The 72,089-nt window shown below is 45.8% G+C and overlaps 1 protein-coding gene and 2 long non-coding RNA genes across 8 annotated transcripts in view; all 3 read left to right on the top strand.

Annotated features, from left to right (window-relative positions):
- The first annotated feature begins 11,673 nt into the window (after window positions 1-11,673).
- LOC127308183 (uncharacterized) lies at window positions 11,674-26,671 on the top strand. The gene is made up of 2 exons (XR_007856322.2): window positions 11,674-11,745; window positions 26,485-26,671. It is a non-coding gene; the product is annotated as an uncharacterized lncRNA (long non-coding RNA).
- Window positions 26,672-52,571: 25,900 nt separating this feature from the next.
- LOC127308184 (uncharacterized) lies at window positions 52,572-55,123 on the top strand. 6 transcript variants are annotated; one of them, XR_007856325.2, is made up of 5 exons: window positions 52,572-52,900; window positions 53,217-53,392; window positions 53,526-54,032; window positions 54,371-54,490; window positions 54,772-55,123. It is a non-coding gene; the product is annotated as an uncharacterized lncRNA (long non-coding RNA). The 6 variants fall into 6 exon arrangements; XR_007856329.2 differs by having other exon boundaries at window positions 53,565-54,032; XR_007856326.2 differs by lacking the exon at window positions 53,217-53,392 and adding an exon at window positions 54,192-54,245.
- Window positions 55,124-71,964: 16,841 nt separating this feature from the next.
- LOC127309693 (protein GLUTAMINE DUMPER 6) overlaps window positions 71,965-72,089 on the top strand; it is an 800-nt gene continuing 675 nt past the window's right edge. The window contains exon 1 of the mRNA XM_051340446.2: window positions 71,965-72,089. This exon is cut by the window's right edge and continues 675 nt beyond it. Within this exon, the coding sequence (XP_051196406.1) occupies window positions 72,054-72,089 (36 nt within the window). The 5' untranslated portion in view covers window positions 71,965-72,053.

Genomic DNA, 72,089 nt, shown 5'->3' on the forward strand with positions numbered 1-72,089 from the left:
AAGTTTGGACAATTTATTGGTAAAGGCTATGAGTGCGGAGGCTTGTTCCGCTTTTCGCTTTCTGATTTCAGTAATAAGTCTGTGAACCATATCTGTGGCAATGTTAGTGATGATACCAGTGTTTGACATTCTCGTTTATGTCACATTAATTTTGGTTTAATGTCTCGGCTATCCAGTTTAAGTTTAATTCCGAATTTCACCATTACCAAAGGTTCTAAGTGCCATAGTTGTGTGCAATCTAAGCAACCTCGGAAGCCTCACAAGGCGGCCGAGGAGAGAAACTTGGCACCTCTAGAACTCATACATTCTGATCTATGCGAGATGAATGGTGTGTTGACAAAAGGTGGAAAGAGATATTTCATGACATTGATTGATAATGCGACTAGATTTTGCTATGTTTATTTGTTGCAAACTAAAGATGAAGCTTTAGACTACTTTAAAATTTATAAGGCCGAAGTTGAAAATCAACTAGAGAGAAAGATCAAGCGTCTCAGGTCGGATCGTGGTGGCGAATATTTTCCTAAAATCTTTGATGAATTCTGTGAGGAACATGGTATTATTCATGAGAGGACGCCTCCCTATTCACCCCAATCAAACGGGGTTGCCGAGAGGAAAAACCGCACGCTGACTGACTTGGTGAATTCCATGTTAGCCACTGCTGGTTTATCAAAGGCATGGTGGGGGAGGCTTTGTTGACTTCATGTCATGTCTGAATAGAGTTCCTAACAAGAATAAAGATAAAACCCCTTACGAGGAGTGGGCTGGGAGAAAACCATCACTTTCGTATTTGCGCACATGGGGATGTTTGGCGAAAGTCAATATTCCAATTACTAAGAAGCGCAAACTTGGACCAAAGACAGTGGATTGTATCTTTCTAGGTTATGCTCCGCGGAGTGTAGGATATAGATTTTTAGTAGTTCAATCCGAGGTACCTGATATGCATGTTGATACTATTATGGAATCTCGTGATGCAACATTTTTTGAGAATATGTTTCCTATGAAAGATATGCATAGCATTGCTAGAATTTCTACTGAGATAATTCCTGAGTCCAGTACATCTAATGAGTATTTTGAACAATCACATGAGAATGTTACTGAGAAGGATGACAATGAAGCTCCTAAACGGAGCAAGAGACGAAGGATTGAAAAATCCTTTGGTGATGATTTCATTGTGTACCTTGTGGATGATACTCCCACGTCCATTGCAGAGGCATATGCATCTCCAGATACAGATGACTGGAAAGAAGCTGTCCATAATGAGATGGACTCGATTCTTTCTAATGGAACTTGGGAGTTGTCAGAACGACCCCATGGATGCAAGCCTGTGGGCTGCAAATGGGTGTTCAAGAAGAAGCTAAGACCTGATGGTACTATTGAAAAGTACAAGGCGCGGCTTGTAGCGAAAGGCTACACACAGAGAGAAGGCGAAGATTACTTCGACACCTATTCACCTGTCGCTAGACTTACCACCATTCGAGTACTACTATCCATGGCTGCCTCCTATGGTCTTATCGTTCATCAAATGGACGTAAAGACAGCTTTCCTTAATGGAGAGTTGGAAGAGGAAATCTATATGGATCAGCCTGATGGGTTTGTAGTAAAAGGTGAAGAAAGAAAGGTGTGCAAGTTGCTGAAATCCTTATATGGCCTGAAACAAGCACCTAAGCAATGGCATGAGAAGTTTGACAGAACTTTAATTTCTGTAGGCTTTGTTGTCAATGAGGCTGACAAGTGTGTTTACTATCGCTATGGTGGGGGCGAAGGTGTTATACTATGTTTGTATGTGGATGATATTCTGATCTTTGGTACAAACATGAGAGTAATACACGAGGTCAAGTCTTTCTTGTCAAAGAGTTTTGATATGAAAGATCTGGGAGAAGCTGATGTGATTCTGAATATCAAGCTGATTAAGAACGAGAGTGGGATTACTCTAACGCAATCCCATTATGTTGAGAAGATCTTGAGCCGGTTCGGCTATATTGATAGCAAGCCTTCTTCAACACCTTATGATCCCAGTGTGACACTACGCAAGAACCGGAGGATTGCCATAGATCAATTGAGATATTCTCAGATCGTTGGCTCACTCATGTACTTAGCGAGCGCAACTAGACCCGACATCTCTTTTGCTGTTAGCAAGTTGAGTAGGTTCATGTCAAACCCGGGTACTGATCATTGGCATGCACTTGATAGGGTCATGCGCTACCTATGTGGTACAATGAGTTATGGGATTCACTATTCAGGACACCCAGCTGTGCTTGAAGGATATAGTGATTCGAATTGGATCTCAGATGTAGCTGATCTGTACGCCACAAGTGGGTATGTATTTACCTTTGGAGGTGGCGCAGTATCATGGAGATCTTGCAAGCAAACCATATTGACGAGGTCAACTATGGAAGCAGAACTTACTGCTTTAGACACAACCACTGTTGAATCAGAATGGTTGCGTGAGCTCTTGATGGACTTGCCTGTGGTTGAAAAACCTGTTCCGGCAATCCTTTTGAATTGTGACAATCAAACTGTAATTGTCAAAGTGAACAATTCTAAGGATAACGCGAAGTCATCAAGACACGTCAAGAGACGTTTGAAGTCTGTCAGGAAATTGCGAAACTCCGGAGTAATAGCTGTTACATATATTCAAACAGACAAAAACCTGGCAGATCCCTTTACAAAGGAACTATCACGTAATGTGATAGAAAGTGCATCGAGGGAGATGGGTTTGAGACCCGTTGATGTTACACCATAGTGGTAACCCAACCTTTGTGATCGGAGATCCCGTGAATTAGGACCTGGGAAGAACAAACTAGTGGTTTAATTGAGGAGAGTATTATGTAACCCTCTCTATGTGAAGATGCACAACTCTCAGTTGCTGTAAGGCAGGTTGGCAACAAGCCTTAATGTGTTTATGTTGGCTATTTTAGCAAAGATGCTGTCCTACAGAGCATTCTTGAAATAACACACCTATATGAGTCCGATTGTTAAACGTCGCAATCTATGAGATTTGGGTGATCTCTAGTAAACTCATGAAGAGACCACGAAGTATGACGCATATGCTTCACCCGCGGGGTAGGCTACTGGCAGCCATGTACTGGTCATGACTTTGAGTGAAACCCTGTTTACGCAAAACTTGCAATTCAAGGCTTAGTCCATTGTTCAAGTGTGATTGGATGTAGCTTAAAGTTCTAGGCGGAAGTTCAACTTAACAGTCTCCGCTGAAACACTGGTATATAAACAAGCATCGAGTATTGGTAAATCTCTAAATGGGGATTTGAGATCTGGTGGGGGATTGTTGAAATATTGGGCCCACTTTTAGTGGCCCAAATTAGATTTCAGTTTTTCCTATAAATCTCAAAGCCCACATAGTGGCAGCCTTGTGAGTTTGAGCCCAAGTTGGTGGCAGCTCACTAGGAGTGGCAAGAGGTGGGAAGATTAGTCCCACATGGAAAGTTGGGAGGAAGTTAGACCACCTTATAAGGTGGGTTGTTCCACCACTAGTAAGTGAGTGAGAATAGGAGTGCTACACGCGCGCTCCTCCTCCTCCTCGCTCGCTCATCTCGTCTCGACACGACACGACACGTCACGACGCGCGCCGCACTCGTGGTGAGTGGATTGAGCCTCGAGCCGAGACTTTCCTTACTTTTTGCAGCTCAGGAAAACGAACAGAGTCCTAGACGGACGCGTCGCAGTTAGTCGGTTCGGGTCGCTCCCGGATCGTGGGCTATTGATGCTGTCCAGGACTGGCGCGTGGTTGACGAGGGAGGAAATCCCGTTGTGTAGCTTTCTGGTCCCCGGCAACGGCGCCAGAAAATAGCTTGATGTCTACTTCCCCCTCCTTTTCCTGTAGACAGTGTTGGGCCTCCAAGAGCAGAGGTTTGTAGAACAGCAGCAAGTTTTCCCTTAAGTGGATACCCAAGGTTTATCGAACTCAGGGAGGAAGAGGTCAAAGATATCCCTCTCATGCAACCCTGCAACCACAAAGCAAGAAGTCTCTTGTGTCCCCAACACACCTAATAGGTGCACTAGTTCGGCGAAGAGATAGTGAAATACAGGTGGTATGAATATATATGAGCAGTAGCAACGGTGCCAGAAAATAGCTTGCTGGCGTGTAGTTGATGGTGGTAGTATTGTAGCAGTAGTAACGCAGTAAAACAATAAACAAGCAGTAGTAACTCAGCAGTATTTAGGAACAAGGCCTAGGGATTATACTTTCACTAGTGGACACTCTCAACATTGATCACATAACAGAATAGATAAATGCATACTCTACACTTTTGTTGGATGATGAACGCATTGCGTAGGATTACACGAACCCTCAATGCCGGAGTTAACAAGCTCCACAATTTGTTCATATTTTAGTAACCTTTAGTGTAAGATAGATCAACAGACTAAACCGAGTACTAGCATAGCATGCACACTGTCACCTTCATGCATATGTAGGAGGAATAGATCACATCAATAATATCATAGCAATAGTTAACTCCATAATCTACAAGAGATCATGATCATAGCATAAACCAAGTACTAACACGGTGCACACACTGTCACCTTTACACACGTGCAGGAGGAATAGAACTACTTTAATAACTTTGCTAGAGTAGCACATAGATAAATTGTGATACAAACTCATATGAATCTCAATCATGTAAAGCAGCTCATGAGATCATTGTATTGAGGTACATGGAAGAGAGATGAACCACATAGCTACCGGTACAGCCCCGAGCCTCGATGGAGAACTACTCCCTCCTCATGGGAGCAGCAGCGGTGATGAAGATGGCGGTGGAGATGGCAGCGGTGTCGATGGAGAAGCCTTCCGGGGGCACTTCCCCGCTCCGGCAGGGTGCCGGAACAGAGATCCTGTCCCGCAGATCTTGGCTTCGCGATGGCGGCGGCTCTGAAAGGTTTTCGTGGGTTTCGTCAATCGGTGTAGGGTTTTCTGATCCAGGGGCTTTTTATAGGCGGAGAGGCGGCGCAGGAAGGTCGAAGGGGGGCCCACACCCTAGGGGGGCGCGCCCCCCCCCTAGGCCGCGCCGGGGTGTGGTGTGGTGGCCCTGCCTCCCTTCTCTGGCGGTTCTCGTGTGTTCTGGATGCTTCCGGGTAAAATAGGAACCTGGGCGTTGATTTCGTCCGATTCCGAGAATATTTCGTTACTAGGATTTCTGAAACCAAAAACAGCAGAAAACAGGAACTGGCACTTCGGCATCTTGTTAATAGGTTAGTTCCAGAAAATGCACGAATATGACATAAAGTGTGCATAAAACATGTAGATAACATCAATAATGTGGCATGGAACATAAGAAATTATCGATACGTCGGAGACGTATCAGCATCCCCAAGCTTAGTTCTGCTCGTCCCGAGCAGGTAAAACGATAACACAGATAATTTCTGGAGTGACATGCCATCATAATCTTGATCATACTATTTGTAAAGCATATGTAGTGAATGCAGCGATCAAAACAATGTATATGACATGAGTAAACAAGTGAATCATATAGCAAAGACTTTTCATGAATAGTACTTTCGAGACAAGCATCAATAAGTCTTGCATAAGAGTTACTCATAAAGCAATAAATTCATAGTAGAGACATTGAAGCAACACAATGGAAGATTAAGTTTCAGCGGTTGCTTTCAACTTGTAACATGTATATCTCATGGATAGTTGTCAATGCAAAGCAATATAACAAATGCAATAAGCAAGTATATAAGAATCAATGCACAGTTCACACAAGTGTTTGCTTCTTGAGGTGGAGAGAGATAGGTGAATTGACTCAACATTGAAAGTAAAAGAATGGTCCTCATAGAGGAAAAGCATCGATTGCTATATTTGTGCTAGAGCTTTGGTTTTGAAAACATAAAGAGAGCATAAAAATAAAGTTTTGAGAGGTGTATGTTGTTGTCAACGAATGGTAGCGGGTACTCTAACCCCCTTGCCAGACAAACCTTCAAAGAGCGGCTCCCATTTTATTTTATTTTGGGTAGCACTCCTTCCAACCTTTCTTTCACAAACCATGGCTAACCGAATCCTCGGGTGCCTGCCAACAATCTCATACCATGAAGGAGTGCCTTTTTATTTTAGTTTTATTATGATGACACTCCTCCCAACCTTTGCTTACACAAGCCATGGCTAACCGAATCCTTCGGGTGCCGTCCAACAATCACATACCATGGAGGAGTGTCTATTTTTGTTAATTAATTTGGGACTGGGAATCCCATTGCCAGCTCTTTTTGCAAAATTATTGGATAAGCGGATGAAGCCACTAGTCCATTGGTGAAAGTTGCCCAACAAGATTGAAAGATAAACACCACATACTTCCTCATGAGCTATAAAACATTGACACAAATCAGAGGTGATAAATTTTGAATTGTTTAAAGGTAGCACTCAAGCAATTTACTTTGGAATGGCAGGAAATACCATGTAGTAGGTAGGTATGGTGGACACAAATGGCATAGTGGTTGGCTCAAGTATTTTGGATGCATGAGAAGTATTCCCTCTCGATACAAGGCTTAGGCTAGCAAGGTTGTTTGAAACAAACACAAGGATGAACTAGTACAGCAAAACTCACATAAAAGACATATTACAAGCATTATAAAACTATACATCGTCTTCCTTGTTGTTCAAACTCAATACTAGAAATTATCTAGACCTTAGAGAGACCAATTATGCAAACCAAATTTTAGCATGCTCTATGTATTCTTCACTAATAGGTGCAAAGCATATGATGCAAGAGCTTAAACATGAGCACAACAATTGCCAAGTATCACATTACCCAAGACATTATAGCAATTACTACATGTAGCATTTTCCAATTCCAACCATATAACAATTTAACGAAGAGGAAACTTCGCCATGAATATTATGAGCTAAGAACACATGTGTTCATATGAACCAGCGGAGCGTGTCTCTCTCCCACACAAGCATGATGTAATCCAATTTATTCAAACACAAACAAAAATAAGAAACATACAGACGCTCCAAGCAAAGCACATAAAATGTGATGGAATAAAAATATAGTTTCAGGGGAGGAACCTGATAATGTTGTCGATGAAGAAGGGGATGCCTTGGGCATCCCCAAGCTTAGACGCTTGAGTCTTCTTGATATATGCAGGGGTGAACCACCGGGGCATCCCCAAGCTTAGAGCTTTCACTCTTCTTGATCATAGTATATCATCCTCCTCTCTTGACCCTTGAAAACTTCCTCCACACCAAACTCGAAACAACTCATTAGAGGGTTAGTGCACAATAAAAATTAACATATTCAGAGGTGACACAATCATTCTTAACACTTCTGGACATTGCATAATGCTACTGGACATTAGTGGATCAAAGAAATTCATCCAACATAGCAAAAGAGGCAATGCGAAATAAAAGGCAGAATCTGTCAAAGCAGAACAGTTCGTATTGACGAATTTTAAAATGGCACCAGACTTGCTCAAATGAAAATGCTCAAATTGAATGAAAGTTGCGTACATATCTGAGGATCATGCACGTAAATTGGCTTAATTTTCTGAGCTACCTACAGGGAGGTGGACTCAGATTCGTGACAGCAAAGAAATCTGGAACTGTGCAGTAATCCAAATCTAGTACTTACTTTACTATCAAAGACTTTACTTGGCACAACAAAACACAAAACTAAGATAAGGAGAGGTTGCTACAGTAGTAAACAACTTCCAAGACACAAATAAAAACAAATTACTGTAGCAAAATAACACATGGGTTATCTCCCAAGAAGTTCTTTTCTTTATAGCCATTAAGATGGGCTCAGCAGTTTTAATGATGCACTCGCAAGAAATTGTATTTGAAGCAAAAGAGAGCATCCAGAGGCAAATACAAAACACATTTAAGTCTAACATGCTTCCTATGCATAGGAATCTTGTAAATAAACAAGTTCAAGAAGCATAATGCAACAAGCATAGAAAGATAAAACAAGTATAGCTTCAAAAATTTCAGCACATAGAGAGGTGTTTTAGTAACATGAAAATTTCTACAACCATATTTTCCTCTCTCATAATAACTTTCAGTAGCAACATGAGCAAACTCAACAATATAACTATCACATAAAGCATTCTTATCATGAGTCTCATGCATAAAATTATTACTCTCCACATAAGCATAATCAATTTTATTAGTAATAGTGGGAGCAAATTCAACAAAGTAGCTATCATTATTATTCTCATCAAGTGTTGGAGGCATAGTATAATCACAACAAAATTTACTCTCCATAGTAGGTGGCAACAAAAGACTACTATCATTATAATCATCATATATAGGAGGCAAAGTATCATCAAAGAAAATTTTCTCCTCAATGCTTGGGGGACTAAAAAGATCATACTCATCAAAACCAGCTTCCCCAAGCTTAGAATTTTCCATATCATTAGCAACAATGGTATTCAATGTGTTCATGCTAATATGTTCCATGGGTTTTTTAATTTTCGCATTAAACCATTCATGTCTTGACTCAGGAAATAGTACAAAGAGCTCACAGATGTTTTCCATTATGCCTAACTAGTGTAAACAAGAAACAAAAAGATGCAATTGCAGGATCTAAAGGAAATAGCTTCGAGCACACACACGACGGCGCCAGAAAAATACTTTACCTGGGACCGTAGTATGAGAGCCTTTTACCTTTCCTCCCCGGCAACGGCGCCAGAAAAGTGCTTGATGCTGTCCAGGACTGGCGCGTGGTTGACGAGGGAGGAAATCCCGTTGTGTAGCTTTCTGGTCCCCGGCAACGGCGCCAGAAAATAGCTTGATGTCTACTTCCCCCTCCTTTTCCTGTAGACAGTGTTGGGCCTCCAAGAGCAGAGGTTTGTAGAACAGCAGCAAGTTTTCCCTTAAGTGGATACCCAAGGTTTATCGAACTCAGGGAGGAAGAGGTCAAAGATATCCCTCTCATGCAACCCTGCAACCACAAAGCAAGAAGTCTCTTGTGTCCCCAACACACCTAATAGGTGCACTAGTTCGGCGAAGAGATAGTGAAATACAGGTGGTATGAATATATATGAGCAGTAGCAACGGTGCCAGAAAATAGCTTGCTGGCGTGTAGTTGATGGTGGTAGTATTGTAGCAGTAGTAACGCAGTAAAACAATAAACAAGCAGTAGTAACTCAGCAGTATTTAGGAACAAGGCCTAGGGATTATACTTTCACTAGTGGACACTCTCAACATTGATCACATAACAGAATAGATAAATGCATACTCTACACTTTTGTTGGATGATAAACGCATTGCGTAGGATTACACGAACCCTCAATGCCGGAGTTAACAAGCTCCACAATTTGTTCATATTTTAGTAACCTTTAGTGTAAGATAGATCAACAGACTAAACCGAGTACTAGCATAGCATGCACACTGTCACCTTCATGCATATGTAGGAGGAATAGATCACATCAATAATATCATAGCAATAGTTAACTCCATAATCTACAAGAGATCATGATCATAGCATAAACCAAGTACTAACACGGTGCACACACTGTCACCTTTACACACGTGCAGGAGGAATAGAACTACTTTAATAACTTTGCTAGAGTAGCACATAGATAAATTGTGATACAAACTCATATGAATCTCAATCATGTAAAGCAGCTCATGAGATCATTGTATTGAGGTACATGGAAGAGAGATGAACCACATAGCTACCGGTACAGCCCCGAGCCTCGATGGAGAACTACTCCCTCCTCATGGGAGCAGCAGCGGTGATGAAGATGGCGGTGGAGATGGCAGCGGTGTCGATGGAGAAGCCTTCCGGGGGCACTTCCCCGCTCCGGCAGGGTGCCGGAACAGAGATCCTGTCCCCCAGATCTTGGCTTCGCGATGGCGGCGGCTCTGAAAGGTTTTCGTGGGTTTCGTCAATCGGTGTAGGGTTTTCTGATCCAGGGGCTTTTTATAGGCGGAGAGGCGGCGCAGGAAGGTCGAAGGGGGGCCCACACCCTAGGGGGGCGCGCCCCCCCCCTAGGCCGCGCCGGGGTGTGGTGTGGTGGCCCTGCCTCCCTTCTCTGGCGGTTCTCGTGTGTTCTGGATGCTTCCGGGTAAAATAGGAACCTGGGCGTTGATTTCGTCCGATTCCGAGAATATTTCGTTACTAGGATTTCTGAAACCAAAAACAGCAGAAAACAGGAACTGGCACTTCGGCATCTTGTTAATAGGTTAGTTCCAGAAAATGCACGAATATGACATAAAGTGTGCATAAAACATGTAGATAACATCAATAATGTGGCATGGAACATAAGAAATTATCGATACGTCGGAGACGTATCAGCTATCTCTAACCGACTCGAAACGTTCGTGCGACGTGGGTGTGGCCCACGTTGCCTAGGGTTTCCCGAGCCTATATAATCTCCTGCCCGGCTACCGCAGAAACACATCCAATACACGAGTTAGGGTTTCCACCTCTCTCTGCTTGCGCCGCCATCGTAGCCTACTCCATCCCGCGAGCCGACGTGCATCGGCGAACGGGAGAGCAGGTCTCCGGAACCACTCGTCCTTGCGATCCTGTACGGGAGAGGGCGAATTAGGTTTTTGGGAAGCGCTCTGCGCGACTGCTCAAGCTCTTCATCACGGGTCGCCTTCCGTCCAAGTCGGGCGGTGCTGCCTACCGTCATCTTCAACGCCATCTACTTCGACCTGTCGTCCCCGTCGTCAACAACGTTGTCATCAACAACGTTACTGCAGCGACATCATCTGCTACACCTCCACCGCCACCTCCACCAGATCGGTACGTGCGACATATCTCGATCTGTTTAGCGATGGATGTTGTACTGTTTGCTATGCTACTGTTCATGTTGATCACTACATCTAGTATGTTCGAGTTTCACATGTTAGTAGTTACTGTCGTCATGCTTAATATTCTGGAATTAATCATGGAAATTGTGCCTAATTATCCAACAGGTCCTAGTCCACGTCAGCAAATTGGCTCTGATAGGTGGGTCCCACCAGTAAAAGACTGTCAATTTGCAAAAAAACAAAAATAGTATCATTTGGTAAATTTAGTAAAAATATGTTAGTTCTATGCTAGCAACTCGTATTTTCGACCATTACAAGTTTGTGAACCAATGAGAGTACATCTCTCCAAATGGAACTACTGAAATTTGTCAGTCAAGCTTTACTAAAGGAACAACATTGGTAGCACGTCTAAACTACTTGGTCCTAAAGTGGACAATGTAGAAGACATGGTTTTTGTATACTAGTATGCTACTTTTTTGTATTTTACTGATCTATGATTTTGAATCTGTAAGTTAGTTACTTCTGGCCCCTGATTTGAGATTGTTTTCCATAGTTGCAGCCATCTAGATCAGGAGTATTCTTACTATAGGATCCAAGGCTCAGTATCCATGATAAGAGCGTATAATATCCTCTGCCCTTATCAAAGTATGCGTTATACTTTTATTTTTTACCTATCTCCAAATATATACCATGAATGATCTTCAGTTGAGATTTCTCCTATACATTGTAAGATTACGTTATCTCCCAGTATGCACAAGAAAAAATGAATCTGCCTATACTTGATATTTCAGAGCACCGAAGTGGAAACTCTACTAGGAAAATCCATTTACTAACTGTTTATTGTAACTTCTTATTATCTTTACTATCTAGTAATCCCAACAATCATTTCACAGCTATGTATGCTTCCTATTTAAGCTCATCGTATTCTTACTTTTCTTGTAACTTCCTATTTTATTTTAAGAAATTGTAGGGCGAGGGTAGGGAATATCATCAGTATAAGAAATCTGGTTATCCCTCAACAGGAAGAGGTACAGCTTCCTACTGTTACACAACTAGTTAATCCCTTGCCTTAGTGATATCTTAATCATTTTAAGAAACTAAAATGCAATAAAAAAAAATCGAAATGGGGGAAATATCGCCCCAGCTTCTGCATCCAAAGGATGCACACGGCTTTTTTATTAGATTATTCACAACACCTTACAAGAGTAATACAAAAGATCAAACTCGAAGCCACCTCGCTAAACCTACAGAGGGATGAAGGGGGTGAAAATTCACCAACTCACATCAACCAAAAATCAAATGCCTTCCCAGGGCGCCCAATAGCAGATGAGAAGCACATCCAGTCAAGCAGACTCCAGCATACGCCAACGCCTACGCCATAGAAGTTGCTAGCGCCGTCTTCCTCGACTCCATCTTCAAGAGAGATCATCACATTGACAATGCCAGGCCTGCCATCGATGTTGCCACGGCGCCAGACGACTCCACCATCCTGCGTGAGTCCATCACACTGCATCCGTCCCGAGACACCACTGCACCATGCTGCGGCGACTCGACGACGCCGACACAGCGAAAGCACACCGCTCCACCTCAGCACCACCGCCATCCGTTGTCTGCTCCAAAAACGATGCCCCCAACAGGGGGAACAGCGTTGCGCGCCGCCATCGTCCGATCCGGGAGACCCGGGTCTAGGATTTCCCCCGGAGCAGCCCAGCCGAAGAAACGGAGGCTGCAGAGATAATGCCTTCAACAAGGTAACGACGAAGTATGCCGCCATCATCTGCCATAACCGAAGTCTGGCCGGCTTTTACCGGCAGCTGCGCCTCGCCATCGGGAGCTAGGCGACGGATCGCGAGATCCGCCACGGCTAGCCACACAACTAGCCGATCTCCTCCGGCGGAAGAGAAGACCACCACCGCCATGCCTAGAGTAGAAACTCCAGGCTCCCTCGTGAAGCGAAAGGGACACAAACGAAGACCGCACGCCGCTGCCCGCAGGAGCCCGCCCATCTCCTCCGCCCGATCCCCAAGGGGACCGGATCAGATTGAAAGGAGGCGCCGCTGCATCTTGCGGCCCCCGGATCCGCCGTGGCCGCCGTCCCTTCGCTGCACCGACGCCGCGGGAGAGGAAAAAGAGCGCCGTCGTCGCCGCAACTCGGCGCCAGGAGGGATTCCGCCGCCGCCACCACACCGCCTAGGCTTTGCCGGGCGGTGCTCCCGGCAGCGGCGGCGCGCGGAGAGGAGAACGCCGGAGGGGGCTGGAGTGGGCGGGTGGAGGTGGGCGCCCCGGCGGCAGCGCGGCGCCGCCGCGCGGGGGCGGGTTGGGAGTCAGGGGAGGGTAGCAATTTCCCTTTAATTGACTCTGTTATTGCTCCCTCACAAAAAATATCTATATTACTGCCGAGTGGATTTTTGATTAGGTTCAGATACGTTCTCCCATATCATCAACTAATACACTCTATATTTTGATAGACTTTTGTTATGCAAATTAGCTTAGGTTCAGCAATGTGGTCATGTCTAGTTTCAGCTATGTGCTCATGTTATATCCTTAGTATGCTCGTATTGATTATTGTATTAGCCAAGTGTGGCAAAATAATGAGTTCTGTTTGCCTTCTTCCATCACAAAGCCAACTTGGTTAAACTGATATTGCTACTATTTTCTCCGACGTATATTCCCCCTATGCATCATTGAGCAGTAGCATTTAACACTAATGTCATTGATATTGTAGTCTGAGCTTAACTTGAAAGAGCCATGTGCTTAGGTTGTGAGTTGAATTGTCTTGTTAGTTGTATTGTTTATGTCAAATCCAAGACAATATCTTGGACCAAATCACTTAATTAATTATTATGTTGAAATAGTCATCGAATTGGGTAACTTTGCTGTGATGAAAACAAGTTACTTTGTATATGCCAAAGTTGATGTTAGAAACTGAGATGCCAAAATAGGTTCTGTTGATTATATATTATGGCTATTATTTCTTCACTGGTAGAAAAATGGCCTTTAGTCGCGGTGCGCAACTGCCATTAGTCGCGGTTGCGCAACCGCGACCAATTGGGCGCGACTAAAGGCCCCCCCCCCCCCCCCCTTTAGTCGCGGTTCCTTACGAACCGCGACTAAAGGCCCGTCCACGTGGGCCGCAGGCGAGCGCCAGGGTGGAGGACCTTTAGTCGCTGTTCTTCTGGCCAACCGCGACTAAAGGCCTCCGCAGGGTTTAGGGTTTAGCCCCCCTCCCCCTAAATCTGGTTTCTTTTTAATTTGTATTGTTTTATTTCTTTTGGGTTTTAATTTTGAAGGAGTTTCACATATTCTACGGTACTACATACATGCATATGAATGTACAATTTCAAACAAATTTGAAATTAGAACCAAAAAGAATTCAAGAGGAATATACAATATATATTCAATATCGGATGACCATATACAATTTTGAACAAGTTTCCATCCATAATTTAGTGCATATGAAGTTCTACGTCCTCTACATAGTGTTCTCCTCTAGGATCGATGACTTCCCTCGCCAACCATCCAGCTAGTTCCTCTTGAAGTGGTCGGAAGCGAGCTTCTGGACTAAGCGTCTTCCGGAGGTTATTCCTCTTGATGTTGTTCTCACACTGCTGGTTCCGCTCATTGGTGTATCTCCGGATCCTCTCACAAACATAGTATCCACATAGATTGGTCCCCGGTGGCTGAATATCCCCAGTCGTCCGCACTGCCATTTTAAATTGTAGCTCTTTTTTGAATTCACCGACCTTTTGATCTACGAACCGTCTCCAAACCCTACGAGGCAAAGAAAATTAAATGAACAAGAGAGTTATTAATTAGTTACTTGATATTAGGAAATGATGAACGAAATAGGCCGATCGATATAGAGCGCAAATGAATGAAAATAATTACTTTTGCATCATTTTTCTCATGTCGGCCCAAAGCGCCGGATCCATATTCAGAGAGTCGTGGACGAGAACTGTGGAGGTGTGAAATTGAATTACCATAAGAATCCAGTGGAACTTGCGGACACGATACATGCACAGTCATGCATAACTCATCGATTAGCCACATACCATGCATGGAGTAAACAAAAGAGAATGTGCTCAAGACAGAAACACTCACCCAAAATGGTAAGGAAATAGAATATCACTTTTGAGTTCCTGTTTTCTAAGAAACCGCCACAGGTCATCCTCCACGTCGGCGGGGTGGTGTTCTAACACATATGAATTAACGATTTGTGGGTCAATGAACCCAACATCATGGATGTTCCTTATTCGCATTTCCCGCTTCTTCATTCTGCATAATAGCGTACACAACAAGATAGTTAGGACAATATATATATATATATATATATATATATATATATATATATATATATATATATATATATATATATATATAGTGCAGGCAATGAACGAGATGGGGTAGAAATTAATAAATCACTTACAGAACGTAGCAACTGATGATAGATTTGTCGAGCTCGCGCAGATTGAACAGCTGGAACAATTCACTCCGATGAATTGTTATATAGTAATGTTTGAAGTGATGCTCATATCTAACTTCCGCATAAATATAGTCTTTGGCGTTTTTAAGTTTTATGTAACTCTTGTACCAATTTAGCAGACCTTTCATTTGTCGAGGTAGATCCTCTTCCTGCGCAGGCTCGACGAGAGGGCCATTCTTCACATATGTAAATACTATGTCCTTCATTGGCGCCTCATCAAGGCCTAACAGTGCACGAAGAGTGATACCTAAGTTGGCCGCTTGTTCTCTGGCACTCGTTACAGTCAATCCATGTGCTGCCGCAGCTGCTATGATATCGGGGGCATCCGGACCGGCGGCTTGCACTATGAGCGGGGCGATCGATTGTTTACTTTGTTCCCCGAGCTGGGCAACTTCTTTCCCCCTTTCTAATTTTTTCTCGGCCTCCTCCAAGGCTTTCTTCTCCGCCAACTCTTTGTTCCTCTTGAACGCAAGTGCTTGCCTACGAAGTTCACGTGCATAGTCGTCATGCAGATTCTTCGCGGCTTGGGACGGTGTGTTCAAAAATGACTTAGCCCACTGCTTTTGCTTGTCAGAAAATACTGGCTTGGGCTCGCCCTCTCTTTTCTTCTTGCAGTCCTCCTTCCATTTCTCATGCTGAGCAGCCACGGCCGCTGCATTTTCCTCGACACTAAGTTCCCAAGGCCTCGGGATGAGAGGCTTCAGTGATGGCTCTGGTATCTTTGTGGTTCTAGGTACATAAGGGTCCGGGTTAATAACCCAGGACTGCTTCTGCTTCTTCGCCGGAGGTGGATTGGGGGGCGGCGTCTGATCACCCGCCGGACGAGGACTGGGGGGCGGCGTCTGCTTACCCGCCGGAGAATTGGGGGGCGGCGTCGGCTGACGTGAAGGAGGTGTAGGTGAAGCACCACCACCACCACCGCCACCGCCACCGCCACCACCACCACCGTAGGGGGGTGGACTTGTTGGCGCCTCGCCTGGAAACTTGATAAACTTCTTTTGCCATAGAATGAAGTGGCGCTTGACATCTCCAAGTCTTCTCGCCCCTTCAGGTGTAGCAATGTCAATGTCCAGGTCCTCAAACCCTTGGACTATGTCCTCCACCGTGACACGAGCATAGCCATCTTGAATGGGGTTGTTGTGGTGGAGTGCTCCAGGTAAACATGGTAAAGCACTGCCGATGGCTACCTTCATGGACATGTTCCCGATAGGATAATACAGATGACATTCTTTCATCTCCTTTATATCGTCCACGGGGTAGTGAGGAGGCTCCGGTGCAGTAATTTCGACCACCAGAGGCTCCGGTGCAGTAATTTCGATCGTCGGTGCACCAGCCGGTGGGGCCTCCGTGGAAGCCACGCTGCTTCTTCTCTGCTGCTGGCTTCCGAGATCCATTGGATGATCTTCATGCTGCGCCCGAGCTGCATCTCTTTCGGCTACTAGTACACTCACGGTTTTCTTCATCACATCCATTTCCGATACCAACTTCGCCACAACATCTGCATCCCGATCCATCTTTCTCTTACGGCTTCTGTAACCGACGGGTCATCGTTCTGGGGGAACCCTAATTTCCACGGAATGGGCCCCATGCCTCGTACACGTCCTCCGTGTTCAGGATTCCCGAGGGCTTTTGTCAGCGCGTCGTTCTCTCTGTTGAACTTGATCTTCCCCTCTTGAGCATCCCTCATTGCCTCAATAAGCTTTTCGGTGGGTTTAATTATTTTGCCCTGGTAAACACACTCCCCTGTCTCCGGGTTCAGTGATCCCCCATGCCCGTACCACCAGCTTTTGGCCCTTGGGTCCCATCCCTCCGTACCTGGACGGATTCCTCGCGCCCTCAGCTCGTTCTCCATCTTCTCCCACCTAGGCTCCCAAAGGCGATACCCTCCTGGCCCCATAATATGATTGTACTCCTTCTTGGCCGCATTATCCTTATTTTTTTTCGATAGTTCAAGGAACTGCTCCGATTTCTTTTGCTTCACAAATTCTGGCCAATCATGTTGCAGTTTCTCATATTGTCCTTTGAAATCCGGAGTCTTGCCCTGCTTGACAAAGTCATGGGCTAGATTTTGCTTGTATTTCCGGAATGCGTTGGACATCTTAGAAAGAGCGAACTGTTTGACTAGCTTGCACCTCGCCTTGTTTTCCTGAATCTTGTTACCCTTCTCATCGTATTTGCGGTATTCCGGAGGTAGAACGAAATGTTCCATAAGCTTGTTGAAGCAATCTTTTTTTGTTCTCTTATCGACAAAAGTGAAACCAAGACGTGCCTTCTTTGGCTCATTCCACTCCTGGACGGTGATCGAGACGTTGTCTCTAACAATGGCTCCGCATTGGCTGATAAACTTGGTGGCGTTCTTGCTGGGCTCCAGCGGCCTGCCGGTTGCTTCCTCGACAACCTCGATGGTGCATGTTTCTCCTGGTTTCATCGTCTTGGTTGCGCCACGCTTTGACGACGTACTCGATTTTTTCGACGATCCGGCCGAGGGCTAAAATAAGAAAGAGAGTCGCGCGCGTTTGTACACACATATTTATTCAAATCAGTTAGTTTGTATCACCAGAGGCTCAATGTATATATATACCTCGGCGCCGGAGGTGGTTGCTACTTCCAATTCAAGATCGTCGTTTATCGACGTTTCTTCGGCATCATCTTGCTGACGGCGCCCTTCATCTTCACCGTCAAGGTTCAGATAAGAAGAGATATCATCTTCTTCTTGTCCGGTCGGCACATATAGAATATCGCCTTTTATGATGCCGAACATATGGTCTTCAGCGTCCGGATCATAGTTGTCCAGAATCGGGTCAGCTCTATCGTCCGCCATATGTCAGTCCTGAAAACATGTAGTCAAAACAAATTAATTAAGTGAAGAAGGGGCGGTGGCGGTGGCGAAAGGGCGGTGGCAAAAGGAGGGGGCGAGGAAGGGGTGGGAGAGGGTGTCGCGGCGGATTCATCGGACAAGTGCCGTGGCGAGGGGGGGAAGGGCGACGTGAACCGGTTGGGCAAACAGAGACGGCGCGGTCTCGTGCGCGCGCGGCGGCGCGCGGCCGACGTCTCGTTGTGCGTGCACGGGCGGCGACGACTTACGGCGGTGGCCGGGCGGAGGTGGCGGTTATAAGTTACAAAGTTTTAAGTTTTTTGTTATAAGTTACAAAGTTTTAAGTTTTTTTTGTTAAGTGTATAGTTAAAATTAAAAATAACAAACAAAACATTAAAAAAAAAGAAAAAAATTGAAGTTTTTTCGGCCGGCGGCCCTCTCGATTCTTCCTCTCCCCCCTATTAAACCCAACTATTCATTAAACAAATTTTACAATTTTAGTTTACAATTTTAATTAACAAATTTGTGAGTTAATTAATAAAAACAAAAAAAAAACAAAAAAAATGGGGGCGCCGGCCACGGCCCCTGCTTCGTCTCTCTCCCTCCATCGATCTCTCCTCCCTGTACCCTAGCGCGGCCGCGCGCATGGCCGGAGGCCGGCGGCGGGCCGGTGAGAGCGGCGCGCGCGCCGGCGACGGCGAGGGCGGCGCGCGCGGCGACGGGTGAGGGCGGCGGCGGGCGAGGGCGGCGCGCTCGGGCGGCGGCGGGCGAGGGCGCGCGGCGCAGTACACGTGTGCGGCGGGGCGAGAGAGGGCGGCGCGGGGAGCGCATTCATGGAGATGACGTACGGGGCGGTGACGACGGTTGCGGCGGCGGGCGAAGGGCGACGGCGGCGAAGGCGAAGGCGACGACGGTGAAGGCGAAGGCGACGGGCAGTTCGATCGGCGCAGAGACGGAGTGGGCGAGGAAGAGGAGAAGAGGCGCCGCCCGCTCGTATTTATAGGCGAGGGGCTTTAGTCGCGGTGCATAGCGGACGGATAAAGCGTGATGAGAATGTTAAGAGGGGTCGTGGTAGACCAAACTTGACATGGGAGGAGTCCGTTAAGAGAGATCTAAAGGTTTGGAATATAGACAAAGATTTAGCCATGGATAGGGGTGCGTGGAAGTGAGCTATCCACGTTCCGGAACCATGACTTGGTTTCGAGATCTTATGGGTTTCAACTCTAGCCTACCCCAACTTGTTTGGGACTGAAAGGCTTGGTTGTTGTTGTTGTTGTTGTTGTTGGGCTTTAGTCGCGGTTGGGGTCAGCCTTTAGTCGCGGTTGGTGACCCCAACCGCGACTAAAGCCTTTTTTTCGCCCCTTTTGCAGTTCCTGGCCAACCGCGACTAAAGGTCATTTTCAAAATTCTTTCATTTTCTAAATGTGAAAAATAAAACTAATTCAATTCAAAATTTTAAAAATACAAATAATATATCAAAAAATTCAGAAAAATAAAACTAATTCAATTCAAAATTTTAAAAATACAAATAATATATCAAAAAATTCAAAAAAATAAAACTAATTCAATTCAAAATGTTGAAAATACAAATAATACATCAATAAAAATCAGAAAAATAAAACTAATTCAATTCAAATTCTTAAAAATACAAATAATATATCAAAAAAATCAGAAAAATAAAACTAATTCAATTCAAATTCTTAAAAATACAAATAATATATCAAATAAATCAGAAAAATAAAACTAATTCAATTCAAATTCTTAAAAATACAAATAATATATCGAAAAAATCAGAAAAATAAAACTAATTCAATTCAAATTCTTAAAAATACAAATAATATATCAACTAAATCAGAAAAATTCTTCCCGCCACTTTCTTCCCGCCACTTTCTTCCCGCCTCTTTCTTCCTGCCACTTTCTTCCCGCCTCTTTCTTCCCGCCTCCTGTCTTCCCGCTCCCATTTTTCCCGCCATTTGTCACTACATATAGGTAGCCCGGCTTGGCCAGCATTATCACATCTCTACAATCTCTCATCACTCTCTCATGGCTTCCACCGCACCCACTCTAACCTACCAGCAGGTGGAGGAGCTTTGCGCCTCGAACTATCCTTGCCCACCGGGCTACCGCGTCCCTGCCGGCTGGAGCCTAAGCGCCGGCGGCGTGCCGGTCCCTCCCGTCCCTCAGGGTACTGCGCGCCGGGCGGCCATCACGAACCACTACTACCTCGACCTCACGCCGGAGCAGCGGATGAATCCCCGCTGGCATCCCGATAACCAGCATACTTGGGACGCCTTCTTCATCAATCGGCGTGAGAGGGCGCTCGCTGTATGAGGAGGACGGTCCGCCTCCCGGAAACTTCCACGAGGCCGGCCGTCGGCTATGGTGGTACGGCCGGACTCTCGCAGAGCGTCATGGACTACATCACGGCCGGCGATATCCCCGCTGCGCTACCCTCAGTTCGAGCCACGAGCGCCGCCCGACGACAGCGACGACAGCAGCGACGACGACGCCGGCAACTTAGAAGGCGACGACTACCAGTACAACGGCGGCGGCTATGAAGACTACGAGTATGCATATTATACGCCTAGGCAGGAGTATGACTAAATCACTCCAAATTTCATGTATGCAGGAGTATGACTTAGTCACTCCAAATTTCCTGTATGCAGGAGTATGACTTAGTCACTCCAAATTTCATGTATGCAGGAGTATGACTTAGTCACTCCAAATTTCCTGTATGCAGGAGTATGACTGAATCACTCCAAATTTCATGTATCATCAGTGCTATCTCGAGTCAATTGAATCATTCGAAAATGGACACCAAACACATCACGGGTAATATAATTCACATGATTCATTCAACAAAGTTTGGTACAATAAATTATTACACATCATTTCTTCCCTTGTGTCCCTGCTTGCTTACGATTGTGCCGTATCCATGGAGCATCCTCATCATTTAACTTAATGCTTGGGTCGGTGTTCACTTTGAAGGGCGGAATTTCAGCAAACATATTATAATCTTCTGACATGTCTGTCTTGTCCTCCACTCCCACGATGTTTCTTTTCCCTGAAAGAACAATGTGGCGCTTTGGATCATCGCATGATGTACTGATCGTTTTCTTATCTTTCCGTTTCCTCGGTTTGCTACTCATGTCCTTCACATAGAAAACCTGAGCGACATCTTTCGCTAGGACGAATGGTTCGTCAAGGTAACCAAGATTGTTGAAATCCACCATTGTCATTCCGTATTGCTGGTCCACCTTTACCCCACCTCCTGTTAGCTTGAACCATTTGCACCGGAACAAAGGGACCTGATACGTCTCCAACGTATCGATAATTTCTTATGTTCCATGCCACATTATTGATGTTATCTACATGTTTTATGCACACTTTATGTCATATTCGTGCATTTTCTGGAACTAACCTATTAACAAGATGCCGAAGTGCCAGTTGCTGTTTTCTGCTATTTTTGGTTTCAGAAATCCTAGTAATGAAATATTCTCGGAATTGGACGAAATCAACGCCCAGGGTCCTATTTTGCCACGAAGCTTCCAGAAGTCCGAAGGAGAGACGAAGAGGGGCCACGAGGGGGCCACACCCTAGGGCGGCGTGGCCCCCCCTTGGCCGCGCGGCCCTGTGGTGTGGGGCCCTCGTGCCGCCTCTTGACCTGCCCTTCCGCCTACAAATAGCCTCCGTGACGAAACCCCCAGTACCGAGAGCCACGATACGGAAAACCTTACTGAGACGCCGCCGCCACCGATCCCATCTCGGGGGATCCAGGAGATCGCCTCCGGCACCCTGCCGGAGAGGGGATTCATCTCCCGGAGGACTCTACGCCGCCATGGTCGCCTCCGGAGTGATGTGTGAGTAGTCTACCCCTGGACTATGGGTCCATAGCAGTAGCTAGATGGTTGTCTTCTCCCCATTGTGCTTCATTGTCGGATCTTGTGAGCTGCCTATCATGATCAAGATCATCTATCTGTAATTCTATATGTTGCGTTTGTTGGGATCCGATGAATAGAGAATACTTGTTATGTTGATTATCAAAGTTATATCTATGTGTTGTTTATGATCTTGCATGCTCTCCGTTACTAGTAGATGCTCTGGCCAAGTAGATGCTTGTAACTCCAAGAGGGAGTATTTATGCTCGATAGTGGGTTCATGCCTGCATTGACACAGGACGATGTGAGAAAGTTCTAAGGTTGTGTTGTCTTTGTTGCCACTAGGGATAAAACATTGATGCTATGTCTAAGGATGTAGTTGTTGATTACATTACGCACCATATTTAATGCAATTGTCTGTTGCTTTGCAACTTAATACCGGGAGGGTTCGGATGATAACCTGAAGGTGGACTTTTTAGGCATAGATGCAGTTGGATGGCGGTCTATGTACTTTGTCGTAATGCCCAATTAAATCTCACTATAATCATCATGATATGTATGTGCATGGTCATGCCCTCTCTATTTGTCAATTGCCCAACTGTAATTTGTTCACCCAACATGCTGTTTATCTTATGGGAGAGACACCTCTAGTGAACTGTGGACCCCGATCCAAATCTCTTTACTGAAATACAATCTACTGCAATACTTGTTCTACTGTTTTCTGCAAACAATCATCTTCCACACAATACGGTTAATCCTTTGTTATAGCAAGCCGGTGAGATTGACAACCTCACTGTTTCGTTGGGGCAAAGTACTTTGGTTGTGTTGTGCAGGTTCCACGTTGGCGCCGGAATCTCTGGTGTTGCGCCGCACTACATCCCGCCGCCATCAACCTTCAACGTGCTTCTTGACTCCTACTGGTTCGATTAAACCTTGGTTTCTTACTGAGGGAAACTTGCCGCTGTGCGCATCACACCTTCCTCTTGGGGTTCCCAACGGACGTGTCAACCACACGCATCAGGACCCTAAAGGAGGGTCCATAGTCAAGTTCCCATATCTCCTCTATGTAACCATAATATGTGACCTTTTGCCCATTCTCGGTTGCTGCATCAAAGCGGACACCACTGATTTGGTTGGTGCTCTTTTTATCTTGGGCGATCATGTAAAATGTATTCCCATTTATCTCGTACCCTTGGAAAGTCGTTATAGTCGAAGATGGTGTCTTGGCCAACATGTACAGCTGATCTACAACATGATCGTCACTCATTAAATGTTTTCTCAACCAACTGCCGAAAGTCTCCATGTGGGCCTTCCTAATCCAGGATTCAGGCTTCCCAGGGTTGTCCGAGCGTACAATATTCTTGTGTTTCTCAAAGTACGGAGCCACCAAGCTGGAATTGGTCAGAACTGTGTGGTGTGCTTTAGTCAGAGAATGGCCATCCATACATATCGTTGATTTCCTTCCGATCGTGCCTTTTCCACTTAGTCTCCCCTCGTGCCGCGATTGAGGAAGACCAATCGGCTTAAGGTCAGGAACAAAGTCAACACAAAACTCAATTACCTCCTCATTTCCATAGCCCTTGGCGATGCTTCCTTCTGGCCTAGCACGGTTACGAACATATTTCTTTAATATTCCCATGAACCTCTCGAAGGGGAACATATTGTGTAGAAATACAGGACCGAGAATGGAAATCTCATCGACTAGGTGAACCAGGAGGTGCGTCATAATATTGAAGAAGGATGGCGGGAACACCAACTCGAAACTGACAAGACATTGGATCACATCGTTCTGTAACCGTGGTAGAACTTCTGGATTGATTACCTTCTGAGAGATTGCATTGAGGAATGCACATAGCTTCACAATGGCTACTCGAACATTTTCCGGCAGGAGCCCCCTCAAAGCAATCGGAAGCAATTGCGTCATAATCATGTGGCAGTCGTGAGACTTCAGGTTTTGGAACTTTTTCTCCGCCATGTTTATTATTCCCTTTATATTGGACGAGAATCCTGACGGGACCTTCATACTGCTCAGGCATTCAAAAAAGATGACCTTCTCTTCTTTGGTCAGAGCGTAGCTGGCATGACCTTGAAACCGTTCCGGATGCCGGTCATCAGGGTCTTTCAAACTTTGCTGGTCCTGCCGTGCTTCCTTTGTATCATTTGACTTCCCATACACGCCCAAGAAGCTTAGGATGTTCACGCAAATATTCTTCGTAACGTGCATCACGTCGATTGCAGAGCGGACTTCTAGGACTTTCCAATATTCTAGCTCTCAGAATATAGATTTCTTCTTCCACATGGCTGCGTGCCCGTCAGCTCCCTTCGGAACTGATTGTCCGCCAGGACCCTTTCCAAAGATGACTTTCAAATCCTTGACCATATCAAATACCTCAGCACCAGTGTGTTCCGCAGGCTTCGGCCGGTGATCTGCCTTGCCGTTGTAATGCTTGCCTTTCTTTCTTACTGGATGACCTTTCGGAAGAAATCGACGATGCCCAAGGTACACGTTCTTCTTACAATTTGGCAAATGTACACTTTCAGTCTCATGTAAGCAGTGCGTGCATGCATTGTATCCCTTATTTGACAGTCCCGAAAGGTTACTAAGAGCAGGCCAATCGTTGATGGTTACGAAAAGCAACGCTCGTAGGTCAAATTCCTCTTCTTTGTGCTCATCCCACACACGGACACCAGGTCTGCCCCACAGCTGTAAAAGTTCATCAACTAATGGCCTTAGGTACACATCGATGTCGTTGTCAGGTTGCTTCGGACCTTGGATGAGCACTGGCATCATAATGAACTTCCGCTTCATGCACAACCAAGGAGGAAGGTTGTAGATGCATAGAGTCACGGGCCAGGTACTATGGCTGGAGCTCTGCTCGCCAAAAGGATTCATGCCATCCGTACTTAGACCAAATCTTATGTTCCTTGCGTCAGCTGCAAAATCTTTGAACTCTCTGTCGATCTTTCTCCATTGCGTTCCATCTGCGGGGTGTCTCAACTCCCCGTCCGACTTACGGTCCTCTTTGTGCCATCGCAACAACTTGGCATGCTCTTTGTTCCTGAACAGACGTTTCAACCGTGGTATTATAGGAGCATACCACATCACCTTGGCGGGAACCCTCTTCCTGGGTTTCTGGCCCTCAACATCGTCACCAGGGTCATCGCCTCTGATCTTATAACGCAATGCAGTGCATACCGGGCATTCATTCAAATTCTCGTATTCACCGCGGTAGAGGATGCGATCGTTGATGCATGCATGTATCTTCGTAACCTCTAAACCTAGAGGGCGGACAACCTTCTTTGCTTCGTACGTCTTTGGCGGGCAACTCGTTATTCTTTGGAAACATATTCTTCAACATTTTCAGCAAGTTTTCAAATGCCGAGTCAGCTACACCTGCCTGTGCCTTCCATTTCAGCAAATCCAGTGTGCAGCCCAGCTTTTTCAGACCATCATCGCATCCGGGGTACAGCGCCTTCCTGTGATCCTCTAACATGCGATCCAAATTCTCCCTCTCTTTTTCAGTTTCGCAACGTCTCCGTGCATCAGCAATGGTCTGACCAAGATCATCAACGGGATCATCACGTGCCTCTTCTTCACCTTCCCCTTCACCTTCAGCATCCTCCATGAAAGTATCACCGAAATGAGCAAGATAGCTTTCATCGATGAAATCATCCCCTTCTTCATCTTCTTCCATTATAACCCCTCTTTCTCCATGCTTGGTCCAACAATTATAGCTTGGCATGAAACCGTGCCGAAGCAGGTGCATGTGAACATCTCTTGAGGAAGAGTAACCCTTCTGATTCTTACAGTTAACACATGGACAGATAACAAAACCCCCCTGCTTGTCCGCATTAGCCACTACGAGGAAATCTTTCAAACCCGTACTGAACTCGCCGGAGAGTCGGTTACCGTACATCCATTGTCGATTCATCTGCATTATTATAATATAAAATATATAATTAACCATCATGCATTTGTTAAACTAACTAGCTACAAACAATATAAATTAAACAATGAACTACACACATGCATATTTTATCAATGACACATCAAAGGTTCAAGTTGCTAACCGCGATCGAGGAGGAAAAAATAAATGAGAAAGCTCAAGTGTGGCTCCAACACTTCATATCATGTTTGTTTCATACTCTTGGGGCATTTCATCAAACACCTTATGTGCATAAGAGGAACCAAAAGCAAACCTAACACCCACTTGTGAAGTTTGTGAAGAGAATGGCTCCAAATGGCTAAGTGTTGGCTGCTGGATGGGTATATATAGGGGAGGGGCTTTAGTCGCGGTTGGCCTGGCCAACCGCGACTAAAGGCCTTCGGGCACCTTTAGTCGCGGTTGGCCAGGCCAACCGCGACTAAAGCCCCCCACGTGCACGAGCTGGCCACCGAGCGCCCTGGGCCCAGGCCTTTGGTCGCGGTTCGCCTCCCGAACCGCGACTAAAGGTCCCATTAGTCGCAGTTCCTATAGCTTCGCGACTTATGGGGCTCACCGGAAGCCTGTTTTTCTACCAGTGCTTGTTATCTTTTTGTAGCAACCTTTGCAACTTAATTGTTTACACTTAGCATGTTATGTCAGTGCAGGATCATCATAAAGAGAAGCTTACAACCCAAGCTTAAGCAAAAGCATCATAGAACATAAGGTCTCCGGTGCTGAATATTTACTTGATGCACCTCTGTGCGTTTTGAAATGGTTGAACTTGTGTTTATGTTGACATTTGATGCATGTACGGGAATTCTGTATGAAAATATATATGATTTCATAACTCTAGTATTCATGTACGCGACATATTTTGATGTGTATGCTTTATATATCTCGAGTAATGGAACAATTATGTAGAAAACCAATTCTATTTCTCCTATTTTTTTTGTTTATTCGTTCCTTGTATTTCCTGACGGTTATGCTCTCACAGGATATATATGTTCTTGGTTTTGCGGAGCCTGACATGAATATTTTTCTGTGTGCTTGAAAAGACCTTCAGGAAAATATGGAAACCCACAGGAAATAGTTTCTTGTCAGCCAACCATCAGGCATCTTAAATTTCCCTGTCGATTTTATCCTGACGGTGAGCTGACAGGAAGAATTATCCTAACGGTTTTTGGTTATTTCCTGTAGGTTTTTTTCCGTGGGGGAAAGCCAAGTTTCTGGTAGTGACTCGGGCGGGGGTGGGGGGGGGGGATGGGAGGCACTTAGAAAATGTTACAACGACAAGTACAACCTACAAACATACAAATAATGCTACCTCGATGCCAAAGCTTTACCTTTTCTTTAAAATACATCTTCTAAGTTTATCCGTCAACGTTCCCTCCAGTCTGGGTGGATTGTACTGTTCCGGAAGACCCTGCCGGCGAAATTCATTGTGCGAATAATGTCTGAAGATTGCTGGATTGGGTGGTTTCAGTCGTGCGCAACCATGTTTTTTTATCTAGCCGTTTGGTTTCAGAGGGAGCGCTTCGAAGCTCTGCTGGCTGTTAATATCATGGAGTTGTTTTCTTTCCATGGTGCTAGCAGAGAAGGTCATCAAGCCGAGATCGGTGGAATAGCAATGGTGGTCGGATCTTGGAGTGAGGTGGAATTTGCTAGGGGCTTCGTGAGTTAAAACAACAACTGGTATGTGGGGGCGGAGAAGTTCAGAGTCTTATCTTTCAGGGTGAAAATCCAAGGTCTGTACTAATTGGTTGTGCCTGGCAATGTTCTTGTTGAAGACATTGTTTTGAGAGTAAAAACTTTTCTTCAGGGTGAAAACCTAAGATCTATGATCGGACAACGATAGCATTTGTGCACTGTTTCCCTTTTGAAGGCGTCACTTATGGAGAAGCTGATCTTCTGGTGTTGTCGTGGTGGTGTCAGTGTTGCTGTTTCAGGTTATGGATCTCTGTAGCGGAACTTTTATTTTTTGTAATTCTTTTTTTTTTTGCTATGTGCATCCTTTATGCCATTAGTGCATGATGTTGTTGCAGAGGCTGAGTGTAATTGGTATCTTTGCGATATTAATATATACTCTTTATCGAAAAAAGTTTATCCGTCAACGCCTAGTGGAGATGGTATATATAAGAGCCAATTCATTTATGTGCTAAAACTGAGTTGTTACACATTTTTGTATTGTCCATGTCTTCATAAATAATAATTCAATAATCCTATTCATCGATTTCTTATGCTACAAAAATTGAGCCACTTCACGTTTTACAAACTATCTACAACATGGTCAAATTATAGAAGTATAACTGGTTTAGAAATGTGTCTAAAGCTAAACAAAAGGAAAGGGTTCTTCGAATCAGAACCAATTGATAATCATTTAGTGAATCAGTTGAATGATTCCACAAAATTGGGATAAACATGTTTTCTTTTGGGCAAATAAAATTGGAAGGAAGAATTTATTTTTGCAAGCATTGACCTATCAGAAAAGGACATAACTGGTTTTCTCTATATAAAAAATTCTAGGAATCTCTCGGTTTTGCTTATATTACAAGTTTGTTAGATTTTCCCTAGAGAGGATTTTTTTTTTTGAAATGGATGCAAAATATTTGCCTATTACCGTTAATTAAGAATAGGTTGTGACAATAAAAAAAATGGGAAAATGGGAACAACAAAAGAAAATACTCACACCAGATTACATGGCTCAAATGTTTGGCACACCTGGTGATCCAAAGCTTTGCATCTCTCTTGATTATGGCTGTAAAAATTGTTGGTGGCGCGTATTTTCTGTGGAAGACCCTTGCATTTCGCTCTTTCCAAATACTCAAATTAACGAGCATGGTGAGGGAGGCCATGGCCATGCGGTTTGGCATGGCGATGCACTGGTGCCCAACATGTAGGTCCACAAATACTTGATGGAGAAATTTGTTGACCATTCGCGAATAGCAAATCTTTCCTGTGTCTCATGGTTCTTACTCCATTTTAGAGATATTTTTTTTCTTCACATAAATATCGTTGTGTTAACATGTGTTGGTTATTTTCACTTATTGCTTGTGCATATTTGTTGTTGTCCAACCGGAGCTGTTGTTTTTCACTGATTGATCAGTTTGAGATTAAAGAACTGTTTCTGAAAATATGTTCAGGATCGGCAATTAACTTTTATGCTTACCTTACGTGTGTGGCAATTCACTACGGGAACCCGCCAAGGGGCCGACGGCCGGTAGCCGTCGGCACAGCGTACGCTGCCGTCAGCACACCGCCGTCGGCACAATATCGCCTCGGCACAGCCCCAGTCGCCGTCGGCATAGACTTTGCCGTCGGCACAGCGTCTAGCCCGACGGTCAGACAACGCCGTCGGCACAGTAGCCGTCGGCACAGTTCGAGTGGGGCCCGCTGAGCGTCTAACGGCCGTTAGGCCAGGAAGGGAGGTGTGCCGACGGCCAAGCCGTCGGCCCAGCTGCTGTGCTCGGACGGCCTGGAGCCGCCACGCGTCCACACCCCCTCTTCCTGTGCCGACGGCTAAGCCGTCGGCCCAGGTCCATCGGCCCAGCCGCGTCGCCAGCCGCTCCGCCAGCCCAGCTGCCGTCCACTCTTCTGTGCCGACGGCATAGCCGTCGGCACAGCTCCTGCCATTTGGCACGGCTAAGGGGCTGTGCCGACGGCTATGCCGTCGGCACAGACTTTACCATTTGGTTTCCCGCAATTTTTCTGGTCCAGCACAGCAATCATAGCAAATAATCATCACAAATGGCAGTAATATACATTGAAATGCATCACAAATGTAGCACAGCACATAATCATCATCGTCATCATATCAAATGTAGAAACAACATCATCGTGATACAAATATGTAGCATGTAGCACACACGATCATCATACATCGTCGACACATGGCACACATGATCGACGCACACCCGCTAGACACCTAGCTAAGGGGGAACTAAGATCAGGGGGTCCAACCAAGTTCCTGACTTGGAAATTCAGGCGTCCGGCCTTTGTCAAGGTAGACCGAAGTAGAACCATGGCCTGAACCATCGCCAGCAGGAGAAAAACCTGAAGCACCGGGAGAATGGCAGCCGGGGTGCATCGGTGTGCCCTCGCGCGACGAACCAGGAGAGGGTCGGTTCCGCGAACTTCCCGTGCCCTACATGTTTGACAAGAGTTAGCATCTTAGACATGCGAAAGGAAAGCGGTGAAAGCAGCTTAGACAATGGTTAGGCACATGACTTACCGGAGTCCGGGCGTAGTATGTGGCCGCGAAAGCTTCCCTCGATGGGCACACTAGAGTCGGCCCCGGCCTAGCTGGCTCCTCGGCCGGAAGTGCGATCCTCTCTCCAGTCAAGAAGAACATCCTGACCGCCTGCAAGATAGTTTAGATGTCAAGCGCTGCAGATATAAAAAAGGGGAGGTGGGACTTGTGATGTCCTCGAACTATAAAAGATTGGAACTTACACGACTCGTCGCCTCCAAGCCGCTCTCTTGAGGTCCCACTCTGCTACAACCGTCAAATACTTCTCATAAGCGGCCGCGTAGGCGGCCTCAAAGTTAGCCTACAATTTCCAAGAAAAGGAATCATGTCAATTTAGCCATTCAGGGATGAATGTTGGAAAGAAGATGGAAATGAGAAAACTTACATCCGTACGACGGTGTCGAGGAGGCGCGACCGGTGGGTCGCCGGTGGTGAGGGTAGACCTGATCTGCGTGAGGGTCCTCTGCGGCTTGATCACCCCACTAAGAAGCTTCGTGCGGCCATGCTCCGCGCCCCTCCCCGCCACCATAATCGCCGTCAAGTCGGTCTCCTGCTCAATAGGATCATCCACCTCCGGATGAAGACCCTGGAACACCGAGCAGTACTTCTCCAACTCCTCTTCGGCATAGCCGAAGTACTCGGGCAGCGAGGGCTGAGGCTGGCTCAGATCGGGCTGCTTCAGCTTCATCTTCTGCCACCCTCCCACCTTGGTGAGAGGCTTCCCGAGTTCCGCCTCCTACACAGCAAGATAAATGTTATGTGTATCAAGTAGTAATATGAGGGGAAATAAATGCAAGTTGTTCCATGTATATATGTACCTTGTGCTTCCTGTAGCGCTCAGTGCTGCGGCTTCCCGCACTGTGTGTTCCTCCAGTGCCCCGGTTTGCCTTGTTGCGCGCGCTCTTGGCGTTGAAGTCGGCGTCTTCGCCAACCCACCTCGCTACCAAGGCCTCAAATGCGTCTTCCTTATTCTCGCACCATAGGGGCATAACCTGAAATACCAAAACTCATTTGAAGAACACATAATGCAATCCCAACTATGCAGCAACATAGAGTCTCATTGAATATTTACTTACCTTCAAGTAATCTTCCTTCGTCAGCTGAGTATCGTCCCTGATATTGTCAGCTTTCTTGACCCTCGTGCCCTGCTCAGCCTTGAAGTGCCCGATGCAGGTATGCTTCTGATTGTACCACTGTTGCCTTGTCAACCTCTGACAAGCCCTAGTCAGTACCGCCTTCCCTTGCTCAACCATATCATCAGGCACCTTATAATGGGTCTGCAATCATGCATAAGAATAATTGTGAGAGAGACATGAGTTAGCATAGTGTGGTCATCAACTATGAAGTAAACTCGAGAAGCATGCTTTACCCAAAACTTGGTGTACACGGCGTCAGAAGCTGTCCCAAAGCCCGGGCAAGGAGCTGCCTCATAGTCCGCCCAAGTCTCGGCTAGCTTCTTCTCGCCGTCGGGGACCGGAGTGTAAAAGCCCGGCCAATACTGCCTAATAAGAGCTCCAATCATGCTCGACGGCTGGCGAACCCCCTTGTCATATGTCCAATTGCTGCACAATAATCAAAACATTAGTATGCCAATCAGTTATGCACAATAATGAAAACATTAGTACATAGCAAAATGAATCTACATGTTCAAAATTAAACTTACTCTTTTTCGTTCGGGATGATGAGGGCTTTCGCCTCCTGGCTAGTAGGCTCCCTCCTCTCATCAGGGACTTGCGCTTCACCACGAACGCGCAACTTCTTCGGCGCCATCTCCCTCTCCGCCTCCTCGTCCTGCCCCTCCACCTCCATCTCCACCTCCATCTCCCCCTCAGTAGACTGTGTGTGAGCGGACTGGGAAGCCACGTCGCCAGAAGCAGAGGGTATGTCACCAAGGAAAGGTCCACCTCCACCTCGTCCTCGTCCTCCACCTCCACGTCGTCCTCGTCCTCCACCTCCGCCTCGTCCTCCAGCTCGTCCACCTCCACCACGTCCTCCACCTCCACCTCCAACTCCACCCGTGTCATCGTCCGCGTAACGCGAGCTAGCACACGTTGGTCTTCCACTTCTAGTGGTCCCGGTGAACTTCTGTTGGCTCATGCTCTTCAGAATGGAGTTCATGGATTGCTTGCTTCCGCTCATATTGATCAATCACCTGCATTGACAAAGAGTAAACAAGTAAGCATTCATGCCTTAATAAAATGTAGACACTAAGCAAAAAAAACAAATGTGGCAACAAAAATAAATACTAAGTATAAGAAGCATATTGAAAAATAGATACTAAGCATAAGAAGCATATTGAAAAATAAATACTAAGTATAAGAAGCATATTGAAAATAGATACTAAGCATAAAGACATAAAGGACCCTCACCTCGAATCATCACTATCATAATGAGGCATTGGGTTCTCATAACGAGGCGTTGGGTTCTCATTTTCACTATCACTATCAGTATCATGTGAGTAATGAGGTTGGGTGGGAATGTCCGGTGGAGGCTCATCATTGAACCCATTGCCCTCATGTAACTTGGTGAGCATTTGTATGTCCTTTAGGTCCACCACTGTTTCACCATGAAGATGTGCCTCGTTCTCGAGGTCCTCAAGACCAATTTCTATTTCGAAATTCCCAAAATTCTCTTGCTCTTGATAAAAAATTCCCTCGTATGTTACAGGGTCAATATTGTTGTAATCCTCGTCGGAGGGCATGGGTAGCTTACCCTCGTAGATTTTTTTCAAAGCATGCACGGGTGCTGTCGAACTGGGCCTTGTCGGCTAGTACTTGCGCGATGGCATCGAGCTGAGAAATTTTTGCACCCTCGTATAGAGGCCTCTTAGCCGCAGCCATCATATCATAGAAGGCCTTTGCGGTTGGCTCGGGTTCCTCCGGTTCTGGCGGTTCCTCCGGTTCTGGCGGTCCCCTCGGTTCTGGCGGTTCCTCCTGTTCTGGCGATTCTGGCATGTAGGCATCGTGGAGATCATCTAGCAAGTATCTAATCCCATCGTCCTCATTGCCATCGATTCGCTGCCTCAGCACCTCATCTCTGTCACGTTCGTACTGAGCAAAGTCGACACACGTGACGTAATCAGGCATATACCCATTCAACCAAAGATGTTTAGTCATATCATCCTTTCCGTGACGATGACGCCTCTTGCAACGAGCGCAAGGGCAACTTGGACGAACGCCTGACTTTGAACCACGCGCTAACTCCTTCACTAATAAATTGGTCTTCCATACCCACTCTTCTGTCATTTCAGTCGAACTAGCACGGCCACTGTACATCCACCCATTATCAGCCATCCTCTGCTTGATTGGGAGACAAACAACAAACAGTACCATGAAATTAAATGCATCATATTTTTATTTATTTTACCGGGCGAAACGCATGCATCAACCTACATCTCTACTAGGTGGGCTCCTAGCAGCCGCCGGATCCGTAGTTGGCTACGTTCTCCATGCTCTACCCCGGTCCAAGTCAGAATTTCGGCAGCACCTCCCCGCTGCTCTCCCGATACAGGTCTCGGCAAAAAACCGAGAGGATGTGCATCCGGAGAACAACGGGGAGCCGCCGCCGAAATCCTGACTCGGACCGGAGTAGAACATGGAAAACGTAGACAACTACGCATCCGCCGACTGTCCCGTAAATGCCGCAAGCGTTACGGTTGAAAATATGCCGACCACTAATGCATATTTATCCGCGTAATGCTCGCGGACGGGAAGTGACAAATAGGTGACGCAATTTCACTTGAAAAATGAATCTAGTGATGTAAAAAAAATGCGGAGAAGAAGTGGGAAATTTAGCCCACCCTCGGTTGTACAGGAAGTAGTCCAACAACCGAGTGTCGATGTCGGCGAATGTCGAGAAGCGCGTCAAGATCCGGGATCGTCACGCCGGGGTGCTCATGACGAGGCGGTCACGACATGGCCTATTTATATTTCAATCAAAACAAATTCACAATATTAGAAAAAATTCACATTTGAATTTCTATTTTTATTTCCATTTTAGTTCTTCTTCTATTTCCATTTCTTTATTAGAACAAATTCACAAATTCTATTCTATTTCTTTTTCCATTTCCATTTTATTTCTATTCTATCCTATTTCTATTTTGATTTCTATTCTATTTCTATTTAGATTCTATTTCTATTCTATTCAACATTTTCATTTTGATTTCTATTCTATTTCTATTCTATTCTATTCTATTTCTATTCTATTCTATTCTATTTCTCATCTATTCAACATTTCCATTTTGAAATTGGTAAAAAAACGAAGAAAAAATCATACCTTGGCCGGCCAGGGGCCTTGTCGGGGGAGGAGGAGGACGGCGCACAGCAGGGCGGCGACGAGGAGGGGGAGCGGCGGCGACGGTGAGGAGGAGGGGGCGGCAGCGACGGTGAGGAGGAGGCCGGCGCACAGGTGGCTGGTGGTGGCGCGAGGCGGGGGCGGGGCGGCGCAGTGGTGGCGGCGGCGGCGCGGGGAGGGGCTGGCGGTGGCTGGCGGCGGCGCGCGAGGCGGGGGCGCGGGGACGGCGCGCGGCGGCGCAGGTGGCTGGCGGCGGGCGCGGGGAGTTGGCTGGCGCGGGGCGTATGAGCCGGACTTGGTCCGGCTCGGTCTATTAGATGAGCCCTAGCTGTGCCGACGGCTAGGCTGTCGGCACAGTTTTCTTTTTTTTATTTTTTTATTTATTTCTATTCAGGACTAAAATCAAGTAAAAAAGCCACGCGGTGGTTGCTAGGACACATAAAATGACGCCACGCGGCAAAACGGGGCCGCCGGGACATGCGGTATGGCCGTACCGGCGCGCGGTTGCACCCGTCCGGCAACGCGCGAAACGGAAAACATTTAGCATATAAAATGACGCGTCATAGACCTAAAAACATTTTTCCGTCCATTTATTGAGCGAAGGAAAGTGTCGCCCCAGTTCAAATCCGGTCAGTTTCCAGCGGATTCGGCGGGACACCGCAGGAAGCGGGAGGGATTCCCAGATGGCAACCGCGCGCATATGGCATGTGATAGGTGGTGCGTAGGAGGTATCCTACCGCTGCGCGGAGGTCCCGCGCAATACTGAAATGCGCACCATGTAGCTGCTTCACAAAAAAAAGCCCTTCTGGCACCCCGAAAATGGAAAAACCATCGCCCGTGGTTCGGATTGGAAATCCGCGACCGGGGCCTTGCTTCCCATCCTAGGGCCCACGCACGTGCCAAATATGGCCTCGTTCCGACAAACTATGTGGTGAAACGAGCCGTTTCCTACTCATTTCCCCTAAAAGCCATAGAACTCTGGACGTGATAGCCCTGTTCGTGAAGGTTTTTCAAGATAATTTCCGTATCCCAGTTCCGTCTTTTGCAGTGGTTGCTAGGACACATAAAATGACGCCACGTGGCTCCGCGCGATTTTATGACTTCGTTTACTTCGCCAACTGTGCAAAACGGGGCCGTCGGGACATACGGTATGGCCGTACCGTGCGCGTGATGACCCACAAGTATAGGGGGTGTATCGTAGTATCTTCGATAAGTAAGAATGTCGATCCCAACGAGGAGCAGAAGGTGTTGACAAGCAGTTTCGATGAAGGATTCACTGTAAATGCTCACAGACAAGTATTCAGGGGGTTTTGATGTAACAGTTGAATAAAGTACGAGTAAGTAAAGTGCGAGAGTAACAATTGCAGCGAGTGGCCCAATCCTTTTTAGCACAAAGGACAAGCCGGTTTGTTTACTTATAATGACCAAACGTTCTCGAGGACACACGGGATTTTAGTCTAGTGCTTTCGCTACATACGGCTAAATAATCTTCATTGTTATGATAAGTGTTGTGTGGGTGAACCTATGCTAATGTACCGCCCTTCCTAGGACTAATACATACTTGTGATTATACCCCTTGCAAGCATCCGCAACTACAAGAAAGTTATTAAGAATAAATCTAACCACAGCCTTAAACTCTGAGATCCTGCGATCCCTCCTGCATCGATATACCAACGGGGGTTTAGGTTTCTGTCACTCCGGCAACCCCGCAATTGGCAAACGAGTACAAGATGCATTCCCCTAGGCCCATAAATGGTGAAGTGTCATGTAGTCGACGTTCACATGACACCACTAGAAGAATAACACCACAACTTAAATATCATACCATTGAATATTACTCATCCATAGTTCACTACTAACATTTAGACTTCACCCATGTCCTCAAGAACTAAACGAACTACTCACGAGACATCATATGGAACATGGTCAGAGGTGATATGATGATGATTAACAATCTGAACATAAACTTGGTTCAATGGTTTCACTCAATAGCATCAACAACAAGTAGGAATAGATACCGGGAGAGTTTCCCCTATCAAACAATCAAGATCAAACCCAAATTGCTACGGCGGTGACGAGGTGCTGCGGTGGAGACGGCGGTGATGATGGTGGAGATGATGATGATGGTGATGGAGATGATGTCCAGCTTGATGACGGTGACGATGGCGTCGATTTCCCCCTCCCGGAGGGAATTTCCCCGGCGGATTCCTGCCCGCCGGAGAGCTCTTTTCTCTCTGGTGTTCTCCGCCCCGCAGAGGCGGCTGTAACTCTTCGTGAGGAACCCTCTGTGGCTTAGGTCTTCGGGACGAAGGGTTTCGCGAAGAAAAGGAGGCGAAAGGGGCTGTGGGGCCCCCACACCACATGGTGGCGCGGCCAGGCCATGGGCCGCGCCGCCCTATGGTCTGGGCCCACCTTGGGTCCAGCTGGCTCCTACTTCTGGCTTCCTTCGTCATCTTGAAAAATAGGATTTTTGGTATAATTTCCTTCCACAGTTGATCTTCCGAAATATTGCGTTCTGACGGTGCTTTTTCCAGCAGAATCCTGGCTCCGGTGCTTGATCCTCCAATAATGATGAAACATGCAAAATAGATGAAATAACATAAGTATTGTATCCAAATATGAAATATATCAATGAATAACAGCAAATTATGATATAAAATAGTGATGCAAATTGGACGTATCAACTCCCCCCAAGCTTAGACTTCGCTTGTCCCCAAGCGAGACTGAACTCAGTAAACAGGACCACATGTTTATGGAGTGAATAGTCGATAAATAAAATACGGACAAGAAGCATCATATTCATTCACACAAGACATTATAGTAAACAACTTCTTCATATAACTCAACTTGAAACAAGTATAAGGTAATCACAAATAAAGGTGCATAAGGAATCATAGTTGGTGATGGCAAACTTCGTTCTTGGTCAGAGAACAATTAACAGATTATATTTATCTCATTGAGCAGCGCTCTCATGTTAAAGGTTATATGGCACAACTTGCATACTCAATCATAATGGTCTCCTCATAATCATTGATAACTTGCAAAGTTATATTCATTAAGATAAAACTTGTACTGAACAAGGAAGAATAAAAAAAACATGATGAAGCAAATCACAATATAATGGTTTGATCACAACAACTCAAATGCTTGCTTGAGATGGAGGGAAATAGGTTTACTGACTCAACGTAAAGTAAAAGACAGGCCCTTCGCAGAGGGAAGCAGTGATTAAATCATGTGCTAGAGCATTTTCAGTTTTGAAATCATATAGAGATAATAAAAGTAACATTTTGAGAAGTGTTTGTTGTTGTCAACGACTGGTAGCGGGTACTCTAACCCCCTTGCCAAACAACCTTCAAAGAGCGGCTCCCATTTTTATTTTTATTCTTTGTGGCACTCCTTCCAACCTTTCTTTCACAAACCATGGCTAACCGAATCCTCGGGTGCCTGCCAACAATCTCATACCATGAAGGAGTGCCTTTTTATTTTAGTTTTATTATGATGATGACACTCCCCCCAACCTTTGATTACACAAGCCATGGCTAACCGAATCCTTCGGGTGCCATCCATCAATCACATACCATGGAGGAGTGTCTATTTAGTTTAATTAATTCGGTACTGGGAATCCCATTGCCAGCTCTTTTTGCAAAATTATTGGATAAGCAGATGAAGCCACTAGTCCATTGGTGAAAGTTGCCCAACAAGATTGAAAGATAAAACACCACATACTTCCTCATGAGCTATAAAACATTGACACAAATAAGGATTGCTAAGTTTTGAATTGTTTAAAGGTAGCACATGAAGTATTTACTTGGAATGGCAGAAAATACCATGTAGTAGGTAGGTATGGTGGACACAAATGACATAGGTTTGGGTTAAGGTTTGGATGCACGAGAAGTATTCCCTCTCAGTACAGGTTTTTGGCTAGCAAGGCTAATTAGCAAGCATAAGAGTTGAAGGAAACAAACAAATATACATGTGATAGAGACAATCATGCATCTTCCTTGTAAGCACAAACAATTTTAACTTCAGAATAATAAGCTATGAGCTAACAAGAAAGAAAGACAATGAAACAACTACATGTATTTCTCTTTTCTACTTAAACCTCAAAGTGTTGTTGCTATTGACCAATGCTAAGTTTGCCAAAACCAAATAGATTCATTCAATGCCCCCAGAGTGATACCAATACTAATGACAAGATAAATCATATAATAGAGATTGCAAACTAAAATAAGATGTGCAATATGTAAATGATAAGACTTCTCATTAGTATTCCATAACGATAACTCACACCAAGGGATACATAGATAACCAACTAAAGGAGAGATACTTCCACACTGCAACCCATCTTATATGATAACTTCCCTATTCATGATATGACACTACTTGACAATCAAAAGTAAAAGATAGTGATGATGTGATACCGCGGCACTCCCCCAAGCTTGGAACAAACCAAGGGGATGCCAATACTGATGATGAATTACTCCTGCGGCGATGGTGGTGATGAATTCCCGTTATCAAACTTCCAAGGAAGAGGCTCTCCATCAAGAAACGACATCTTGGTCTCGGGAATCCTGAAACTAGCAGCACGGCTTATGTATTTAAACCTGTTTTCATACTCACAGTTCTGATTCTGAACGTCATAGAGTTGTGCTTGGAGCTTTTTGGTGGTGTCGTGAAGTGAGAGGATGTCGCCCCAAAGCTTTGCAGTTTCCTTCTCATGTTCAGCAATGAGTTCAGACACAATCCTGTGGAAGATATCCACCTCACGCTCAGCCATCTTGTTGTATTTGAAAACCTCTTGTTCTAGCTTCTCCATCCTGTCTTCCAAGCTTCCTTCTCCTTTAGGACCCTGGACATCCTTGATCTGCAGCTCTCCTTCAACGAGCAGCAACTCCTTGGGGTGCATCCTCAGCTCCTCCATGTACAAGTTGCCAACATCCTTGCAGGAGCTTTCCTTCGGAGTTTCCGACGAAGACATGATGGCTCTAGATCCGAAGCAAATCCTGGCAGAAACAGCTCGAAACAAAACACATCGAGAAAACGATATACGGACCTCCAGGGGTCCGGGGGATTATATAGCAAAAATTTTCGCGACATAAGGAAAGTACCAGATCGAACCAGAGTCGGAAAGGGGCGACGAGGCGGCCAGACCATAGGTCGGCGCGGGCCCAGGTCAGGCCGCGCCGGCCTATGGTGGCACGCCCTCGTGCGTCCTTTCCACTCCGTTTCGAACTCGTAATTTTTTATATTTTCCAAAAACAGCAAAAATATTGTTCGGAAAGTAAATTGCGAACTTTTCATTACCAGTACTGTTACCTATTCAAAGTCGAGTTCTGGCGGACTGTCAATTTGTCCTTTGATGAAAGCCTCCGGTGTTTCCACTTGAATAATATCAACATCAACATTATAAGAATCACCCGAGATATAATGCTTGAGTCTTTGTCCATTCACCACTTGCGTAGCATTGCCTTGGAGAGAGCTAATTTTGATTGCTCCTGAACGATACACCTCCTCAACAACATATGGTCCTTCCCATTTCGAGAGTAATTTCCCTGCAAAGAGTCTGAGACGAGACCGATACAATAGGACTTTATCCCCAACATTAAATTCTCTTTTGATAATCCTTCTATCATGCCATTTTTTAACTTTCTCTTTAAAGAGTTTAGCATTTTCATAAGCTTCACTTCTCCATTCATCTAGAGAACTTAATTGCAACAACCTCTTATCACCAGCTAGTTTAGGATCTTTATTTAATTCTCTAACTGCCCAATAAGCTTTGTGTTCTAGTTCTAAAGGTAAATGACAAGCTTTCCCATAAACCATTTTATAAGGTGACATTCCCATGGGATTTTTATAAGCAGTTCTATAAGCCCATAGTGCATCCTTCAATTTACTAGCCCAATTCTTTCTAGTTTTATTAACGGTCTTTCCCAAAATAGATTTAATCTCTCTATTTGATAATTCTACTTGACCACTAGTTTGAGGATGATAAGCGGAAGCAATTCTATGATTAATACCATACCTAGCAAGAGTTTTTCTAAAACCTCCATGAATAAAATGAGAACCTCCATCAGTCATAATATATCTAGGGACTCCAAATCTAGGAAAAATAATGTCTAAAAGCATTCTTAAAGAGGTCTCACCATCATCACTTTTTGTAGGTATGGCTTCCACCCATTTAGTAACATAATCAACAGCAACAAGTATATGAGTATTACCTTCTGAAGATGGAAAAGGTCCCATGAAGTCAAATCCCCAACAATCAAATGGTTCAATAACAAGAGTATAATTCATAGGCATTTCATTACGTCTGGAGATATTACCAACCCTTTGGCATTCATCACAAGATAAAATAAACTTTCTCGCGTCCTTGAAGAGAGTTGGCCAATAAAAACCTGATTGTAGAACCTTTTGCGCGGTTCTTTCTCCGGCGTGATGTCCTCCATAAGCACTACCATGACATTTACTCAATATTTCTTGTTGTTCATATTCGGGAACACACCTTCGCAGAATACCATCCACTCCTTCTTTATATAAGTGTGGGTCATCCCAGAAATAATGCCTCAAGTCATAAAAGAATTTCCTCCTTTGCTGAGCTGAAAAGGTTGGAGGCAAGTACTTTAACATCCCTCAGATAGGGCATCTTCTCAATTGCTTCAACTTTAGCTCTATCAACTTCAATACCTCTCTCAGAAATTTTATGTCCCAATACAATTCCTTCATTAACCATAAAGTGGCATTTCTCCCAATTAAGAACAAGGTTAGTTTCTTCACATCTCTGCAAAACTTTATCAAGGTTTCGCAAACAACTATCAAAAGAATTCCCATAGACGGAAAAATCATCCATGAATACTTCCACAATACTCTCACAAAAGCCATGAAAAATAGCAGACATGCATCTTTGAAAAGTAGCAGGAGCATTACATAAACCAAAAGGCGTACGCCTATAAGCATAAGTTCCATAGGGACAAGTAAAAGTGGTTTTCTCTTGATCTTTAGCTTTAACAGCAATTTGTGAAAACCCAGAATAACCATCAAGAAAGCAAAAATGAGTATTTTTAGACAATCTTTCTAACATTTGATCAATAAATGGTAAAGGGTAATGATCTTTCTTAGTAACTTTATTAACTTTTCGAAAATCAATGCACATTCTATACCCTACAACTGCTCTTTGAGGGACGAGCTCATCATTATCATTAGGCACAACAGTCATTCCTCCTTTCTTGGGAACGCAATGCATAGGACTAACCCATCTACTATCAGCAATAGGATATATAATACCAGCTTCAAGAAGTTTTAATACCTCATTCCTTACCACCTCCTTCATCTTCGGAATTAGACGACGCTGATGCTCAACAACAGGCTTTGCATCATCTTCCATATTAATAGCATGTTGGCAAATAGAAGGAGAAATCCCCTTCAAATCATCAAGAGTGTAGCCAATAGCTCCTCGGTGTTTCTTCAATATTTCCAATAACCTTTCTTCTTCAAACTCTGAAAGCTTAGAACTAATAATAACAGGATATATTTTCTTATCATCAATATGAGCATATTTAAGATTATCAGGTAAAGGCTTTAAATCAAAAACAGGATCTTCCTTTGGTGGCGGTGTTGTACCCAAATCTTCCACCGGTAAATCATGCTTGAGAATAGGTTGACGAAGAAAAATTTCCTCAAGCTCATCTCTTTCTTTCCTAAAAACTTCACTCTCGCTATCCTCCAAATGTTGCTGCAAAGGATTGTTAGGAACAAGAACAATAGATGCACATTGCTCCATTTTAAAATCATCACTAGGCAAATCAGCTTTATAAGGAGTTTTGGTAAATTTAGAGAAGTTAAACTCATAAGATTCACCAGCAAATTTAGTCAAAATTTTCTCTTTCTTGCAATCTATAATAGCTCCACAAGTATTTAGAAAAGGTCTACCAAAAATGATAGGACAATAATCACTAGCAGCAGAACCAAGTACCAAAAAGTCAGCAGGATATTTAATCTTACCGCATAGAACTTCCACATCTCGAATAATACCAATTGGAGAAATAGTTTCTCTATTAGCCAGCTGAATAACCACATCAATATCTTCAAGTTCACAAGAATCAATTTCGTGCATAATCTCCGTGTAAAGCTCATAAGGAATAGCACTAACACTTGCACCAATATCACATAATCCATAATAGCAATGATCACCAATTCTAACAGATAGCATAGGAACACTAACTTGTTTGGGTTTATTAGGATGTGAAACAATATTAGAAGCATCTTCACAGAAAATAATATGACCATCCTCCACATTTTCAATCACAAGATCTTTAACTATTGCAACAGCAGGTTCAACTTTTATTGGTTCTTTAGGTTCTACAGGTTTCTTTTCACTTTTATGAACCGCACTATTTATAACGGAATACTCCTTCATTTTAGCAGGGAAAGGAGTTTTTTCAATATAAGCTTCAGGAATAACACGATCAGCAGTTTCAACTACAACGCATTTATTAATAGATGAATCAATTTTATCTTTATACGATTCATGATACTTATCAAAATTCTTCTTTGGCAATTCATAATGAGAGGCAAAAGCTTTATAAAGATTTGCAGCAACTTGAGAATCAAGACCATATGTAGCACTCATATTACGGAATTTATCAGTATCCATAAAAGCTTCAATGCATTTATAATCATAAATTATACCTGATTCTCTATCCTTGTCATTCTCCCAACCTTCAGTATTTTCTTGGATCCGATCAAGAAGGTCCCTTTTAAACTCTTCTTTGTTGCGTGTAAATGATCCAGAACAAGAAGTATCCAGCAAGGTCTTGTCTTGAAAAGAAAGTCTTGCATAGAAATTATCAATAATAACATTACCAGGAAGCTCATGAATGGGGCATTTGAGCATTAAAGACTTCAATCTCCCCCAAGCTTGGGCAATACTCTCTCCATCATGAGGCCAAAAATTATATATGCGATTCCGATCCTTGTGAATTTCACTTGGAGGATAGAACTTAGAATAAAACCGGGGCACAATCAAGAGAATCCCCATTATCCAGTAATTTATACCAATGCGCCGCCTTACCAGACACGATAAAGAGAATAGTTTCTTCCTCACTTCATCCATAGAAATACCTGCACACTTGAATAAACCGCATAATTCATGCAAGAACAATAAATGATCTCCGGGGTGGACAGTTCCATCCCCTTCATAGTAGTTATCCATAACACGTTCAATAATTTTCATAGGTATTTTATATGGTATCACTTCCTCACCTGGCGCCTCATCCACTACCGTTGCAGTAGTAGTAGATTTCCCAAATTGAAATTGAAGAGAAGATCTCTCCATAATGACTTATGGCAGCAGGCAGAAATAAAATCAGCACAAACAGTAAAGGTTTTCCTTACCAATTCCACTTACCAATAGCGCTTCACTCCCCGGCAACGGCGCCAGAAAATAGTCTTGATGACCCACAAGTATAGGGGGTGTATCGTAGTATCTTCGATAAGTAAGAATGTCGATCCCAACGAGGAGCAGAAGGTGTTGACAAGCAGTTTCGATGAAGGATTCACTGTAAATGCTCACAGACAAGTATTCAGGGGGTTTTGATGTAACAGTTGAATAAAGTACGAGTAAGTAAAGTGCGAGAGTAACAATTGCAGCGAGTGGCTGATACGTCTCCAACGTATCGATAATTTCTTATGTTCCATGCCACATTATTGATGTTATCTACATGTTTTATGCACACTTTATGTCATATTCGTGCATTTTCTGGAACTAACCTATTAACAAGATGCCGAAGTGCCGATTGCTTTGTTTCTGCTGTTTTTGGTTTCAGAAATCCTAGTAAGGAAATATTCTCGGAATTGGACGAAATCAACGCCCAGGGGCCTATTTTGCCACGAAGCTTCCAGAAGTCCGAAGACGAAACGAAGTGGGGCCACGGGGTGCCCAAACCCTAGGGCGGCGCGCCCCCCCCCCCTTGGCCGCGCCGGCCTGTGGTGTGGGGCCCCCGTGCCCCTCCTGACTTGCCCTTCCGCCTACTTAAAGCCTCCGTGACGAAACCCCCAGTACCGAGAGCCACGATACGGAAAACCTTCCAGAGACGCCGCCAACGCCGATCCCATCTCGGGGGATCCAGGAGATCGCCTCCGGCACCCTGCCGGAGAGGGGAATCATCTCCCGGAGGACTCTACGCCGCCATGGTCGCCTCCGATGTGATGTGTGAGTAGTCTACCCCTGGACTATGGGTCCATAGCAGTAGCTAGATGGTTGTCTTCTCCCCATTGTGCTATCATTGTCGGATCTTGTGAGCTGCCTAACATGATCAAGATCATCTATCTGTAATTCTATATGTTGCGTTTGTTGGGATCCGATGAATAGAGAATACTTGTTATGTTGATTATCAAAGTTATATCTATGTGTTGTTTATGATCTTGCATGCTCTCCGTTACTAGTAGATGCTCTGGCCAAGTAGATGCTTGTAACTCCAAGAGGGAGTATTTATGCTCGATAGTGGGTTCATGCCTGCATAGACACCGGGACAGTGTGACAGAAAGTTCTAAGGTTGTGTTGTGTTGTTGCCACTAGGGATAAAACATTGATGCTATGTCTAAGGATGTAGTTGTTGATTACATTACGCACCATACTTAATGCAATTGTCTGTTGCTTTGCAACTTAATACTGGAGGGGGTTCGGATGATAACCTGAAGGTGGACTTTTTAGGCATAGATGCAGTTGGATGGCGGTCTATGTACTTTGTCGTAATGCCCAATTAAATCTCACTATACTCATCATGATATGTATGTGCATGGCCATGCCCTCTTTATTTGTCAATTGCCCAACTGTAATTTGTTCACCCAACATGCTGTTTGTCTTATGGGAGAGACACCTCTAGTGAACTGTGGACCCCGGTCCAATTCTCTTTACTGAAATACAATCTACTGCAATACTTGTTCTACTGTTTTCTGCAAACAATCATCTTCCACACAATACGGTTAATCCTTTGTTACAGCAAGCCGGTGAGATTGACAACCTCACTGTTTCGTTGGGGCAAAGTACTTTGGTTGTGTTGTGCAGGTTCCACGTTGGCGCCGGAATCCCTGGTGTTGCGCCGCACTACATCCCGCCGCCATCAACCTTCAACGTGCTTCTTGGCTCCTCCTGGTTCGATAAACCTTGGTTTCTTTCTGAGGGAAAACTTGCTGCTGTGCGCATCATACCTTCCTCTTGGGGTTCCCAACGAACGTGTGAGTTACACGCCATCAAGCTCTTTTTCTGGCGCCGTTGCCGGGGACTTGAAGAAAAGTTACACCAAAGAGATCTCTATCTCCCACATCAACTTTGCGCCAGCAGCTCTTTTTCTGGCGCCGTTGCCGAGGGAGAATGTTTGAGAGATGCTTGGTATAGAATTAGCGATGCCCATAATAGATGCACTAAGAAACACTCCACCATTATTTTACTCAGGAATTTTTATGTTGGTATCTCTAGCTGGAATAGATATGTTCTTGATAGTCTCGCAAAAGGTGACTTCCTAAGTACTCCTGCATTAGAAGCTAGTTGCATTATTGAGAGTTTATTTGGAATACCCCCTGTTGATAAAGTTAAAACTGAAATCTCTCTTGAAGATGTTATGAAAAAATTGGAAACCATAGAGAAAATTTTTCCAAGTATTGAAGCTGAATTGGAAATGTTACTTGATAAAACTGATGAACTTGAAAAATCCTTAGGAGGAATTGATGAAAGAATTAGTGTCCTAGGAACTTGTGTTGTCCATGATGATCAAATCAATAGGATTGATGAACTTGAAAAGGCTATGGGAACCTTGGGTTCAACATTTTCTTCTCTTAAATATAAGGAGAAAGCTTATGTGGGTAAGGAGCAAAAGTTTATGTATGTCTCTAAAGTGCCTAAACCAAAGAAGTATTATTATAGGCCTAAAATTGACAAAGCCCTTGGTACCACTGCGGATGGGGGAGCTCATAATAACGATACACCACTCTCCGATAATACTTGATACACACTTTCTGCGCCTAGCTGAAAGGCGTTAAAGAAAAGCGCTTATGGGAGACAACCCATGTTTTTACCTACAGTACTTTGTTTTTATTTTGTGTCTTCGAAGTTGTTTACTACTGTAGCAACCTCTCCTTATCTTAGTTTAGTGTTTTATTGTGCCAAGTTAAGCCGTTGATAGAAAAGTTCATACTAGATTTGGATTACTGCGCAGAAACAGATTTCTTTGCTGTCACGAATCTGGATGTTTTCCCCTGTAGGTAACTCAGAAAATTATGCCAATTTACGTGAGTGATCCTCAGATATGTACGCAACTTTCATTCAATTTGAGCATTTTCATTTGAGCAAGTCTGGTGCCATTTTAAAATTCGTCAATACGAACTGTTCTGTTTTGATAGATTCTGCCTTTTATTTCGCATTGCCTCTTTTGCTATGTTGGATGAATTTCTTTGATCCACTAATGTCCAGTAGCATTATGCAATGTCCAGAAGTGTTAAGAATGATTGTGTCACCTCTGAATATGTTAATTTTTATTGTGCACTAACCCTCTAATGAGTTGTTCTAAGTTTGGTGTGGAGGAAGTTTTCAAGGATCAAGAGAGGAGTATGATGCAACATGATCAAGGAGAGTGAAAGCTCTAAGCTTGGGGATGCCCCGGTGGTTCACCCCTGCATATTCTAAGAAGACTCAAGCGTCTAAGCTTGGGGATGCCCAAGGCATCCCCTTCTTCATCGACAACATTATCAGGTTCCTCCCCTGAAACTATATTTTTATTCCATCACATCTTATGTGCTTTTCTTGGAGCGTCGGTTTGTTTTTGTTTTTTGTTTTGTTTGAATAAAATGGATCCTAGCATTCACTTTATGGGAGAGAGACACGCTCCGCTGTAGCATATGGACAAGTATGTCCTTGGTTTCTACTCATAGTATTCATGGCGAAGTTTCTTCTTCGTTAAATTGTTATATGGTTGGAATTGGAAAATGATACATGTAGTAATTGCTATTAATGTCTTGGGTAATGTGATACTTGGCAATTGTTGTGCTCATGATTAAGCTCTTGCATCATACACTTTGCACCCATTAATGAAGAAATACATAGAGCATGCTAAAATTTGGTTTGCATATTTGGTTTCTCTAAGGTCTAGATAATTTCTAGTATTGAGTTTGAACAACAAGGAAGACGGTGTAGAGTCTTATAATGTTTTCAATATGTCTTTTATGTGAGTTTTGCTGCACCGGTTCATCCTTGTGTTTGTTTCAAATAAGCCTTGCTAGCCTAAACCTTGTATCGAGAGGGAATACTTCTCATGCATCCAAAATACTTGAGCCAACCACTATGCCATTTGTGTCCACTATACCTACCTACTACATGGTATTTTCTGCCATTCCAAAGTAAATTGCTTGAGTGCTACCTTTAAAATTCCATCATTCACCTTTGCAATATATAGCTCATGGGACAAATAGCTTAAAAACTATTGTGGTATTGAATATGTAATTATGCACTTTATCTCTTAATAAGTTGCTTGTTGTGCGATAACCATGTTCACTGGGGACGCCATCAACTATTCGTTGTTGAATTTCATGTGAGTTGCTATGCATGTCCGTCTTGTCTGAAGTAAGAGCGATCTACCACCTTATGGTTAAGCATGCATATTGTTAGAGAAGAACATTGGGCCGCTAACTAAAGCCATGATCCATGGTGGAAGTTTCAGTTTTGGACATATATCCTCAATCTCAAATGAGAAAATTATTAATTGTTGTTACATGCTTATGCATAAAAGAGGAGTCCATTATCTGTTGTCTATGTTGTCCCGGTATGGATGTCTAAGTTGAAGAATAATCAATAGAGAGAAATCCAATGCGAGCTTTCTCCTTAGACCTTTGTACAGGCGGCATAGAGGTACCCCTTTGTGACACTTGGTCAAAACATGTGCATTGTGATGATCCGGTAGTCCAAGCTAATTAGGACAAGGTGCGGGCACTATTAGTACACTATGCATGAGGCTTGCAACTTGTAAGATATAATTTACATGATACATATGCTTTATTACTACCGTTGACAAAATTGTTTCATGTTTTCAAAATCAAAGCTCTAGCACAAATATAGCAATCGATGCTTTTCCTCTATGGAGGACCATTCTTTTACTTTCAATGTTGAGTCAGTTCACCCATTTCTCTCCACCTCAAGAAGCAAACACTTGTGTGAACTGTGCATTGATTCCTACATATTTGCATATTGCACTTATTATATTACTCTATGTTGACAATATCCATGAGATATACATGTTACAAGTTGAAAGCAACCGCTGAAACTTAATCTTCTTTTGTGTTGCTTCAATGCCTTTACTTTGAATTATTGCTTTATGAGTTAACTCTTATGCAAGACTTATTGATGCTTGTCTTGAAGTGCTATTCATGAAAAGTCTTTGCTATATGATTCACTTGTTTACTCATGTCATATACATTGTTTTGATCGCTGCATTCACTACATATGCTTTACAAATAGTATGATCAAGATTATGATGGCATGTCACTCCAGAAATTATCTGTGTTATCGTTTTACCTGCTCGGGACGAGCAGAACTAAGCTTGGGGATGCTGATACGTCTCCAACGTATCAATAATTTCTTATGTTCCATGCCACATTATTGATGTTATCTACATGTTTTATGCACACTTTATGTCATATTCGTGCATTTTCTGGAACTAACCTATTAACAAGATGCCGAAGTGCCAGTTGCTGTTTTCTGCTGTTTTTGGTTTCAGAAATCCTAGTAAGGAAATATTCTCGGAATTGGACGAAATCAACGCCCAGGGGCCTATTTTGCCACGAAGCTTCCAGAAGTCCGAAGACGAAACGAAGTGGGGCCACGGGGTGCCCAAACCCTAGGGCGGCGCGGCCCCCCCCGTGGCCGCGCCGGCCAGTGGGGTGGGGGCCCCGTGCCCCCACCTGACTTTCCCGTCCCCCGACTTAAAGCCTCCGGGTCGAAACCCCCACCGAGAGCCACGATACGGAAAACCTTCCAGGAGACGCCGCCAACGCCGATCCCATCTCGGGGGATCCAGGGAGATCGCCTCCGGCACCCTGCCGGAGAGGGGAATCATCTCCCGGGAGGACTCTACGCCGCCATGGTCGCCTCCGGTGTGATGTGTGAGTAGTCTACCCCTGGACTATGGGTCCATAGCAGTAGCTAGATGGTTGTCTTCTCCCCATTGTGCTATCATTGTCGGATCTTGTGAGCTGCCTAACATGATCAAGATCATCTATCTGTAATTCTATATGTTGCGTTTGTTGGGATCCGATGAATAGAGAATACTTGTTATGTTGATTATCAAAGTTATATCTATGTGTTGTTTATGATCTTGCATGCTCTCCGTTACTAGTAGATGCTCTTGCCAAGTAGATGCTTGTAACTCCAAGAGGGAGTATTTATGCTCGATAGTGGGTTCATGCATGCATTGACACAGGACAGTGACAGAAAGTTCTAAGGTTGTGTTGTGCTGTTGCCACTAGGGATAAAACATTGATGCTATGTCTAAGGATGTATTTGTTGATTACATTACGCACCATACTTAATGCAATTGTCTGTTGCTTTGCAACTTAATACTGGAGGGGGTTCGGATGATAACCTGAAGGTGGACTTTTTAGGCATAGATGCAGTTGGATGGCGGTCTATGTACTTTGTCGTAATGCCCAATTAAATCTCACTATACTCATCATGATATGTATGTGCATGGTCATGCCCTCTTTATTTGTCAATTGCCCAACTGTAATTTGTTCACCCAACATGCTGTTTGTCTTATGGGAGAGACACCTCTAGTGAACTGTGGACCCCGGTCCAATTCTCTTTATCAAATACAATCTCGCAATACTTGTTCTACTGTTTTCTGCAAACAATCATCTTCCACACAATACGGTTAATCCTTTGTTACAGCAAGCCGGTGAGATTGACAACCTCACTGTTTCGTTGGGGCAAAGTACTTTGGTTGTGTTGTGCAGGTTCCACGTTGGCGCCGGAATCCCTGGTGTTGCGCCGCACTACATCCCGCCGCCATCAACCTTCAACGTGCTTCTTGGCTCCTCCTGGTTCGATAAACCTTGGTTTCTTTCTGAGGGAAAACTTGCTGCTGTGCGCATCATACCTTCCTCTTGGGGTTCCCAACGAACGTGTGAGTTACACACCATCAAGCTCTTTTTCTGGCGCCGTTGCCGGGGACTTGAAGAAAAGTTACACCACAGAGATCTCTATCTCCCACGTCAACTTTGCGCCAGCAGTGGCCCAATCCTTTTTAGCACAAAGGACAAGCTGGTTTGTTTACTTATAATGACCAAACTTTCTCGAGGACACACGGGATTTTAGTCTAGTGCTTTCGCTACATACGGCTAAATAATCTTCATTGTTATGATAAGTGTTGTGTGGGTGAACCTATGCTAATGTACCGCCCTTCCTAGGACTAATACATACTTGTGATTATACCCCTTGCAAGCATCCGCAACTACAAGAAAGTAATTAAGAATAAATCTAACCACAGCCTTAAACTCTGAGATCCTGCGATCCCTCCTGCATCGATATACCAACGGGGGTTTAGGTTTCTGTCACTCCGGCAACCCCGCAATTGGCAAACGAGTACAAGATGCATTCCCCTAGGCCCATAAATGGTGAAGTGTCATGTAGTCGACGTTCACATGACACCACTAGAAGAATAACACCACAACTTAAATATCATACCATTGAATATTACTCATCCATAGTTCACTACTAACATTTAGACTTCACCCATGTCCTCAAGAACTAAACGAACTACTCACGAGACATCATATGGAACATGATCAGAGGTGATATGATGATGATTAACAATCTGAACATAAACTTGGTTCAATGGTTTTACTCAATAGCATCAACAACAAGTAGGAATAGATACCGGGAGAGTTTCCCCTATCAAACAATCAAGATCAAACCCAAATTGCTACGGCGGTGACGAGGTGCTGCGGTGGAGACGGCGGTGATGATGGTGGAGATGATGATGATGGTGATGGAGATGATGTCCAGCTTGATGACGGTGATGATGGCGTCGATTTCCCCCTCCCGGAGGGAATTTCCCCGGCGGATTCCTGCCCGCCGGAGAGCTCTTTTCTCTCTGGTGTTCTCCGCCCCGCAGAGGCGGCTGTAACTCTTCGTGAGGAACCCTCTGTGGCTTAGGTCTTCGGGACGAAGGGTTTCGCGAAGAAAAGGAGGCGAAAGGGGCTGTGGGGCCCCCACACCACATGGTGGCGCGGCCAGGCCATGGGCCGCGCCGCCCTATGGTCTGGGCCCACCTTGGGTCCAGCTGGCTCCTCCTTCTGGCTTCCTTCGTCATCTTGAAAAATAGGATTTTTGGTATAATTTCCTTCCACAGTTGATCTTCCGAAATATTGCGTTCTGACGGTGCTTTTTCCAGCAGAATCCTGGCTCCGGTGCTTGATCCTCCAATAATGATGAAACATGCAAAATAGATGAAATAACATAAGTATTGTATCCAAATATGAAATATATCAATGAATAACAGCAAATTATGATATAAAATAGTGATGCAAATTGGACGTATCAGCGCGCGGTTGCACCCGTCCGCCAACGCGCGAAACGGAAAACATTTAGCACATAAAATGACGCGTCATAGACCTAAAAACATTTTTCTCTCCATTTATTGAGCGAAGGAAAGTGTCGCCACAGTTCAAATCCGGTCAGTTTCCAGCGGATTCGGCGGGACACCGCAGGAAGCGGGAGGGATTCCCAGATGGCTACCGCGCGCATATGGCATGTGATAGGTGGTGCGTAGGAGGTATCATACTGCTGCGCGGAGGTCCCGCGCAATACTGAAATGCGCACCATGTAGCTGCTTCACAAAACACTACTGCAGAAATGCTTATAGCTACCATGCGTTTAGTGACGGGCAAAATTATGCTTGTCACTAGTACGAATACTAGTGACAGGCGCATAAAACAGACTGTCACTGGTAATTTTTGTATAGTTCAACTAAAAAGACAAATATGTTAATGACAGGCCCGTACAAAATACCTGTCACTAGATAGACTTGTTTTTTTTGCGCAGCCGGCTATCCTGGGCGGCCACCCGTGCGCCTGACCCTGGTCTACACGATGTATTCCTAATCCCGTAAAACAGAGACGTACTCGTTTCTCAAAAAAAAAAAAAAAGTAGTACTAGCATTACCCACCATGTCATCCCGTGGAAGACGGTTGGGTTTCTTTTTTTCTCCCCCCAAATCAATCGTCTCCTCCCATGAACTCCTCTTTTCTCCCCCCGACCTGTACCAGGCAGAGGAGAGGCGAGCTAGGGTTTCGCCCGCCGCTGAACTCCGGCGATCGGCTGGCGGAATCCAGCGCCGCCTCACTTGGGCAAAGTTTCCACGCTCCTATCCCCTCCCTGGAGCTCCACAGCCCATCCCGGCCTCCTCACCCACGACGCGTCGACCCAGCACCGATTGATCGCGTCGCTGCACCGATTGACCGCGCCGCCGCGCCGCTGCTTCGATAGAAAGTGCTGCCGCCAGGTAATCATCTTTCCCCTCCTTTCGCCCTTGTCCTTCCTCTTCTCTTCTCCCAGCACTCCTTTTCCTGGTCCCCTGTTCATCTATTTCGTTTTATTTATTTATTCTGTGAATTGCATCTTGCGATTGGTATGTCTATGTGTCTAGCTTGTTGAAGTGATTATTTTCTGTAGGAATTTTGGTTGGTTACTGCTATATAGAACAGGGTATGCAGATTGCTTGCAAACTGTTTGTAAAAATGATTGCATGAGTAACATTGTGTGGTGTCAAATTTGAGCAAGTTATGATGTTATATTTTGTATCTATTTTATGATTTCAGGTTGCTAGCATGAGCTCCATCTAGAATGCAGGAATTGCTATATAATCTTAGTAGTTGAGAAAGAAAGCAGTAATTGCTAATATAAATGTGATGAAAAAGTGCTTACTTGGTCAAGTGTTATTGTATTGCTGCTGAACTGTATTAGTTCCTCTTAATTTCATCCTCTACTGAGTTTGGTAAGTACCTTGTAGCGCTCATTGATTGATTAATTAGCTATTCCTCTGTATTTTTGGTGCCATGTTTTTATATACTAGATGCATATTTCTTTCCCTTGCTTCATTGCCTAACATTGCCACTCATCAACTGTAGTAGGCCCTCACAAATGTTCCAATGATGTCCATCCTGCAGCAACGCGTTCCGCTCGTGACCGCCACCGTCGCCGCCATCAGGCCGCCAACCGTCTGTACGGTCCCTGATCTCCATCTTACTTATGCTCTTTCTAATGTTGTAGCGCCAGTACCTCGAAAAATTCATGGTTGTTGTACCTTACAAGTGAGTCGACAATTGATTAGTGTTGATTAAGCCTGAGGTACTTTCCAACCTTATTCATATTATTTCAGCCTACCACATTCTTGCTTGTAATTGTTTTTCCGAGAAAGATTCCTGCTTCTAATTAGCTGGCTGAACCTACATGTGTGTATTGCTGTATGCATATGGTAGCCAAAAAAGGTGCATATACTAATACACTCCACACACGCAGAACATCCTTGTACAAGGAGTCACAGACGTTGCATTTGTTGCAGAACTGAAGAATAGGTTCAGAGGTATGACAAGCCCGTCAGATTATCAATGAAGCTAGATAATGAGCACGAACAGGTAAAGATCTCTTAATCTTTTCTTGATCAGGTTACCTAAGATGCCAATCACATCATATTGATACTAGGCGTTCTAATATGTTGAAGTGCCCCTGTTTTCTTGCATTGGTTAAAGCTCTGCCAACTGTTTATAATTATGTCATACCTCTTATAACCACAGATAAAAAAAAGGTGTCCTTTCCAGAATGGTAATAGTTGTCAAGGGAATGCAAAGGTTCAGCAGTTTATCAAATCTAGATCGTCTATTTAGATATGTATATGGTGCCACTTTTGTGTCACTTTTGAGCCACTTATTTGTATTACCTTTTTCTTTCCTAATGATGGTTTGATTTTTTATAGTGTTCTTTCACGGATGTGGTCAAGTCTTGAGGGAAATCAAGTAAAAATCACAAACTAGCCCGCAAAGAAGGTGGTATAGTAATATGCAATGTGTAGTAATCAGATGGATCATAAGCGAAGGTAAACCAATCATTTTATATGAACAAAGAACTATGAAGTAGTCTATTGGCTGTGTACTCTGTTTTTGGAAACTTACTGAATGTCTCTTTGTTTGCTGGAAACTACGTTCAAGAAGTTCACCATGATTTTCAAAAAAAAAAAAAATTAAACTCAGTTTCTCCTGCTTTGAAATTTTTGATGCATGAGTTTAGGCATTATTTTCCAGTATGCTATTTGCAACGCTAGTGTTAAAGTAATGTTCATTCTACTCTTAATCTTTGATATTTACCTATTCTTAACAGGAGTATTAGCAACGTCGCTCTGAAACTGTCAGCATGTTAAGGATGTTGCCGCATTATTATGAACTGCCAAGGTTATCAGATAACCTCATTAATGATCTGCTTTAGAGCGGAGGTTCTTACAATAGAAATGTTGTATTTGGTAAAAGTAGTGGCAATTGCTGCAGCGGGTGTTCTTAAAGGTGTTCTTAAAGATCTGCAAGGATCCTTAGAGCATGTCAATGTTCCAGTGAAGTTAACTATCGTAGGAGTTTTAAATTTATGTAACTCATCTTCAACCTTGGCTTTGAAGTGACATGTCACGTATAATAAGCTTTGTACTATGTTTTCATTGAATTTTATGAGACCTTGCCTACTGGATGCTATACTATGTTGTTATGGAACATTTATCAAAAAGACAATTTTTTTTATACCGAAATTCATTTACTAGTGACAGGCACGATAATGGGCAGTAACTAGAGAACCCAATATGGGTGCGGCCTTTAATCATCTAGTGACATGCATCTTTTTCGCCTGTCGCTAGTTTCACTTACTAGTGACAGGCAACTTTCCCTCACTAGTGATAGGCAGTACCAGTGACAACATATTAGTGACAGGCAGCTTGCCTGTCACTGATGTGCAAAAAGTGACTGTCACTGATAAGGGTTTCTGTAGTACTGAAAAAAGCCCTTCCGGCACCCCGAAAATGGAAAAAACCCTCGCCCGTGGTTCGGATTGGAAATCCGCGACCGGGGCCTTGCTTCCCATCCTAGGGCCCACGCACGTGCCAAATATGGCCTTGTTCCGACAAACTATGTGGTGAAATGGGCCGTTTCCTACTCATTTCCCCTAAAAGCCATAGAACTCCGGACGTGATAGCCCTGTTCGTGAAGGGTTTTTCAAGATAATTGCCGTATCCCAGTTCCGTCTTTTGCAGTGGTTGCTAGGACACATAAAATGACGCCATGCGGCTCAGCGCGATTTTATGACTTCGTTTACTTCGCCAACTATGCAAAACGGGGCCACCGGGACATGCGGTATGGCCGTACCGGGCGCGCGGTTGCACCCGTCCGCCAACGCGCGAAATGGAAAACATTTAGCACATAAAATGACGCATCATAGACCTAAAAACATTTTTCCGTCCATTTATTGAGCGAAGGAAAGTGTCGCCCCAGTTCTAATCCGGTCAGTTTCCAGCGGATTCGGCGGGACACCGCAGGAAGCGGGAGGGATTCCCAGATGGCTACCGCACGCATATGGCATGTGATAGGTGGTGCGTAGGAGGTATCCTACCGCTGCGCGGAGGTCCCGCGCAATACTGAAATGCGCACCATGTAGCTGCTTCACAAAAAAAAGCCCTTCCGGCACCCCGAAAATGGAAAAACCCTCGCCCGTGGTTTGGATTGGAAATCCGCGACCGGGGCCTTGCTTCCCATCCTAGGGCCCACGCACGTGCCAAATATGGCCTCGTTCCGACAAACTATGTGGTGAAACGGGCCGTTTCCTACTCATTTCCCCTAAAAGCCATAGAACTCCGGACGTGATAGCCCTGTTCGTGAAGGGGTTTTTCAAGATAATTGCCGTATCCCAGTTCCGTCTTTTGCAGTGGTTGCTAGCACACATAAAATGACGCCACGCGGCTCCGCGCGATTTTATGACTTCGTTTACTTCGCCAACTATGCAAAACGGGGCCGCCGGGACATGCGGTATGGCCGTACCGGGCGCGCGGTTGCACCCGTCCGCCAACGCATGAAACGGAAAACATTTAGCACATAAAATGACGCATCATAGACCTAAAAACATTTTTCCATCCATTTATTGAGCGAAGGAAAGTGTCGCCCCAGTTCTAATCCGGTCAGTTTCCAGCGGATTCGGCGGGACACCGCAGGAAGCGGGAGGGATTCCCAGATGGCTACCGCACGCATATGGCATGTGATAGGTGGTGCGTAGGAGGTATCCTACCGCTGCGCGGAGGTCCCGCGCAATACTGAAATGCGCACCATGTAGCTGCTTCACAAAAAAAAGCCCTTCCGGCACCCCGAAAATGGAAAAACCCTCGCCCGTGGTTTGGATTGGAAATCCGCGACCGGGGCCTTGCTTCCCATCCTAGGGCCCACGCACGTGCCAAATATGGCCTCGTTCCGACAAATTATGTGGTGAAACGGGCCGTTTCCTACTCATTTCCCCTAAAAGCCATAGAACTCCGGACGTGATAGCCCTGTTCGTGAAGGGTTTTTCAAGATAATTGCCGTATCCCAGTTCCGTCTTTTGCAGTGGTTGCTAGGACACATAAAATGACGCCACGCGGCTCCGCGTGATTTTATGACTTCGTTTACTTCGCCAACTGTGCAAAATGGGGCCGTCGGGACATGCGGTATGGCCGTACCGGGCGCGCGGTTGCACCCGTCCGCCAACGCGCGAAACGGAAAACATTTAGCACATAAAATGATGCGTCATAGACATAAAAACATTTTTCCGTCCATTTATTGAGCGAAGGAAAGTGTCGCCCCAGTTCAAATCCGGTCAGTTTCCAGCGGATTCGGCGGGACACCGCAGGAAGCGGGAGGGATTCCCAGATGGCTACCGCGTGCATATGGCATGTGATAGGAGGTGCGTAGGAGGTATCCTACCGCTGCGCGGAGGTCCCGCGCAATACTGAAATGCGCACCATGTAGCTGCTTCACAAAAAAAAGCCCTTCCGGCACCCCAAAAATGGAAAAACCCTCGCCCGTGGTTCGGATTGGAAATCCGCGACCGGGGCCTTGCTTCCCATCCTAGGGCCCACGCACGTGCCAAATATGGCCTCGTTCCGACAAACTATGTGGTGAAACGGGCCGTTTCCTACTCATTTCCCCTAAAAGCCATAGAACTCCGGATGTGATAGCCCTGTTCGTGAAGGGTTTTTCAAGATAATTGCCGTATCCCAGTTCCGTCTTTTGCAGTGGTTGCTAGGACACATAAAATGATGCCACGCGGCTCCGCGCGATTTTATGACTTCGTTTACTTCGCCAACTGTGCAAAATGGGGCCGTCGGGACATGCGGTATGGCCGTACCGGGCGCGCGGTTGCACCCGTCCGCCAACGCGCGAAACGGAAAACATTTAGCACATAAAATGATGCGTCATAGACATAAAAACATTTTTCCGTCCATTTATTGAGCGAAGGAAAGTGTCGCACCAGTTCAAATCCGGTCAGTTTCCAGCGGATTCGGCGGGACACCGCAGGAAGCGGGAGGGATTCCCAGATGGCTACCGCGTGCATATGGCATGTGATAGGTGGTGCGTAGGAGGTATCCTACCGCTGCGTGGAGGTCCCGCGCAATACTGAAATGCGCACCATGTAGCTGCTTCACAAAAAAAGCCCTTCCGGCACCCCGAAAATGGAAAAACCGTCGCCCGTGGTTCGGATTGGAAATCCGCAACCGGGGCCTTGCTTCCCATCCTAGGGTCCACGCACATGCCAAATATGGCCTCGTTCCGACAAACTATGTGGTGAAACGGGCCGTTTCCTACTCATTTCCCCTAAAAGCCATAGAACTCCGGACGTGATAGCCCTGTTCGTGAAGGGTTTTTCAAGATAATTGCCGTATCCCAGTTCCGTCTTTTCCAATGGTTGCTAGGACACATAAAATGACGCCACGCGGCTCCGCGCGATTTTATGACTTCGTTTACTTCGCCAACTGTGCAAAATGGGGCCGCCGGGACATGCGGTATGGCCGTACCGGGCGCGCGGTTGCACCCGTCCGCCAGCGCGTGAAACGGAAAACATTTAGCACATAAAATGACGCGTCATAGACCTAAAAACATTTTTCGGTCCATTTATTGAGCGAAGGAAAGTGTCGCCCCAGTTCAAATCCGGTCAGTTTCCAGCGGATTCGGCGGGACACCGCAGGAAGTGGGAGGGATTCCCAGATGGCTACCGCGTGCATATGGCATGTGATAGGTGGTGCGTAGGAGGTATCCTACCGCTGCGCGGAGGTCCCGCGCAATACTGAAATGCGCACCATGTAGCTGCTTCACAAAAAAAAGCCCTTCCGGCACCCCGAAAATGGAAAAACCGTCGCCCGTGGTTCGGATTGGAAATCCGCAACCGGGGCCTTGCTTCCCATCCTAGGGTCCACGCACGTGCCAAATATGGCCTCGTTGCGACAAACTATGTGGTGAAACGGGCCGTTTCCTACTCATTTCCCCTAAAAGCCATAGAACTCCGGACGTGATAGCCCTGTTCGTGAAGGGTTTTTCAAGATAATTGCCGTATCCCAGTTCCGTCTTTTGCAGTGGTTGCTAGGACACATAAAATGACGCCACGCGGCTCCGCGCGATTTTATGACTTCGTTTACTTCGCCAACTGTGCAAAACGGGGCCGCCGGGACATGCGGTATGGCCGTACCGGGCGCGCGGTTGCACCCGTCCGACAACGCGCGAAACGGAAAACATTTAGCACATAAAATGACGTGTCATAGACCTAAAAACATTTTTCCGTCCATTTATTGAGCGAAGGAAAGTGTCGCCCCAGTTCAAATCCGGTCAGTTTCCAGCGGATTCGGCGGGACACCGCAGGAAGCGGGAGGGATTCCCAGATGGCTACCGCGCGCATATGGCATGTGATAGGTGGTGCGTAGGAGGTATCCTACCACTGCGCGGAGGTCCCGCGCAATACTGAAATGCGCACCATGTAGCTGCTTCACAAAAAAAAGCCCTTCCGGCACCCCGAAAATGGAAAAACCCTCGCCCGTGGTTCGGATTGGAAATCCGCGACCGGGGCCTTGCTTCCCATCCTAGGGCCCACGCACGTGCCAAATATGGCCTCGTTCCGACAAACTATGTGGTGAAACGGGCCGTTTCCTACTCATTTCCCCTAAAAGCCATAGAACTCCGGACGTGATAGCCCTGTTCGTGAAGGGTTTTTCAAGATAATTGCCGTATCCCAGTTCCGTCTTTTGCAGTGGTTGCTAGGACACATAAAATGACGCCACGCGGCTCCGCGCGATTTTATGACTTCGTTTACTTCGCCAACTATGCAAAACGGGGCCGCCGGGACATGCGGTATGGCCGTACCGGGCGCGCGGTTGCACCCGTCCGCCAACGCGCGAAACGGAAAACATTTAGCACATAAAATGACGCGTCATAGACCTAAAAACATTTTTCCGTCCATTTATTGAGCGAAGGAAAGTGTCGCCCCAGTTCAAATCCGGTCAGTTTCCAGCGGATTCGGCGGGACACCGCAGGAAGCGGGAGGGATTCCCAGATGGCTACCGCGTGCATATGGCATGTGATAGGTGGTGCGTAGGAGGTATCCTACCGCTGCGCGGAGGTCCCGCGCAATACTGAAATGCACACCATGTAGCTGCTTCACAAAAAAAAGCCCTTCCGGCACCCCGAAAATGGAAAAACCGTCGCCCGTGGTTCGGATTGGAAATCAGCAACCGGGGCCTTGCTTCCCATCCTAGGGTCCACGCACGTGCCAAATATGGCCTCGTTCCGACAAACTATGTGGTGAAACGGGCCGTTTCCTACTCATTTCCCCTAAAAGCCATAGAACTCCGGACGTGATAGCCCTGTTCGTGAAGGGTTTTTCAAGATAATTGCCGTATCCCAGTTCCGTCTTTTGCAGTGGTTGCTAGGACACATAAAATGACGCCACGCGGCTCCGCGCGATTTTATGAATTGGTTTACATCGCCAACTGTGCAAAACGGGGCCGCCGGGACATGCAGTATGGCCGTACCGGGCGCGCGGTTGCACCCGTCCGCCAACGCGTGAAACGGAAAACATTTAGCACATAAAATGACGTGTCATAGACCTAAAAACATTTTTCCGTCCATTTATTGAGCGAAGGAAAGTGTCGCCCCAGTTCAAATCCGGTCAGTTTCCAGCGGATTCGGCGGGACACCGCAGGAAGCGGGAGGGATTCCCAGATGGCTACCGCGTGCATATGGCATGTGATAGGTGGTGCGTAGGAGGTATCCTACCGCTGCGCGGAGGTCCCGCGCAATACTGAAATGCGCACCATGTAGCTGCTTCACAAAAAAAGCCCTTCCGGCACCCCGAAAATGGAAAAACCGTCGCCCGTGGTTCGGATTGGAAATCCGCGACCGGGGCCTTGCTTCCCATCCTAGGGCCCATGCACGTGCCAAATATGGCCTCGTTCCGACAAACTATGTGGTGAAACGGGCCGTTTCCTACTCATTTCCCCTAAAAGCCATAGAACTCCGGACGTGATAGCCCTGTTCGTGAAGGGTTTTTCAAGATAATTGCCGTATCCCAGTTCCGTCTTTTGTAGTGGTTGCTAGGACACATAAAATGATGCCACGCGGCTCCGCGCGATTTTATGACTTCGTTTACTTCGCCAACTGTGCAAAACGGGGCCGCCGGGACATGCGGTATGGCCGTACCGGGCGCAGATCTACCCCTATAGCTTCCTCCGTGTGACGGTGTAACAATGGATTTTTTTTATTTGCTTTGGTTTGTTTAGGACATATGTACATGGGAAACCATAGGTTGGGCTTACTTTACCATAAAATAGGCTCCCTTTTAGCCGTACCAGGAGTTTGCACATACAGATCCTGGATTTTCACCAAGTGCTGGCCCATGTCCGCGAAAATCGTCAACGCCGGGTACATGCAAGGTTAGCCAAACCCTACATCACACTTGTGCACATATTCTAGGGACATATGCAAGTTTTTAAGCGGCTCCGACGCTCCGCTGATCTGTATCTTCGGAAACCCTAGGGCGGGCACCCCGCAGATCTACCCCTATAGCTTTCTCCGTGTGACGGTGTAACAATGGATTTATTTATTTGCTTTGGTTTGTTTAGGACATATGTACATGGGAAACCATAGGTTGGGCTTACTTTACCATAAAATAGGCTCCCTTTTAGCCGTACCAGGAGTTTGCACATACAGATCCTGGATTTTCACCAAGTGTTGGCCCATGTCTGCGAAAATCGTCAACGCCGGGTACATGCAAGGTTAGCCAAACCCTACATCACACTTGTGCACATATGCTAGGGACATATGCAAGTTTTTAAGCGGTTCCGACGCTCCGCTGATCTGTATCTTCGGAAACCCTAGGGCGGGTACCCCGTAGATCTACCCCTATAGCTTTCTCCGTGTGACGGTGTAACAATGGATTTTTTTTATTTGCTTTGGTTTGTTTAGGACATATGTACATGGGAAACCATAGGTTGGGCTTACTTTACCATAAAATAGGCTCCCTTTTAGCCGTACCAGGAGTTTGCACATACATATCCTGGATTTTCACCAAGTGCTGGCCCATGTCTGCGAAAATCGTCAACGCCGGGTACATGCAAGGTTAGGCAAACCCTACATCACACTTGTGCACATATGCTAGGGACATATGCAAGTTTTTAAGCGGTTCCGAGGCTCCGCTGATCTGTATCTTCGGAAACCCTAGGGCGGGGACCCCGCAGATCTACCCCTATAGCTTTCTCCGTGTGACGGTGTAACAATGGATTTTTTTATTTGCTTTGGTTTGTTTAGGACATATGTACATGGGAAACCATAGGTTGGGCTTACTTTACCATAAAATAGGCTCCCTTTTAGCCGTAAAAGGAGTTTGAACATACAGATCCTGGATTTTCACCAAGTGCTGGCCCATGTCTGCGAAAATCGTCAACGCCGGGTACATGCAAGGTTAGCCAAACCCTACATCACACTTGTGCACATATGCTAGGGACATATGCAAGTTTTTAAGCGGTTCCGACGCTCCGCTGATCTGTATCTTCGGAAACTCTAGGGCGGGGACCCCGCAGATCTACCCCTATAGCTTTCTCCGTGTGACGATGTAACAATGGATTTTTTTATTTGCTTTAGTTTGTTTAGGACATATGTACATGGGAAACCATAGGTTGGGCTTAATTTACCATAAAATAGGCTCCCTTTTAGCCGTACCAGGAGTTTGCACATACAGTTCCTGGATTTTCACCAAGTGCTGGCCCATGTCTGCGAAAATCGTCAACGCCGGGTACATGCAAGGTTAGCCAAACCCTACATCACACTTGTGCACATATGCTAGGGACATATGCAAGTTTTTAAGCGGTTCCGAGGCTCCGCTGATCTGTATCTTCGGAAACCCTAGGGCGGGGACCCTGCAGATCTACCCCTATAGCTTTCTCCGTGTGACGGTGTAACAATGGATTTTTTTATTTGCTTTGGTTTGTTTAGGACATATGTACATGGGAAACCATAGGTTGGGCTTACTTTACCATAAAATAGGCTCCCTTTTAGCCGTACCAGGAGTTTGCACATACAGATCCTGGATTTTCACCAAGTGCTGGCCCATGTCTGCGAAAATCGTCAACGCCGGGTACATGCAAGGTTAGCCAAACCCTACATCACACTTGTGCACATATGCTAGGGACATATGCAAGTTTTTAAGCGGTTCTGACGCTTCGCTGATCTGTATCTTCGGAAACCCTAGGGCGGGGACCCCGCAAATCTACCCCTATAGCTTTCTCCGTGTGACGGTGTAACAATGGATTTTTTTATTTGCTTTGGTTTGTTTAGGACATATGTACATGGGAAACCATAGGTTGGGCTTACTTTACCATAAAATAGGCTCCGTTTTAGCCGTACCAGGAGTTTGCACATACAGATCCTGGATTTTCACCAAGTGCTGGCCCATGTCTGCGAAAATCGTCAATGCCGGGTACATGAAAGGTTAGCCAAACCCTACATCACACTTGTGCACATATGCTAGGGACATGTGCAAGTTTTTAAGCGGTTCCGACGCTCCGTTGATCTGTATCTTCGGAAACCCTAGGGCGGGGACCCCGCAGATCTACCCCTATAGCTTCCTCCGTGTGACGGTGTAACAATGGATTTTTTTATTTGCTTTGGTTTTTTTAGGACATATGTACATGGGAAACCATAGGTTGGGCTTACTTTACCATAAAATAGGCTCCGTTTTAGCCGTACCAGGAGTTTGCACATACAGATCCTGGATTTTCACCAAGTGCTGGCCCATGTCTGCGAAAATCGTCAACGCCGGGTACATGCAAGGTTAGCCAAACCCTACATCACACTTGTACACATATGCTAGGGACATATGCAAGTTTTTAAGCGGTTCCGAGGCTCCGCTGATCTGTATCTTCGGAAACCCTAGGGCGGGGACCCCGCAGATCTACCCCTATAGCTTTCTCCGTGTGACGGTGTAACAATGGATTTTTTTTATTTTCTTTGGTTTTTTTAGGACATATGTACATGGGAAACCATAGGTTGGGCTTACTTTACCATAAAATAGGCTCCCTTTTAGCCGTACCAGGAGTTTGCACATACAGATCCTGGATTTTCACCAAGTGCTGGCCCATGTCTGCGAAAATCGTCAACGCCGGGTACATGCAAGGTTAGCCAAACCCTACATCACACTTGTGCACATATGCTAGGGACATATGCAAGTTTTTAAGCGGTTCCGACGCTCCGCTGATCTGTATCTTCGGAAACTCTAGGGCGGGGACCCCGCAGATCTACCCTTATAGCTTTCTCCGTGTGACGATGTAACAATGGATTTTTTATTTGCTTTAGTTTGTTTAGGACATATGTACATGGGAAACCATAGGTTGGGCTTAATTTACCATAAAATAGGCTCCCTTTTAGCCGTACCAGGAGTTTGCACATACAGTTCCTGGATTTTCGCCAAGTGCTGGCCCATGTCTACGAAAATCGTCAACGCCGGGTACATGCAAGGTTAGCCAAACCCTACATCACACTTGTGCACATATGCTAGGGACATATGCAAGTTTTTAAGCGGTTCCGAGGCTCCGCTGATCTGTATCTTCGGAAACCCTAGGGCGGGGACCCTGCAGATCTACCCCTATAGCTTTCTCCGTGTGACGGTGTAACAATGGATTTTTTTATTTGCTTTGGTTTGTTTAGGACATATGTACAAGGGAAACCATAGGTTGGGCTTACTTTACCATAAAATAGGCTCCCTTTTAGCCGTACCAGGAGTTTCCACATACAGATCCTGGATTTTCACCAAGTGCTGGCCCATGTCTGCGAAAATCGTCAACGCCGGGTACATGCAAGGTTAGCCAAACCCTACATCACACTTGTGCACATATGCTAGGGGCATATGCAAGTTTTTAAGCGGTTCCGACGCTTCGCTGATCTGTATCTTCGGAAACCCTAGGGCGGGGACCCCGCAGATCTACCCCTATAGCTTTCTCCGGGTGACGGTGTAACAATGGATTTTTTTATTTGCTTTGGTTTGTTTAGGACATATGTACATGGGAAACCATAGGTTGGGCTTACTTTACCATAAAATAGGCTCCGTTTTAGCCGTACCAGGAGTTTGCACATACAGATCCTGGATTTTCACCAAGTGCTGGCCCATGTCTGCGAAAATCGTCAACGCCGGGTACATGCAAGGTTAGCCAAACCCTACATCACACTTGTGCACATATGCTAGGGACATGTGCAAGTTTTTAAGCGGTTCCGACGCTCCGCTGATCTGTATCTTCGGAAACCCTAGGGCGGGGACCCCGCAGATCTACCCCTATTGCTTCCTCCGTGTGACGGTGTAACAATGGATTTTTTTATTTGCTTTGGTTTTTTTTAGGACATATGTACATGGGAAACCATAGGTTGGGCTTACTTTACCATAAAATAGGCTCTGTTTTAGCCGTACCAGGAGTTTGCACATACAGATCCTGAATTTTCACCAAGTGCTGGCCCATGTCTGCGAAAATCGTTAATGCCGGGTACATGCAAGGTTAGCCAAACCCTACATCACACTTGTGCACATATGCTAGGGACATATGCAAGTTTTTAAGCGGTTCCGACGCTCCGCTGATCTGTATCTTCGGAAACCCTAGGGCGGGAACCCCGCAGATCTACCCCTATAGCTTCCTCCGTGTGACGGTGTAACAATGGATTTTTTTATTTGTTTTAGTTTGTTTAGGACATATGTACATGGGAAACCATAGGTTGGGCTTACTTTACCATAAAATAGGCTCCGTTTTAGCCGTACCAGGTGTTTGCACATACAGATCCTGGATTTTCACCAAGTGCTGGCCCATGTCTGCGAAAATCGTCAACGCCGGGTACATGCAAGGTTAGCCAAACCCTACATCACACTTGTGCACATATGCTAGGGACATATGCAAGTTTTTAAGCGGTTCCGACGCTCCGGTGATCTGTATCTTCGGAAACCCTAGGGCGGGGACCCCGCAGATCTACCCCTATAGCTTTCTCCGTGTGACGGTGTAACAATGGATTTTTTATTTGCTTTGGTTTGTTTAGGACATATGTACATGGTAACCATAGATTGGGCATACTTTACCATAAAGTAGGCTCCGTTTGAGCCGTACCAGGAGTTTCCACATACAGATCCTGGATTTTACCCCTACAGTCTATAAGCTGCCTGAGTTTTGGGACCATTCCCACCCTCCGATGCTCGATTTCTGACGACACACAATAATGACACACTTAAGAACTTGAGACCCACACACGTTACAAAGCACTTAAATAACTAGACCCACACACAAATCAAAGCACTTAAAGAACTAGACCACACACAAACCAAAGCACTTAAAGAACTACACCCACACACGAAGCAAAGCACTTAAAAACTACACTACTCACACACAAACCAAAACACTTAAAGAAACTAAACCCACACACGAACAAAGCACTTAACACTGGGTCGACACATGACCCGTTAGACACACGGACTCGACACACACACATACTAATCAGTTCTCGAAATCTTCGTCCTCGCTAGGGGTGTCCTCTGAAGCGGTACTTGAGAGGTTCCACAACCACCGTTCATCATTTTCCCCCATGTCGACGCCTCTCCTTTGGCGTACTCCGCGTCATATTCGGCCCTCCTCTGCCGCTTTCCCGCCCTCCTCTCTCTCCTGTACGCCTGCTTCTCCTTCCAGAATGCGCACGTGGCCGCGACGTCTCCGGGATGGTCTCTGCGCCACTGTGCCATGAACTTCTCGTCCGCCTCGGTGGTATCAATCCGCCGCTGGCCATCTCTGAACCGCTGCGCTTCACCCTCTGAGCGAAGTAGCGGCTCAGTAGAGAGACTCTCAGCTTCCGTCAGAGACCTGACCTCCGGGAAGTTCAATTCGTGGCGCGACCGGCCAAACCTCCAAGCCGCAACGTCGTATGCGCGGGCAGCAGCCTCCTTCGTGTAGAAGGTGCCGAGCCACACACGCACACCACCGGCGGTGATTTCGGACGCGAAATGGCCCGCAGCCCGCTGGCGAACGCCGATGAAGCCCGTGTTGCTACGGCGACGAGGAGCCATCTCGACGGCAGCTGAGCTCAGAGGATTCTGTGGTGTTTTTTGGATGAGAGAGTTGATGAGGAGAGAAATGTTGCTGGTGATGTTAGTGGAGAAGACATGGCTATATATAGGACGACGACGGCTGAAACGGCGGGAAAACTTGGCGGGAGAAAATGGGCGCGAGAAGAATGGCGGGAGGGAAGGAGCGGGGAAAAATGGCGGGAATGTTGGAGGAAAAATTGGCGGGAAGCTGTGCCGACGGCCTGGCCGTCGGCCTACATAAGAAATGGCGCGAGAAGAATGGCGGGAAGAAGGAAAAAAGGGTGGGAAGATGTGCCGACGGCCTGGCCGTCGGCCCACATCACGCCGTTTGCCACCTGGTGACGCCGTTGTCGGTGGCTGTCGGTGGCCCCACCATCTGTCCATGTGCCGACGGCTAGGTTATGTGCCGTCGGCATAGACTGGGTTTGTGCCGACGGCTAAGGTGTGCCGACGGCGGCCGTCGGCTCTAGTGTTTTTGTGCCGACGGCCAGACTGTGCCGACGGCCACTTTACTGGGCTGACGGCGAGTGAGGCTGCACAGATTATGGCCGTCGGCACGTCGGCGGGTTCCCGTAGTGATTATCCCAAAATGAAAGTTAGTCACCTGATTAACTTTTACGTTTGTATACGATTTATCGTTAGGGTTAGGCTTTGTATTATCGTGTTACTGTCTCTCTTTTTTTAAAAAAAACTTGTATCGTGTTACTGTCTCTTTAACGAAGAGCGATCGCGTTCTTATCCTTTTCACGGTACTTTCTGTTGGGCCACCTCGCTGGCTTGCTAGTGCGCGCTTGCATGGCATGCATCAACGTGTTGAGGGGTGATGCATGCAGATGCGGCTGATGCAGAAACCATTTGCGATTTGTCGCGCTAGCTTAATTGGCTTCCAGTAACCGTGTGTGTGAAAAGAATCGTGCCCAACTTGGTATTTGCACTAAACTATTGCAATTATTATGCATTGCACCACACGTCGGTCCAGATGGAAAATGTGTACCTCAACGGACGTACGTATTCATGTAAAACTGTACAAGATATAGGTGATTCGGTAAAAAAAAAGGCATGTTATGTGTGTTAGCTTGCGATCGTTTATTAGGTGCATCGTTTCCACTGTGTACTAGCTGAATTATCTTGGTTAAGAAGTAAGAACCCCTCTCATGTATTACGCTCCCAAATATGGTACTCCCTCCGAGTATAAAGTTGTATGAACCACCGACCCTTATTACGAATCCGGCACTACGGGAAAAAAGGACATTGCCGTGCGACAATTCGCACGGCAAAGGGCCATATATACACGGCAAAGCCTTTGCCGTGCGAAGTCACACGGCAACGATCGCACGGCAATGTTTATGACGGCAAAGCTGTCGTTGCCGTGTGACGTACCAAAATTGCACGGCAACGGCTTTGCCGTGCGTCGATTTCTTTGCCGTGCGCTAACAGCCTTTGCCGTGTGGGCAGCCTTTGCCGTGCGGCATGCGTCTCTGCCGTGCGGGCAGCCTTTGCTGTGCGCCATTTCAAAATACACACGGCAAAGCCTAATTTTAGAATTAAAAAAAAATTACTATCCCGTCTGCCGCTGCGCCGCGCTCAGGACCACGCCAGCGCCGGACCGCATCGCCGTCTGCGTCGCTGCGCGTCACCACGCCACCGCCGTCGTCGCGTCCAGGTCGCCGCCCACTAGGTCGCTGCCGCTTCGCATCGCCGTGCGCTGTGCCGAGGCCGCCGTCGTCGCGTCCTGGTCACCGCGCCAGGCCACCGTCGCGTCCGCGTCGTCGTGCGCCAGGTGCGGAGGGCGCCGTCGTCGCGTATGGGTCACCGCGCGCCAGGCCGCCGTTGCGTCTGCGTCGCCGTGCGCCAGGCCAAGGCCACCGTCGCCGCGCGCCAGGGCCGCTGTCGCGTCCGCCTCGCCGTGCGCCAGGCCGCCGTCGCCGCGCGCCAGGCCACCGTCGCGTCCGCGTCGTCGTGCGCCAGGCGGAGGGCGCCGTCGTCGCGTATGGGTCGCCGCGCGCCAGGTCGCCGTTGCGTCTGCGTCGCCGTGCGCCGCCAAAGCCGAGACCGCTGTCGCGTCCGCCTCGCCGTGCGCCAGGCCGAGGCCGCCGCGCGTCCACGTCGCCGCGCGCCAGCTTGAAGCTTCCGCGCCGCCGTGCGTCCGCGAGGAGAGGATCTGGCTATCCCTGTGCACGACGCGGAGAGAGGAGAAATGAAAGCAAGGGAGAGAGAGCGCGCTCACAATTATTATCCCTGTGCCCATCGGTCCTCTCTCTCCAGTTCTTATCCACACGACGCGAGCCTGTACACACGGAGCACAGATCGAGACGCACGCCGCATGTGCGCCTGGTCCCCACATGCGCAGAGAGGGATTGGAGAGGTGAAGGCCGTTGGATTTTTAAGGATCCAACGGTGCAAAGGGCTAATCCGTGGGACTATGATTTCGACCAATCAAAACATAGCTTCTTTGCCGTGTGTTACACAAAAACGCACGGCAAAGCCACGCCTTTGCCGTGTGTAGTGTTCTGGTACACGGCAAAGAAAACTGCCGTGCAGCGAATCTTTGCCGTGCGCTGGTTTCTTTCGTTGCCGTGCATGGTTTCTTTGCCGTGCGTTAATTTCTGTCATTACCGTGCGGTCCTCTTTGCCGTGCGTTTAATCGAGTCTTTGCCGTGCGTCGTTTCTTTGCCGTGCATTTTTCGGGTTTTGCATGGCAAAGATTTCTTTGCCGTGCGGGAGCACACGGGAAAGAAAGCCAGCACGGCAATGTCCTTTTTTCCCGTAGTGCGGAGGGAATGTGTTTTTGTAGAAAGCTAATTTAGCATCTTGTAAGTAAAAGAGCCCTGACGCCGGTTCATCCATAACTCCCACTTTTCTCCCAACTCGCCCTAAAATCTCTATGGCCATTGCCAATGCAAGAACGCTATCTGACTTTTCAAAAAGGAAACAGTACAAAACACAAACATAAGGATCACAAACTTGATTCGGTGAAGACTACCATGCATTATATAAACACGCTTAGAGGATTAAAATACAATAAGAATTCACTTAAACATCGGACTCCAAATTTAGAGTCGGGGCTAGGCTTTGGGTTGAGAAAAACTCCTCATATGCGGTACAAACTTCTGGCATTTTGACCTCAAATTTTCAATTGTCTCTTTGGAGATGGCCTATCAATATCATAAATGAACTAACAAAACATAATGAAGTTTCCTTTGTGAACTAATAAAAATATAATGGTTGTGTAAATTAATAATATTCATGTAGGCTCCCACCCGAGAACCAACCTGAGGTTGGGTGGTTAGGAGGGTGGTTGTACCCCCAGCCCACCAGAGTTCAAATCCCAGATTTGACATCTGTGTGTCTCATTAAGGCGGAGGCCAGTGGTGACTTCGTCAATTTCAAGATCCCCGCCGGCTCAGTCTTTCGGAGGTGCTCATAGGAGTAGGGTGTGCGTGTGTGCGTTCATGGGGGTGAGTGTATACGCGTGTATGTGAGCGTCTGCGTTGTACCGTGTTTCTCAAAAAAAAAAAAGTAGGCTCCCACCCAAGCCTACATGACACCTACGATGAAAATGGCATTGTCAGCAAGTAACAAAAGAAATAACAAACAAAGTTAAAGATGAAGCCCACAAAGACAGTAGCATCATATGGAGAACAGATGGGCGAATCCGACATGAACAATGTACTACACTATCCCTTCCCAAAATCCATCTAAACAAGTAGACCAAATTTTAGTCATACCCATCCGCCCCATGAATAAGGTTTATATTTATTTTAAAGTCAAGCTAACTAAAATTTGACCAAACTTTTAAAAAAACTATTAACAAGTATATATAACACAAGTATCATATGAAAATACATTTGATGATGTATCTTGCAATAGTAGTTTTGTATTGTACATGTTTATAATTTATTTTAAATTTTGGTCAAACTTTACATAGTTTGAATTTTCAAAAATAAAAGTTGTATTCATTGCAACGAGTATACCCTCCCTTCCTACCACCACAAGGGTAGAACTTAATCTTTTATCAAAAACTCTTTGTAAGGGCTCTAGTTTTGGATGGAAGAAGCTCATAATGAGACTTGTTCACATCCAAGTCAATACAAGCAAGTGACATGCTAGAGACCCAATACTCATTTCGAGAAGCTCTAGTTTCAGACTTGAGAAGTTTTGTACAGCTCGAACCGATGTTGTGTGGGAAATTTGGTTTCACTCTCGGGAATGATTGTACGGCCGAATGTCTGTATCTAATCCGTCCAACAATTTCATAACATAGGAGTAGGTCGCACCCAAGTTAGACATTCAAACCTATTCAAAATATATCATCGTGTTATTTTTTGCAGAGCGTACCACCATGTTCGACTTATAACCGTTATACGGATTCCAATAGTCATCTCGAGAGATACCCCTACGATCTCTTGTTGTTGGATTACAAACAACAATAATGAAGTTTCTCGTGGAAGCTCCACATGTATGGGTGCATTTTAAATTGGGATGGATTATGATCATTCCAGTTGTCTAGTTTATTCATTTTTTCTGTCTATTGTGTAGCTTGCACAATCATTTCCCCATGGTTTTTCATATATGCATCTCATTGCATTCTTCAAAACAATAAGTAAAAAGTTTCACATCAACTCTATTCTCTAGCTAGTTGATGAAACTTTGCAAGATTCAGACCAGCTCCCCTCCCCACCCATAGAAAAAGCACAGCCACGGATAACGTTCCCGGCCTTCTGCCTCTACCAAACTTTCTTTTCCAGATTCTGGTTGGCTCCGCCAAAATAATGTCCAAACATACCAATCCCATCACTGCCCAAGTGATCCATCAAGTTGGTTTATGGTGGGCACAAACCTGGGGGTACACAGCTCAACCAACAGTGTGTCCACTCAGCTTCCACGCACTCTCCCTGGTATATAAATCCACCACACCGTCAAGCCTTCTACCCCAGCATCGCACACACCTCCATCTGTTCTCAGTCAAGACATACAACAACACAAGCACTGCACACGTCATACAAACCATGAGGAACTCGGCAGTCGACGCGATGAACGGCGGC

Source organism: Lolium perenne, chromosome 6 (assembly GCF_019359855.2).
Source record: "Lolium perenne isolate Kyuss_39 chromosome 6, Kyuss_2.0, whole genome shotgun sequence".
In the NCBI taxonomy this organism is placed as follows: Eukaryota; Viridiplantae; Streptophyta; class Magnoliopsida; order Poales; family Poaceae; genus Lolium; species Lolium perenne.